General features: G+C 45.3%; 1 protein-coding gene across 3 annotated transcripts; it reads left to right on the top strand.

Annotated features, from left to right (window-relative positions):
- The first annotated feature begins 14,374 nt into the window (after window positions 1-14,374).
- AZIN1 (antizyme inhibitor 1) lies at window positions 14,375-41,250 on the top strand. Of its 3 annotated transcripts, none has more exons than XM_016224280.2 (12): window positions 14,375-14,545; window positions 18,414-18,551; window positions 29,492-29,689; window positions 31,486-31,659; window positions 32,201-32,373; window positions 34,001-34,135; window positions 35,109-35,190; window positions 35,761-35,835; window positions 36,437-36,599; window positions 38,110-38,222; window positions 38,540-38,754; window positions 38,957-41,250. In XM_016224280.2, the coding sequence occupies exons 3-12, from the start codon at window positions 29,588-29,590 to the stop codon at window positions 39,066-39,068; spliced, it is 1,344 nt and encodes a 447-aa protein (XP_016079766.1). In that variant the 5' UTR covers window positions 14,375-14,545; window positions 18,414-18,551; window positions 29,492-29,587; the 3' UTR covers window positions 39,069-41,250. The 3 variants fall into 3 exon arrangements, with proteins under 3 accessions (XP_016079766.1, XP_016079764.1, XP_087681446.1); XM_016224278.2 differs by having other exon boundaries at window positions 14,381-14,545; window positions 38,107-38,222; XM_087825320.1 differs by lacking the exons at window positions 14,375-14,545; window positions 18,414-18,551 and adding an exon at window positions 24,393-24,508 and having other exon boundaries at window positions 38,107-38,222.
- Window positions 41,251-71,287: the final 30,037 nt, after the last annotated feature.

The following is a 71,287-nucleotide window of genomic DNA, read 5'->3' as shown; positions in this document are numbered from 1 at the left end:
AGATACAAAGTGCTCAGGGCAGCATGGGCACATGCACACAGTAAATTATGTTTTTTATCATTATAACCTTATTTACCCAGCTGGGAGGCCATGGAGCCAGGATTAGACCCAAGTTATCTGACCACCAAGGCCTCTGGCTGTGCAGGCAGATTCTAGGAAACACGAAGCAAGGAGCTGCTGACAAAGCCCTAGAAGCAAAGCAGGCCTTGCTTCTGGCCCGCATGCCTCCTACTCAGGCAGGTCTGGGTTTTTCCTTTCACACAAGGACTGAGCCGCAGCTCTGACACCCTCTGACACATCCACCAGCAGTGAGCCACAAACAGGCAAAGCCTGCGAGCCCCCATCCGTCCCTGTGGTGGCCAGTTTTTGCTGCAAGACCCTCTTCCCGTTCTGGGAGGCCTTCGCTGGACCTTTCAGGCCTGGCGGCCTGCCACGCACTGTGCTGGAGGCTGGCTGCCTCCTTCTGCAGGCCTGGCCTCTCGGGCACCACTCTTTTCCACAGACAATTCAACGAGCTCTTTCTTCAGCCCAGTCATGCATCATCGAGGCACGATGTGGGCTTGGCTCGCCACCTCCACGCCCTGGGATTTCTGGACTCCAGTCACCGGTTGGGTTGGCTGCCCTCCCTGCTGAGGGCTGCTCTCTCCGGTATTCCCCCTGGCTCGCACCCTCACCCCGGTAACTATTCCCACGGGACTGCTGTGATTGTTGCTAAAGCAACTCCCCACCCAGACCCTGACACACACAACCCATTGTCAGCAGGGCCTCCCTAAGCTCAGGGAAATAGGCCTGGAATTCAAGCCTATGTGGCTGCTTAGTGGAGAGGCTCATGGGATATCAAGGAACTACCCCCCCCAAATCTCCACCGATCAGGCTTCTAGCCCAGGATCTCTCCATTGCAGGCATTCCTTTAGGTTATATTTAGCCTAAACCTCTGTTTCAGGTTGCCAGGAACACCTGGTTTACACCCTTTATTCTGACATAATTGTTAACAGGGGCCCTTTCCTTCTCAAAGTGCCTTGGTTTGACCCTAAACTATCTGGTCCTAGTTTTAGTACATTCTCTCTCTGTTAAGATGCAATATGGGGAGGGGGGGAGGGGAGGGAGGTGCAACATGGTCCCTAAGGACTTGCATTTGCTACTCCAAGGTACAGAAAAGTACTTAGGGGACTTGGAGAAATTGCTCTAGGTTTGTTCACTTGGTGGTGGGTGAGGAGGGAGTGTAAAGGAGTGAAGGAGGAGGGGGGAGACTTCAGGACAAATAGGCTTCAGAAAAGACCTGCAGCTTCTCTCTCCTCACCTCTCCTGCCAACCCCGGTCTGGTCAGGTGCCATCTTCTGGGTTTTCTTCCCTTCCCTGGGTTTACTCCAGGGTGGATTGTCTGCTGATCTGCCAGATTCTCCTCCAGACCACAAGTTTCCTAAGGGCAAGGACATATTCTTTAGCTTTCTTTCCCCAGTGCCCAATCCCATGTTTGTCACGCAGTAAGCACTCATTAAAAATTTCCCTGGAATAAATGAATCTGAGACTCAGTCTCTCAATCAAAGGGACAGCCTAGCTTTTCAAAGTGGTTGTGAGGCTTAGAGATATAAACTGTTTATTTAACACATACCCCCCCTCCCCAAATTACAGACTTTCATTAACTAATAACTCAGATGCTATGTTATTATTAGTTACACAATCACCCTAAAAGTAGTCCCACCGAAACCAAGCTGGGAAGACTGGGACTGCTCCTCCCAGAGTGTTGCCATCCTATTGTGACTTACCTTCTCTAGGCTGTCTCTGAAGTTCAGTTTCAACTGGGGTCTGCCACAGGGGCTTGGTGGAAAGTGAGCCATTAGTGGATGGGCAGTAAAATCCATTTTTTAAGTTATAACCAACTTTTATTTGTATTTTACTTAAAAAAATATATTTTTAAATAAACTTCATTGTTACAGCAGTTTTAGGTTAACAGAAAAATTTCACAGAAGGTACATTTGTTACAATTGATGAACTAATATTGGCACATGATTATTAACTGAAATCCACGGTTTACGTTAGTGTTCACTGTTTTAGAAGTGCCCTGTGTTCTACCCATGCATCCCCCCCACACCTGCTGGCCCTCTGGCTCAGTTTTTTTACATGTAAGATAAAATAGAATTTAAAAAATCGTAGTGCATACCTCATAGCATGGGTATTAGTTCATGAAACTCTTGTATTATATATGCATATATGTAAATAGGTGTATATTTCGGTTAAAATGTAAAATATATTTCTCTCTGTTGATTGGAGGGAAAAACAAGTCTGAGAAACACTGCTTTAAACTGTCTCTTACTTAAAATTCTAGGGAATAAGTCTAGAAAATGAAATACACAGATGGAACATTTCATATGTGAAACCAAAACAAGAAAGAACATAACCAAGAGACAGCGAGAAAATAAACAGGCTCACAAAAATTTTCTGAAGGGCGAGTACAGAGAGGTCAGAAGGTTTTCCCCTCAGTCGGTTTTGATTTTAGTTTCCCCTTTGAACTGCAAACCACTCCGATCTGAAGACTTTAACGTTCTCAGAGCACAAGACACAGGACGTTCGGTGGGCGGGCAGGAGGAGCAAAGGTTTCATCCTAGAAGACTGATTCTGCCCAAAGTGTCTTAAAACATTCTCTGGGTTGCAATCAGCAAAGAAAAATGTTTTCAGGAGGGCTTTCTGAGGTTTGTTTGGCTCGACAGCTTCAACATTTCTTACTTTTTTATCAGAAACGTCAAGGAAGGAGCAGGATGCTGTTGTATTTAACTTCCTGTCGTGCCAAGTGTCTGGAGATTTCGAAAGGATCCTAATTTATGGGTGAGTTAGAGTCCTATATTTTTAAAAATCTCCCATCCATGTGTATTGATGCCTCATCTGTCCAGGAGAGACATGGAATCCAGACATACCAGTGTCTCAGAGAAGTCCTGATTTCAAACTTTGAATCACATCGGCCGATCATGGGGCCTGCCAGTGAGACTTGGGAGTCAAATCCCAGGTTCTAGTGGTGCTTACTGTGCGAGCCCGAACAGGGATTCCCTCTTAGTATTCTTTTTCAAGTGAGATATATTAAAATCCCACATCAAATGATGCTAAGATTATATTAGGAGCTTCTTATGAGCAACATGCTGGACTAAACCCTTTGCGTGTGTCTGAGCCTATTAACAATCCTATGACATAGAAATTACCTTACTCCTTTAACGGTTGAATAACTTTAAGCTCAGAAAGCTCAAGGAGCCTGCCCAGCATCACCCGTAAAGATAATCATTGAACTGGGTTGGAACTGACATCTGAAAGAGCTCAGGCCTATGCTTCTGGATGCCCCCAGGGCCTGACATAGGGCTTGGTAAATACTACGCGCTCAGTGAATGTTTCCTGAAAGAGTAACTGATGAAAAGAGTAAGGCTTCGCAAAGGTTTTTGGTGATTGTGAGGATAAGTGAGATGCTACAACTACTAAACCTGTCATTCATTAAAGCGTTACCCTGTGCCAGGCACTGTGTTAAAGGCTTACCAAGTATTGTATAGATGATACATAAAGGAATTAACACGAGGCATGGCAGGTAGTGAAGATGTCAGTGTTACTGACGTTATGTGTCACTATAATGCTATCATCGTTAGAGCAAGAGCTTAACATTATGATCACTTCCAACCCATGCACGCAGTGCTTTTCTCTGAGCCGTACTGAAGAGTCCAGCTGAGGGCCAGCCCTTTCAGCAGTGAACCAGCCCCAACCTGGTTTCTCCTTCCATCTCTTTTGCACTTAGGTGCAATTATATCATATTGTGTTGGTTGATCCTTAAATTACACAAGGACCCCACAATGTGCTCTCTGGTGTGAGGGAGGAGGGGGGGGGAGTGTTCTGTGCTCGCACCTAGTTTGCATAACGTTTTCTTCTGTTTCAGGCTGAATTGAGAAAGAGGCCATGTGGTCTGGTGGCAGCAGCTGGGAGGAAATGGAGTGACTCAGCAATGCTCTGCGTGGACCGGTGCAGGGCAGCTCTGAGGAGCAGCAAAGGCCAGCTTCTCCCCGCCGTGAGGGAGCTGCACGCTCTGAGCAGAACCAGCCCGACCGGCAGCCCTGGCTGGGAGCTCCCGTGGTGGGGCCTGGGCAGGCCCGTCGGTGGCCTTGCAGAAACTGTGATGGGGTTCTGGCGAACTAGGACCGTGTGGTGTCATCCTAGCATTGAAAGTTCTTTGTAACCTGAGCTCACATATTTTTGGGAGGGGAAGCACCAGGTGTTGGCTGCCCATGGGTGTAGGTAAGGTCTTGACCCTACAGCCTTGAAATTAAACTTCCCGATAGTAACGAATCCATGAAACATAGGCCACGGTGGGTGTATTATGCATATTTGTAGAAATAGAGCAGTTTATTACAACAGTAGATCTTTAATGGCCCTACTATTAGGCTCAGTATCAATATATTATGAAAGAGAATTCATATAAATATGAAGTTACCGTTACCTCTAATGACTTAAAAGTCTTTCACCAAAAGTTCTCGTGAAAGAGATCTTAGAGTTCATTCATTCACTTGCTCATCCATTCATCCCTTTATTCTCAATCAGTCTCCAATTTATCATCCTTAAGAAAAATTCTTTATATTTGCTGAGGTAGAGTTGATGGTGACCTGAGCAGAGAAGTCAGGAGGCTGGTGTGTGAGTTCCATTTTCACTAGTACTTAATCGTGAAATCTTGTGAAAGTTTCTAAAAGGTGAATGGAAATTCTTTGCCTGTATTCTAAGAACTTTTAAAAAATTTACAAGATGCCTTAGCCAGTTTGGCTCAGCTGTTAGAGGGTAGGCCCGCAGACTGAAGGGTCCTGGGTTTGATTCCAGCCAAGGACACGTGCCTCAAATGCAGACTTGATCCCCGGCCCCAGCCTCGGCCCCAGCCCCGGTCAGGGTCCATGCAGGAGACAATCAATTGATATGTCTCTCTCACATCTATGTTTCTCTCCCCCCCCCCCCCTTCCACTCTCTCTGAAAATCAAGGGAAAAAATATCCCTGAGTGAAGATTAAAAAAAAAAAAAATTCATGAGACAATGTATGGAAAGGGACTGGTAAGTTGCTAAAGCACCATATGAAATTACGGTGTTTTACCTGTTAAAGAAACTGAGACATGGAATGAACAAAAAAAACCTGTCCAAAGTCATAATTAGCTAATATGGGAAGGCCAAAGACGAGCTATAAGTTCAGGTTATAGGCCGGAGTTGGTTCAGCAGAACAATTTTCTCTTTGCAGTCAGGATGCAGGTGACTGAGCAGCATTAGTCCCCCGGGGAGGACAGGGGGAGGGGCACTTACTGAGAGTGTCCAGAGATCTCACAGGACTCAAGGGTGGGAAACAAAGTACTGCTGGGCTTCATCGGAATTGGCCGGAGAGCCGGGAGCACTCAGGAATGGGGTGCTCTCCCCCGCATTTCTGTCTCTGCTTCTGAGCCAGCTCTACCCTTTCCCCACCGTGCCTGCCTTCCTCTGCCGGCTCATCTTACCTGAGGCACAACGTGGCTGCTCCTCCCGGACCTGCACCCCGACCTCTAAGCTCCAGCACCCCCCTCAGTTGGCAACACACACTGACATTCTAGGGAGGGAGGAAGTGGCCTGGCTCCTCTGAGAGTACTGGGGCCACACAGGTCCTTTCTGAACAAGCGATTGATTCCTCCTGGCTCAGGTGTGTGCTTACCTCTGGTCCAATCAGCTCTGGGCTTCCCTGCACCCACCATCCCCTGTGCCCATCCCTAGAAGTCACGTTATCACACATTATCTTGAGCAGCTATAGCTTCCAGAAAGCTGGGGGTGGCAAGGGTGCTAAGTTGCCAGGCTGGGTGTTATCACATAAAGAGAGGAACTATTTATAGGGAGTGCACTTGGAATGATTTTATGATGTATTTCAGTCATGAAATTTAAGACCCAAATTTCCTGGTCAAAAAAAAATTTAATTCAATATAATAAACATTGCTTTGGGCTCTGAAGATAGACACAGAGGCCCACAAGGTATGTCCACAAATAACTGTGATATAAGACCGTCTATGACAGTTTCTTAGGAACTGTCTTCCGAAATTACATGGAAGCGTAATAAAGGATTAATCTCCCGGGGGATTCCGAAAGGTTGCACTGAATGAGTGCAGCTTGAGACATGTCTCGAGGTCGTCAACTAATTTTTATAGAGAGAGGTGGGAGATCGGGAAGACACAGGTGACAGTGGATAAAGCATGAAGCACAAAATTGGAGGAAATTACGTGTATGCTCCGAGAGGGCAAAACCTGTAGTGAGGCTAAGGAGTGGGGTGCAGAAGGGAGGAAAAGACACCGACATGCGTTGACTGGTATCAGCTACATGCCAGACATTTCCAGATGTCACCTCACTTAATCCTTTCGACACCCAATCCTTGTTGGGGGGTGTATTGTTCCTGTTTCACCAAGGTGCTCAATGGCCAAAGCCATTCTCCCCATGGTGCCGTGATGGGCGTGAGGTGACGGGCCTCACCGAAAGCAGATAGAGGGAGATCCACCCATCAGGTAAGGAGGCCACGAGGAGCACTGGATTCTGAAAGCACTGAGAAGTCATGCAAGATTTCTGAGCAGGTAACGGCATGATCTGATCTGAGTTTTAGAAAAACAATGTTGGTGGTGATGTGGGGATTAAACAGAGTCTACTTCCTTTCTCCATTCATTACATACAAATAGATATTGAAAACTTAATGTGGGCCAAGATCTTGTACCGGGCACATGGGAAATGGGAAAGGAGTTATACATGCCAGACACAACCCCAAGTCTCATGAAGTTTACAGTCTCTCTTTGTGTGTCTGCATATAATATGTAGCCCATATATGCCTCTCTACGTATATATTTTATAATACCCACCCCCCCACACATACATATATAACAAGAGAGTAAACTTTAAAATTTTAATTCTCTTTTAGCTCACAAAGATAGTATGATAATATTTTTCTTTTAAAAAATAATCTGTATATTCTGGATATTAATTCCTTAACAGATACAGAATTTGCAAATATTTTCTCCCATTCTGTGAGTTGCCTTTAAACTCTGTTGATAGTGTTTTCTGATGCACGAAAGTTTTATGTTTTCATAACATCCAATTTGTCTGGTTTTTGTTGCTCTGCCTTTGGTGTCACATCCAAGGAATCACTGCCAAATCCATGCCATGGAGATTTTCCCCTATTTTTGGTATGAGTTTTATAGTTTTAACTCTTAAGTTTACATCTTTGACCCATTTGAGTTAATTTTTTATATGGTGTAAAGTAAGGGTCCAGCTTCATTCTTTCACATGTAGATATACAGTGTTTCCAAACCATTCATTGAAAAGACTGTCTTTTCCCCATTGAATGGTTTTGGTTCCCTTGTGGAAATCGTTTGACCATATATGTTTCTGGACTCTCTATTCTGTTCCATTGGCCGACATGTCTGTCCTACTCCAACACCACACTGTTTTGATTTCTGTTACTTTATAGCAAGTTTTGAAATCAGGAAGTGCAAATCTTTCAACTCTGTTCTTTTTCAAGGTTGTTTTGGCGATTCAAGGTCCCTTTAGATTCTATATGAATTTTATGGTGGGTTTTTCTAGTTCTGCAAAGGAAGACAAGATTTTTTATAGTGATTACAATTGACTCTGTAGACTGCTTTGGGTAGTATTTGCACAGCATTTTGAATGCACAAAATTGTACCCCTTAAAATGGTTAATTGTTATGTGAGTTTCAGCTCAATTTAAAGAGAGATTGGGAGATTACACCCGAAGAGCAGGTATGAGGGTGGCTTGAGGCAGCTGGAAGGGAAAGGAGGTTGCAATCAGAGGGAGGAATGCTGGGCTTTAAGACCTCTAATACAGTCGAGGGTAGGTGAGGGAGTTGAGCAGACAAAAAGGTAACCCAAAAAGACCCACTTCACAAGGAAATTCAAGACTGCACTTTCAGAGGGATATATGCAAAGGTAGGAATGGTGGTCATCACTGGAGTGGAGGGTGATAGGGGAATATTATTATTATATTACCTTTTTAAGGAGAAAGAATGATGAAAATGGTTTTAAAGCTGTAACATAAAAAGACTTAAGAAGACAGTGAACAAGGTACCTTCTCTTTTAATCATCGTGGGAGTGGCAGGAAGGTGTTAGATGATACAGGCGTGGATAGGGAGGGGGTGGGCACACCAGCTGGCCTAATCTCTTATTTATTTTCAGTGTAATGGTCTGGCAATAGCATTGTGGAGCTGGGAGAAGGCCAGCCCTGCCTCCCATCCCTGAAGTGTTTGAGGCTTGGTAGGGTAAACACCTCTCAATTCAAGACTTGGCAGGGGAAGCTATGTTCTTGTGAGAGAGCCAATGTTCAGTTGTTAACACAAGGAGTAAGAGCCAGGCTGGGGATGGAGAAGGGTTTGTTCACCATGAAATGGAGCTTCCACAAGGAACAGAAGAGAGTGGGAGAAGGAAAGGAGCAGCACAGGGTGGGAGAACGACCAGGGAAGAGGGTGAGACAGATGGCTCAAGGCACTGAACTTCTAGGTGCTCCTATAACATAGGAATGGAGGTTCCGTAGGGCATAGTGGCCATAAGGGCCCAGAGAGGCTCTGATGTCAAGTTTAGTAACAGTGGAACAGGCCTTCTAGGATCTGAAGAGGATGTTGGACTTGAGCTGGGACACCTTGGGTGGTAGAATTTGGGTAGACAAAACAACAGTACAGAGTCCCAGAGGCGGACACTAGCATGGAGAACTGGAGGGCCTGTGAGCAAACCAGGCAGAGCCGAGTTCAAGGTTTGTGTCAGGGATTCGAAGGCTGGCTCCCAAGCGTGGGGCTGGGTTCTGGAAAGCCTTATAGCCAGCCGAGGAGTCAAGGCATGATTTGTAAAAAACAGAGGATCTTTATGGTTTCTTTTCGTTTTTTTAACCAGTGGAGGGACAGATGAAAACTGCATTACGGAAGATTAGGGTTCGATCCCTGGTCGGGGCAAGTACAGGCGGGAGGCATCTGATGTTTCTCTCTCACATCAATGTTTTGCTTTCTCTCTCACTCTCTCTCTCTGCTTCCAAGCTCACTCATGTGGCCTCTGCTCCTTGCTGGCTGTTGGCTGGAGACATCGGTACCTAATCATGTAGGTCTCTCCATAAGGGCACTCACAACGTGGCAGCTGGCTTCTCTCAGAGTGAGTGAGTGAGAGAGGCCACTTAAGAGGAAGCCGCAGTCTTCTTATAACCCAATCACAGAAATAAAATCTCACCACTGTTGCCAAATTTTTTTCATTAGAAACAAGTCAGTAAGTACAGCACACATTTAAGGGGAAAAGATTATACAAGGAAGTGAAGACCAGGAGGCAGGATTATTGGGGGCCTTTCAGAGGCTGCCTGTTGCAACATCTAACAGTTGTTTTCTTAGACACTTGTTTACTTATTTTTGTAGCTAATTCACCTAAATGTGGCAATTAAATAATACAGAATCCAATGAGCTGAGCACAAACACAGTTGGGGCACAAAGAAGGCAAAGACAATTTTACCTAGAGGGAAAAGTCATAGCAATTTCAGAGAGGAAGTTATGCTTGCATTGATTCTTAAGGAATAAACATGAATTTATCAGGAAACAAGATGGCCAAGTTATAATTTGGATTGAGGAGTTCTTATGTACTGATTTTAAAGCTGAATGGAAATATGGCAGGCATGAATAAAATATTTCATAATTTTAAAACTCTCTAATTTTATTAAAATATAAAATGGTTTCTGGCTCCATCCCCAGCAGGGGATGTGCAGGAGGCAGCCAATCAATGACTATTTCTCATCATTGATGTTTCTCTCTCTCTTCCTCTCCCTTTCTGTGTCTGAAATCAATTAAAAACACACACATACACACACAAAACCTTTAAAAAAATATTGCTAGAAATGTCTAAGATTTTACTGACCATGTCTTCTAGAATTTTTATGGTTTCATGACTTAAATTTAAATCTTTTATCCATTTTGAGTTTATGTATGGTGTAAGTTGGTGGCCTAGTGTCATTATTTTGCATGTACCTGTCCAACTTTCCCCGCACCATTTATTAAAGAAACTCCATTGTATACTCTTGCCTCCTTTGTCAAATATTAATTGACCGTAGAAGCATGGGTTGATTTCTGGGCTCTCTGTTCCATTGATTTATGTGTCTGTTCTTATGCCAGTACCATTAGGCAGGCTGTTTTGATTACAGTGGCCTTGTAGTATAGTTTGATATCCAGTATTGTGATCCCTCCAAATTTGTTCTCTAGATTGCTGAGGCTATTTGGGGCCTCTTTTGGTTCCATATAAATTTTTGGAGTATTTTTTTCTAGAGCTGTGAAATATGCCATTGGTATTTTAATAGGGATTGTGTTGATTCTATAGATTGCTTTGGGTAGCATGGACACTTTAATGATGTTAATTCTTCCAATCCATGAACATGGTATATGATTCCACTTGTCTGTAACTTCCTCAATTTCTTTCTTTCTTTATATATATATATATTATTGATTTCAGAGAGTAAGGGAGAGGGAGAGAGAGAAACATTGATGAGGGAGAGTCATTGATTGGCTTCCTCCTGCACTCCCCTGCTGGTGATCAAGCCCCAAACCTGGGCATGTGCCATGACTGGGAATGGAACCACAGTCTCCTGGACCATACATCAATGCTCAACCGCTGAGCTACACCAGCCGGGCCTCAATTTCTTTCTTCAATGTCCTGTTGTTTTCTGAGTACAGGTCCTTTTACCTCCTTGGTTTAATTTATTCCTAGGTACCTTATTATTTTTGCAATAGTAAATGGGATTGTTTTCTTAGTTTCTCTTTCTGATAGTTCATTATTGGTGTATAGAAATGCTATTGATTTCTGGATATTGATTTTGTATCCTGCTATTTTGCCAAATTCATTTATTAGATCTAGTAGGTTCTATAACATTTTAAAATGTGAATGTTTTTAATTATTTGAAACCTATATATTTTGGTTTCCATTAAACTTGGATTTTTACTCTCAATTACTATTGGATTCTTTACATTTATCACATTTCTATGTGGCTATAAAATATTTCTATTATTGGCTGGTGATTTTAGGTTTAATTTTTGGTTTTGAGTGACTTGTCTTTACCAACAATCTAATTCATTCAATCTTTTATATCTATTGGCACAACAGTAAGTTTGAATGAGTGTACCAGGATGACCTAAGTGTGAATGGTTATATCATTTTATCTTAGGGCTCTCTATTTAATCATAATACTTTCTCTGGCACTACCTGGGTATTTGTGTATGAGTAACCCAAATTGGCAAAAACCCCAAAACCTCAAACCCCAATCACAATTAACTATGCTGTTCTCATTAGGAAACTATCATTCTGTTAAAGTTACATGCTACATTGTCTATTTCATTGCAGTACAGTTTTCAAGGTTCTACTGTACTCATTAAAATCTAGCATTATTCTTTAAATCTGAATACAGCAATACTAATCATGAGGACACATGGTTTGAATAATAAAAGTTGAATTGCTTCATGGTATAAATGATGCTGGATGAAGCTCTAGTCCAGTACCTTCCACTTGAAAGAGTGGTCAACCTTCACTGACTTCACTTCAGCTGTTCCTTGCCCAAACCTCTGCAACTCCTGTGTCTCCCACTCCACTGGGATTGTTCACTTACAGGTCAAAGATGACTTCTTTTCTGGTGCTTTTCATTCTTCTTAGTGGATCACTACAGTAGCTTTTAAGTGTTCTCCCTGCCACACCCTTACAGTCCTTTCTCTTCCCAACTCCGTATTATTCCCTTTTCTAAAAATCAAAACCACTCCCATGATTGAACCTTTTTCAGGATAAAAATCCAAACTTTTTAACATGAGATTGGAATTACCAATGATGTGCCATTTGCCAAAATCAGAACCAACCCCCCCCCCTTCATCCTATTTGAGGGATGTGACATCCCGATCACACGCTCCATCTGGAATGGCTTGACAACGTACTCCTGTGACTATTCCACTTCTCTGGCTAGTCCTCTTGGTCTTGTGTGCTAGCCCCCCTTCTCCCTGGCATCTCCCTAGGTCCTGTGTGTATATCCCTTTTCCTTGTAGACCTCAACATTTCCTTAATTACCATGTCTATAGAAGAGGCTCCCAAATTCATATCCAAAAGCGTTCCAGATCTTTCCATTTCCAGGGGCCTTTGCACCATCTTCACACGAGTTATTTCATTAACAGCTCCAACTATGCTTAAAGCAGGCTCATCTTCTTCCCTCCAAAATGGGTCCTTCTATTTCTACTTGTTATGATTCCAGAATCCTCTGTTGACTAGCTTAAACCATATGACACTTTATCTCCCTTGACAGTCAAGATTACCGCTGTTCTTACCATGCTTTCCCCCTCCTATCCATTCTGAATCTCTTAGTCTCTTAACTTCTGGGAGCGTCTCCTTCACTTTCTCTTCCAAACTTTCTATTTTCAAGCCCACTGATGCCAGAATAACCTTTTAAAAGCATCTTTGAGTATATCATGTCCCTGCTTAATGGTTCCAGAATAAAGTCCAAGCTCTATCCCTTCTTCGTCTCACCCTAACCTACCTTTTCAATGTCATTTGCAAACTTGCCCCTATGTTGGAGCCCGAAGCCCATTTGCAGTTTTCCAAATTGGCCCATTTCTGTCTGTGCCTTCTCTCACCTGTTTCTCTTGCCTGGAATATCTGCTCTCAAGATCACTTGTTCCCCATGTCTGGAACTTCTGCTCACAAAATCTATCTTTACCTTTTCCCAGCAGCCTTTCTCCCACTTAGCTGCAATCATTTCCTCCTTCTACTAGCCTCCATGCAGCATTTTATCTATTATGTGTCAACAATTTAGTTATTTTGTATCATCTTATTTCCCCTGCTAGATTGTAAGCAAGATTTCAAGTCGTGTATTCATTTCTTGCCTTCCTACCTCCACCAGGGGGGTCTAGTGAAGTGCTGTGCTTATAAATATTCTGCATCAAAAAAGAAATTTTAAAATGAAAAAGAAAGCCAAGAAAGCAGAATGAAATATGGAAAAACAAAATCAGAAATAGAGCCCACAGCTTCTGATTTCTACCTAGTACTTTCACGCAAGAGCCCACATTTCAGCGTTGCTACCTTTCCACTCAGAAGGGCTCTTTCTTTCCATTTGATGATTTATTAATCAGCAACAGTGCAGCTCGCAAAGTAAACAGACGGTGGAGAAGAAGGAAAGAAAAGACTCAGGGTCTTAATTTGGAAGACCTTAGTTTGGGAGGTGTCAATACTTCACTCGTCGCCGAGTCTGAGCTGCAAGGCGTCAGCACGCTCGGACTCGGGGCTTCTGACCACGAGGGCAAAGACATTTTAAAAAGATGAGAAATTGAAAAGCTATGTAGGGCGTCCTAGGTGCGCCAGGAGAAGTTTGTCATGGAGCAGTGACATTACAGTGACTGCGAAAACGAGACGTGGGGATTACAGTCGCGAGAGCTCGGAGCATCGCCAACCCCTCTCCAGCGCCGGTCCTTCCCGGCGAGGGCTCGCTCGGACCGCACCAACACTTTCCGAAATGAAGACATAAAAGTCACACTCCTTAAAAAAAAACAAAAACCCTCCCTGCACCGCACTGTAACTTACGAGCTCAGGGGACATCTTTGCGCGGTCACCGGCCCCCGCGGCCGCCCTCACCCCGGGACTGGCCGTAGGAACTCAATGCGGTGCAGCGCCGCGGCCCTCGCGGGCTGGCGGGCAGTCCCCGGGCGCGGCCCGCCGAGCTCGCCCTCGCAAAGCGGGGTGCTCTCGAGGGGGGGCGCTCCGGGATGGCCCCCCCAGGCCTCCCTCATACCCTCTCCACGCAGCGCCCGCGTCCTGCCGCCCCGCGCCCGCAACAGCCTCGGGCGCCGGGACCGCGGGGAAGCCGGGCCCAGCTCCCGAAGCTCCGGCGCGCCGCGGGCGAGAGTTCACGCGCCGAGGGGCGGGGACGCCTCCCCGCAACCCCGCCGGCCCTCAGCCAGCCCGGGAGCCGCGGGCCGCCGGAGGGCGCGAGGACGCCGGGCGGTCGGCACCTGCCCCGCGGGGTCGCCCGCCCCGCCCCCTCCAGGTCCCCGCGCGCCGCCCCCTCTCTCTTCCGCCCCTCTCGGCGCTCCCGTAGCGCGACCCCGCCCCGCTCGCGCGGCCGCGGGCGGCTGTGACGTCACCAAGCCCCGCCCCTTCCATAAATACTGGCGGCGCCCGCACCGCCTTCCCACACTCGCTGGCTCTTCGTTCCGCTGCAGGGTTTCCTTTTTTTTCCGCCTTCTCTGCCTTTTCTCATCCTTTCTCGCTCTCCTCCTCCGTGGCGTGGCGAGACCGAACCCTCTCCCCACCCAGCCCTCGCCTTTCTTCCTGTACTCGCGCTGCTGGTCTCTTTTTCTCCTTCGGCCGCCGCCGCCACTGCTGCACAGCTGGTGTCGGTGCCGCGCTTTTCCTCCTACGTCGTCCCCGCAGCTTATGGCCCAGGCCGCCTTGGGTATTTCTGCTCAAGGTAACCACATCCCTCTTTAAAAATTCCGCCGAAAAAGAGAAGACGCTTTACCCGACTCTTTGGGCCGTTATCTCACGTGAGTACCAGTCCGAGGGGTGCGGGCGGGGCCGGGGCCGGGGCGTGGAGCGGGGCTCGGGGGGCGGCCGAGTGGCTCCGGGCTGGGCCCCGCCGCCCGGCCGGCGTCCCCGCGGCGCCCCGGGCCGGCCGCCTCGAACATGGCGGACGGCGGTGTGTGTGGCGGCTGTCGGTGCCTCCGCGGCGGCGGCGGGCGCGCCTCAGGGCCCTCAGGCGGTAGCGGGACGCTCGGCGGAGTCCGCCGCCGCCGTGGGAGCGAGGGGGCGTGTGCGCGCGGGGGTGCGCGGGGGTCTCGCGGCCGGGGGTCGGCGTCGCCTCCGGCGGCGTGAGGCCCCCACCCCTCTCCCGTGGTGCATTGCTGTTTCCGGGGAGGGGGCCGAGCCGCGGCGCCGAGGGGCCTCGGTCCCGGAGGCCAGACCCCGAGCGGCGCCGCGCCTTCTCCTTAGGGCGGCGGGCGGGCGGCGGACGGCCTGCCATGGCCGGGGCCGTAGGTTATGAATGGAGCGGGGCGGGCCCGGCGCCGGCCTCCTGTGACAGCTGCCGGAGGAGGACGGGCGCTGGGAGTGCGGCCTCCCTCTGGTGGAGGAAAGTTGACGCCACGCGGGGCCCGGCGGCGGGGAAGCCCCGGTGTCAGGTAGCGAGTAAGAGGCCTTTGGCCCCTTCTGGAAGCCTCGGGTCGGCTGCCCCGCCCCCTGCGGCGCTCTTGATTGGGCCCAGTCCCCTTCACTCACCCCGGCCACCTCCTGAGCCGGAGATTAGTCACCGTGGCTTCGTATTCCCGTCCACGCCGCCACTCCCGGCTAGGGAGCGAGAACGGTAGGCTCGGGTGGCTTATCAAGCCCTAGTTCCACTGCCAGCAGTTAATGGTGGTGACGTGTTTTAACCCTTACCCGGTGTGTGTCCTGAGCGTAGGTCTCTGATGCTAAGCTGCTGGTTCAGAGACCTGAAAGGGCCGGTGCGCGGCTTACAGCCCCATGATGTTTCAGCAGTTTTAACTGGGTTTCGTGGTGGCGTCTTAGATACGTTATGGTATTTTTGTGTCCTGTCTGGTTTCCGCTGTTGAGCTCCCAGCTTGGGTGGAAACCTTAGGGCACTGAAGGAAGAGAGAATTACTGCGTGGTCAGGAAAGGTTGATGCGGACGAGCCTGGCATTTGAAACACGGCTAATGATGTCCGGGCAGGACCCTAATAGTCCTTGAATTCCTTTTACGAATGTAAGAGTGCAGATGCTGGTCATGAAGACAGGTGAGCCCTGAGGAGTTCACGTTTGTAGGATAGATACTCCTAAGGACTGCTGGTGGTATGGTAGGTGAAATAATCAGGTAATCAGCACCTTCCCTCTTGCCATCCAGGTTTGACTTGTAAATTTTCAAACATCCAGAGGAGGTGAAAGAGTTGTACCCTCACCTAGAATCCTATTTTGCTTTATTTGCCATCCTTACTATTCATTCATTAGTCCATATTTTTTCATGTATTTCAAAGTAAGTTGAAGTTGGCTGAACACTTCAACTCAGCATATGTTTGATGCTCATCCATGGTGCAGGTATCAGTAGGTCTTTCCCTTTTGTTGCTCGGTAGTATACTTTCCCTGATTTTTTAAAATAAATTTTACTTGGGGATAATTTTAGATTTACAGAAAAAATTGCAAAGATAGTGCAGGAGGTAGTGCTGCATATTTCTCGCCCAGTTTACCTAATCAACATCTTACGTTACCATGATACATTTGTCAAAACTAAGAAACTGGCTTTGATACAGTACTATTAACTATCCTGCAGACATTATTTGGCTTTTGCTAGTTTTTAATGTCCTCTCTGTTCAGGATCCAGTCGAAGGTACCAAGCTGCATTAAGCTGTCATGGTTTCCCCAGACGTCTCTGATCTGTGACAATTAGTATTTTTTTGTTTTTCATGTCCTTGACAGTTTAGAGAAGTATTGGCCAGATATCTAGTAGAGCATCTTCCAATTTGGGTTTATCTGGTATTTTCTCATGATTAGACTGGGGTTGGGGGTTTTTGAAAAGAAGACCACAGAGCAACTTTAATAAAAGTCATTGGTAAAGGCAGTGGGAGTTCAGAGAAATACTGGTAATTTGGCCAGACTAGGTTTTTGTGGGTGGTTTCTGTCAAAGTGATGGAAGAAGGGTTTTTTTCTATCTTACTGGCCTACTGCTGACTTGGTCAAGTCCAGTTTTCCCTGTGCTCTTCACCAAGGTGAAGACAGTCTCTTCAAACAGTTGTTAAGGAACTGGAATGCAGTGTTATACATGATCCAACTGATTTACACACACCATTCTAAATGATAATTTATCTTCCTATGACTCCTTTTCTCCACATTTTTATTTAACCTCTCATGGCCTATCTTAACTGTACAAATAAAATTCTATTTATCCTGTATTTTAGGCCCTCTTACCCTGTATGCCCCTTTTATGATTTCTATTAAGATGTGCCTTTCAAATTTTAGGGTCTTCATTTCCTACTTGTATATTTTAGTTAAGTGGAAATGTTTTAGAGATCATGCTGAAGAACATTCTTGAACGTCTGAAGTTTAACATCCTTAACATTTCACATCATTGCTCTTGGATTGCATTAGCAGCAAGATATCTGAGGATATAGCAGGAAGAAGATGAAAAAGTCTCAGGCTAATTATCCTATTCCTTGGGATAATTGAGAATAAACTCTGTCTCCAGCATGAGTCTTTTAGTTTATTTTTTAAATTATCGTGGTGTGGGAAGAATCAGAACTTTTGATTTGGAGTCTAATGTAAGGTTATAATCACTGACCTGCTGGTATCTTGCTTTGTCATCCATTAGTATCATTGAGAGTATGAGCAAACCCTAATAAATAGAAAGAACTTTTTTTTTTTTTTTTTTTTTTACCTTCTCCAAAGGTCACCATCCTGGTTGAGATGAGATACGCTTTAGATATACCTAGAGTGCTTCTGAAGAGTCTCACATTCTTGCCCTTATGATTTCAAGTTTCATCATTTTTCTGGTTTCTTTCATATCCCTTTTCTAGCAAGTGCAGTCAGGTTATATTTAAAGTAGCAACCACTGAATTACGAATGGAAGTATGTATAGGTATAGCAGTTAATACCTTAGAGATGATATAAGTCTGTTATCAAACCATAGTAAATAATAACCATTCCTAAAAGTTATTTAGCATTTTTTGTAGTGTGTCAAGCACATTAGCATTCATATGTTCCTAGTATAGTAGAATGACTTAAGTCTGGGCCGGTTAGGTGTGAGGAGGTAAACCTTTAGAGGTCACTTGCCCAGTATATAATGCAGTTCTAAAAAGTTATTTCATATATATATGTGTATATATAATATATTAGCTAAGTCAAAATCTTCTTATCTTTTTGGTATATAATAGGATTTTATACTTAAAGCAAAGAAGGACTTGGAATCTGGAGAGTAAAAGAAATGTAGGTAGTTCCAGACTACAGGTTATGTTAGAACATTATACATAGTAAGTCTTGCATACATATCAGGTTAGTGAGGGTATGGAACATTTTTAAACTTTAGGCAACTTAGATATTTTGGTTTTGGAGGACAAATAAAAGCAAAAATGAAATTAGATGAAGGCCAGAAACTGAGTAGGTAGGTAATGCTATTTGGTAAGATGACCAGGACATCAAGTTATGTGAATTTTGTACTATAGCAGCTTGGAAATGCTTACTATGTTAAAAAAAACAAAGTACTTCATACTGTGGTAAACCCTTTGAAAACATTTTGTGTAATGTTACATTAATGAAACATTCTATTAAAACTAAAACTTATTTCTCCCCTTGATGTAATTTAACTTGCGCATGAAACACAACCTTTTTTAAGCATAGGATGATTATATGCTACTATTTTTATTTCCTTTAGGGCGAACTTTCTGACCAAGTATACAACTACCCAGAAGGCCTAGGAGAAGTGCTGTATAGAGAGCAGTTCGACTTCAACGCTGAGCCACCTTGGGAACCTAGCTGATGATAGGGGGGTTCCATCTCCTAACTTGTCCATGTAAGTATTTTCCCATCTGTGCAGGAATCTTGTAAAGTTGGAGTAAAGGATAGTTCTTGTTTCTCAGTCTTTTTCAAACTTGCAATTGTATTTGCCAAGTGACCCTTAAAACTCTTTAAAAATTCTAAAACAGGCTTGACATTAGAGGTATACTGATTCAGTTATATGCTTATTTACCAATGACTGGATCACTTCACATTTATTTTGAATACATGATATGTGTTATTGTACATTTTAGGAAATCTTATTAGTCCAGGTTTTAATATAAATTGGAGAGGTTTAAGATTTTGGCAGTAGTTTATCACAACATTCAATAGAGCAAAAGATAGTGCTGTCCATTCCATTCATTACACCTATATCCCAGAGCAGGGATATGAGGGGTGAATCTTAGTTCTTATTTTTCTAGTTACGAGCATCTTGCCAGACACAAAGTTTTATGTCTAGAGTTTATATTCTTTTTCATAAAATAACTTTAAATAATACTCAGCTGGTGGGGAAAAATTGGTTGTTTTTAGAGGACTTACTGGGAGATCATATATGTACACCTTCTGAACAGATTTTTCAGGGATAGTTTTGTTTTGACTATACTTGATTTTCTATGTATGGATTTGACTTTTGAATTAAATCTCTGAAAATGTAATTTCCACAGTAAATTATTGTTTGAATTTAAATTTGGGCTGCTGTACTTATGTGGTTCTTTTAAAAAACTATTATTTATCAATTTCTTGCTATTGAGATTTGGGTTTTGGTATTGAGGTTTGCATGTTTTTAAGTTGGCCAGAAACTTGGAGAAGACACTTGAAATTTTTAGGAAAGCTTAGGGTATCAAGTTAGTGTTTCTTTAGTCTGTCTTGTTAAACAGATTCTATCAAAAGTATTTGCTCTGTCAAATTAGAGTATGTTAAAGCAGACCTTTTCAACACATTTGATATTAACCTCAAATTACAATTTAAGATGAGTTTTTTAAAGATTAAAGAGAGAGGGAAACAGTTTAATAGAGTTCCTAAAAGTTTACTGACTTAGAACCCTGACTTGAGGGTTTCCCATACTGGTTTCCTAGCTTTCTCCTAGCTGTGTGAATTTGAGCAAATTGCTTATTTTATAGCTATGATTTTTATGTAAAGTTTCTTTAGTCCTGAAATGATAAAATGATTTCTTTTTGAGTATGTGGTCTTTGGAACAGAAGCATCAGCATCACTTAGAACAGAAATAAGGAATTTAACAATGTTGTAGAACTTGGAAAGTCATAGTTTCCCTCTCTTTTGGGGGGGCTTGTGGATGGATGGGCACAGATAGAATTAATAAAGATATTTATTCTGTAGATTCTGACAACCAGAGTGTCTGACTCTTTATTTTTTATGCCCAGGTACAATATATGTTATGTTAAGTGAAACTTCAATGCTTGACGCTGTGCTGTAAAGCAATGGTCTACAGTACCTTATTCATATAATTTCAAAACCTGAAAGTTAAGGAAAAAAATATTTTATAGCTTCCTTGATATACCTAAACTGATTGGGAACAAAAACTTGGCCTGAATCTGAGCTGATCTGAGGCCATTTTTGTCTTTTTACCCCATAATGCTAATATTCCTAAATTTTGCTACAGAAATACTGTGATTACAGGGTGTTGACTAATAACCTGGAGAGTGTTACGTGATATATGAAGTACATGTACTACACTACTGTTCTAAAATCTGAGAAATTTTAAATTCAGAAAGATACCTGGCTCCAAAGGTATCTTGACTAGAATTAGTAAAACTGGCAAGAGAAATTTTTGTGTTCCAGAAATGTCCTCAGATATCTTATAGCATTTTGTTATACTGGACATTTTGAAATCCTGAGATTAATTTTTTGTGGGTCAGTGATATTGCTTGAAAAACTAGAAGTCATGAAAGGCACTTAACACACTGGCCTTTATGGAAAATACTTGGCACATAGCACTGCAGATTGTGTAACTAAACTATAAACTCTATTTGAACCATGTAATACTCCAATACTCCCATTAGGATTTCTGTGCAGGTGATCTAAGAACTAGGGCTTGGCTTCAGAATTAGGTTTTAAAATCAGATAACCATCTGAATTTTGAGATAGTTCATTTCCTTAAGTATTTGGAAACTTTCAGAGTTGCTTACATAATAAAGTTTTTTCGTTCAACACTTTTCTTTAGAGTATATATATAATATATGACCACTATAATAAAAATATGATGAAAAATACTTTAACGCCAGTACTATCTCAGATTAATGAAGGGTCTGTAATTGTGGAAAGTTTTTTTCATGCCTTTTTAAAAAATTCCTTAGGGGTTTATGCTGGAGTGGTTTTTTCCAGTGGGCTAGATTTTCAAGTTGCTTTGTAACTCTGATTATAATTAATAAATTAGCCAAATGGAAAAATTTTAAAGACTATTCCAGAAAACTAAATTCCCTTCTAACCAACTGCTTCTATTAGTTGGTGATGAAGTCAGATTGAATTAATCGTTAGCATATACCTTATATGTTATATGTCTAAGTATGGAAAAGGGGTACAATTAATTGATTTGTTCAACTGGACTCTTAAAATTTGCTTAAATTTTTTTACCTGATTGTTATTAGTTGACTCTTTATGTGTATGTTCATGTAGAACTTTCATACGAACATCAGCATTTTAAAAATCCATACTCTTATTTACATATGCCTTAATAGGACCTGCCCAACCTTAATTGGTATTATTTTAACTAGGGGAATAAAATGTTCTTTACAAGTTTACTAGGACTATTTTCTCATGTTTTACTGTTTGTAGAAAAGGCAAAATTTCGACTCGTTATGGAGAAGAAATTTTAGTTATGTAATTTAAAGATTCTATGATGCAAGCAAATTCAACGGTGCATTCATTGATGGTTGTTGGTGCTCTTTGATCAAAAAACTGAACAAAACTGTCATTAAAATTAGGGACCAGTTTTTCTAAAGTATGTGTATTCCCTTGGCATGCATAAAGTACACAGTATTGGTGCTTCATTGCTGTGTAAAAGTAGCAAAAACTTGTCCTGTACAAGCACAGTGTGAATAGTAGCATGTTAATGGATAAAATAGTGTTTGAAGGACATGGTATTCTTTCTTTTGGCCAATTTAGAATATTCTGAGAGGGCCAAAAAGAAAGCAGTATAGTTTTTAAAGGGGATAAAATGGTTCTTGCATTTATTACAGAAGTTGAGCCTAGAAACTTAATAGCGACTCTCAGTCTGTGTGTTCATTACACTCTTTGCCTGGCCTTATTTCAGTTTCTGAGTTTAAAGCCCCCTTCCCACTCGAAAAAAAAACTTTTTTTGAAATGCTTAATTCCAATTAGGAGTAAAGGCCATATTGTATAAACTGTACCTTGTAAACTATAAAATCTAGATAAGTTGTTGGTGCCATTCTAAGGTGGCCCGTTGTTAAGACAAGTTTAAGTAGGCTGTTGTAAGTGCAGTGCTCCCACTTACGGGGAAGGCCTGGGAAACGTTTTTGTTCTTCCTCTCCATTTCAGGGTCGTCCATGCACGCCTGAACAACTCACCGGAGGCTAACTGGAGCAAAGATTAGGCCGTTTTTTTCTCTACTCCAGTGTTAGACATTCTTTTCTTTAATCCAGTGAATATTGTGAAGAACATTATGGCATAAATAGAAAATAATTGTACAGTGTACAGTTGCAAGGATTAGCCTGCCCAGACCATACCTAGCCATCATGAGATCCGTAACTAACTCCTGATGTGCAGCAGGGGCCAAGATTGCAAACTCTTTTGGAATATTCTGCTCCGAACTTCTTGCCCTTTCTCCCTTTCCCTTTCCTTTTTTCTTAAATGTATTTTTATTGATTTTAGAGAGAAGAAAGGAGGGAGGGAGAGAGGTAGAAACATCATTGATGAGAGAATCGATTGGCTACCTCCTGCACGTCCCCTATTGCGGATGGAGCCCGCAACCCATGCATGTGCCCTGACCCAGAATCAAACCTTGACCTCCATGTTCAAGGGTTGATTCTCAACCACTGATCCACACCAGCCCAGCTATCCTAGTATAACAGCCTAGCAATTCTGCTCTCAGATGTGTGGCCTTAGACTCTGGCACCTAGACCAATGCTACTTAAACTGCCAGTCAGCAAGATAGACTCTTGTACCAGCATGTAAAATGCTTGGTTCTTGTGCCTTAGCTAGTTTGCAGACCACAGTTTGACTAGCACTACCCTTGGGGGTACATAAATAATAGTAAATTATATCATAAGTAATAAATAATGTAGCAAAAAATTGGTAGTAATCTATAGGTCCAGTTCAGATAAATGTGGTATGTCTGTGCAGTAGAATACTACACAACAATGAAAATTAATGGACTCCATTCACATCAGTCTGCATGGGTGAATTAAAACTATAAAGTTGAGCGGAAAAGAGGTCATGGTAGAGAAACAATAGTGATTCCATTTATAGTTTAAAACAGTAAAGCTAATGTTTTAGGGGCATATTGAAGAATAAAACTATTAAATAACAAGGGAATGATTAGAAAAGTATGACATTTATCCTAGGGGAGATGCAACCACTGCCACTTGGGGAAAATGTAATGGAGACTTTATTCAGTTTCTTAACTTGGTGTTCACTGCAATGCTTGTATTGCACACATTTTTTGTATAATAAAAATAAGTGTTCGTCTTGAAGAGGTGACAGTGAGATTGCTGCTATAAGGTAATCAAAATAGTAAGTGCATTTGTTTACAGGGTTATTCCCTGTGCTGCACCAGGAAAGCTAGAAAGCTTGAAAAGAATATGGTTATGTATTTCCTGTTGGTAGTATGTTACAATAGTTATCTTTAATGTTACCACCTCTTAATTAGCAAAACAGATATTCCCTCCAGAAACAAATTTAGTTTTCACATCAATGAAGACACTTTTTTAAGGGAGCCTAATCTTGTCAATTCCACATGCAATAAGCATATTGTTATGAAAACTTCGTGTTTCATTTTCTCATTAAGATGTATTTTAGAATTTATTGTGAGGCATTTCATTGGGCAGCTTTACATAGGTACTTCAAAGTTAGCCTGTCAGGCTTATTTCCTTTAGGGTTTGTTTTTCCCCTTCAGATATCTTCTATGCATTCTTGTTCTTGTCTGTCTTTTAAAATAATTCTTCAGCAGTCACCTTTAAAGCTCTTCCTCTATGATTTCTCAATTTTTTTTCCAACCTCATCACCTGAAAAATAACTTTAAGGGTGCTTATTGCCATTACTGGCTTTCCTCTTACTGTCAATTGAAGCCAACCCTGTCCTGATTCTTCTGAGTACTTTTATTGTCCGGTACTTATTTTGGGGCCAATATGGCCAAAGTTCAGGCGGTCTTGTGATTTTTATAATTTGTTGGAATGTCTTTCCTACCAGTTCCAGTGTGTAGCTTCCTGGGACTACTATTTTTTTTAGCAGGTTTACCTGCTTCCGGCTTCACATCTATAGTGCCAAAGTCATCTTTTAGAAGCCTCTTCCAATATTCTTTCACCCAGTTATTTCTAAAGGTATTCTGTGTGGTAAGTAACATTTTTCTTTGGGAGGTAGAGCGCAGAGGTGACTTTGACAGCGTTGTGTCTAAGTGAGCCGAGTGCTAAATTATCAAATGCCAATGTAATAAAGAAATAAAGGTAGAAGTGCCCTTAGGCTTCTTCAGAGAAATAGTAGTAGCGTAAATTCCCAAGTATTTCAAGTTCTCATTTGTAATGAGTACAAGTCTTTTTAGAAAAGTGGTTGATGTATTAAGGTTGGGTTTCCTGCGTAGATGTCTCTGAAACAGTACTCTTCAACCTTTCAGCTCTCCCTGTTCTACTTCCAGGGAGGTCTTCACTTCAGAAATCCAAGACTCATATTCATCCAGCCTGGTGTCAAGTGGGCTGTTGCTGCCAGCATTATCTTGTGATTATTTGAGAGATGTATCAGTTTCTTCTGAAGTACAATCAACTGTAGAAGCCTTTGTAGCAGGTGTGTAACAAGGCAAGTGCCCAGCTGCTGCAGCCATTACTCTTGGAGCTACCTTCTCAGTGAACATGAGGACTCAACTGCCTCATGAAAGGCTCCAGGGAGAACAGTGTGCAGTTCTTTGGAGATTTTTCTTTGGCAGCTCTTCATAAAAAATGTATTATCAAAACCCACCAATGTGAAGGTGTATAGGAATGTTAAACATTTTTTTCTTCCCAGCATTGATGTCCAAGAGGAAATTACTTATGAAAGTAGTACTATGATTACCAGTTGTATTAGTGTAAAATAAGATGAGCTTTCTTTCATCATATATTGTAGCGATAAGGTGTTTGGTTGTGAAAATAGGTTAAAGACTTGTGAGAAGAGAACACTTCCTAGTATCTACTGGTAAAAGTAAATTTGCTCTTTAAGTTCTAAAGCATTTTGGAGAGAATGTAAGATTTAATAGGGTAGGTTTTCTCAGTTTTAATGTAAATAACTCAGTATCTAGCAGCACCAGACTATAGTATATAATGTTCTATAATGTATTGGAGCCAGTAAATGAGTCCTGTTTGTGATTTACAAGCCATAAAAAGTAGTACAGTACCTATTAGGAATTTTACCCAGGATTGGAACACTGGGAAGTTTCGCAGAAATTCCCATGGTGCTTAAAATTGAGGTGAATTAATTTGGCAGATCTGGCATACAGTATAAACTCTGCTTACCCCCTAGCACCTGCACATTTATTTTCATTTTGGGTGCCTAGAATGTGCTCATGTCTCAGATTTTGGTTTAACATGTCATCACCAAGTAACTTTAAATGCCACTTGAAAACATTTTAGCAAAATATTTCTTTACTTAGTGCTTTAAGTAAAGCAGAATGAAGACCATAAATCTTCCTTTGTGCAACAGTGGAGCTTTAAAGTATTTTTACTTAACATGTTAAGGAAATTGCAGGCAAAGACTCTTGGAGAGGTATGATTAAGAACTGCATTTTAGGGCGCTCTCAGTGAGATTGGAGGTAGGAAAGAGTCAAGATCAGCCCACCCTTATCCAGCTATACTTCATCCTTATCAGTTTCAGAAATATGGGCCTTCCTAGTGACATTTTGTTTGAACAAAAGGGATTGTTGGCTAAAAATGTATTGAAAACTACTCTGCTGGAGGTTTTTCTGTTCTGCGGATTCTTTTGTGGATTTAGTTTTTCCTGGGCATAGCTTTCAGTGTTTAACAGTAACTGACAATTGAGTTTTACATTTACATGTGGGTCACTTGTGTATCAAGGTTTTAGGCTCCTTTTAATAAGAATGAAAGATGGACCATGTTTTTCAACACACTTCAAGGAAATTTATTACTGTCACCAGTGTTGCTAAGTTTAAGAGTTGTGAAGTTCTTTGTTCCGTTTCTGAGCACCTACTCTAGGCTAGGAATATCAGAACCTTCAGGGAGCATCTAGGAAGATAAATCAAGATAGAGCTAGCTTATCTCCACATTTACCATCTGTTATGTATAGGCTTTATTAGTATTGGTTTTAATCAACAATTTTGCAATGCTCAGTATGAGTAAGGAAATCAAATAATATTAATGTCCTACATCTGTTTTAGTGTTTTAATTATGTTAGTCCCTTAGTCCTTTTGTCAAGTATTGCCAATACAATAAATGAGTTTTATTTTTCCATCAAAGTCCTCTTTTGACTCAGCTAGGGTTTGGTAAGCTAATGCTATGGTTACCTCTGAATTGAGAGTTCCATTTCAATGATGGTATTAGCCACTCTACAAGCATTGTATTTTTACTTTAGAGCAGGGAATACTTTCTAATAACTTTCATTCATATTGGTAGTACCATTTGTCAGCTGTTTCAGTTTGGTGCCCTCAGTTAATGTTTAAAATTGCTTCTCTTCTACAAAAGTCAGATTAGACAGAAGATCAATGGTTGCTTGAGGTGGAGTTGGGGATTTACTGCTAAAGAGACATGAGGGAACTTATCTTTATGGTAGTGATTACTCAGGTGTACACAGTTGTCAAAATTGGGTACACATTATTGCATGTAAACTGTTGGATAAGGTGGATGAAAAAAGGAAAAATAATTTTGGTGTTTACCTGAGAATTAGACAAAAGATAAGGAACAGCCAGCAAGGTTAAGATCTAGAAAATAGTTATATGAAGAAAGGTTAAAAGGCTATGAATGAGTAGGCGTAATAGGATGTTTTCATATCGTATTTGAATAAACTTAAGAGTTTATTAACAACTGGGAATTTAGTCTGAGAAATGGTTGAATATGGGGATATGATAAAGCTGCAACAAACAGACTGATAGTTGTATTGGAGTTCCAAGAAAAGGAGTCCTGTGTGCTGAAAAGAGATTTTTCCTTTTATTTTAAACATAATTTGATCAGCATCTCTAGAGCTAGCCTAATTCTGTGCCTCAGTGTCTTCAGACATAAAATGGGGTTAATAACAACGTGGTTTTAAGGGTTAAGAGAATTGATACTGTATAGATGATGTACTTAGAACAGTGCCTGGCACACTAAAGAAATGTTTGCTGTTAGATTTAAGCTAGATTAGCAGACAGTGAGAGTTGAACCTATAGATTATGTAGTTACAAAATAGTTGGGGGGTGGGGATCCTTATCCCTTGACCATACTGTAGAAAAAGCTCTGAAGAGTGTGGGCACTCAGCAGGTAAGATTGGATGGAATGGGCCTGATCTTGTGTAAGTACTAAGGATCCTGACGTTAGAGGAAACTTACCCTTTCTCTAAGCACTATTGCTGTAAGAAAGTGAGATTCACCTTGCCCTGACTTTAAAAGCTAGATTTATTTTATAAAACTTAAAAATAAAAATAAAAGCTAGACTTGTTGAATTTAGTAGCAGTTGTCTGTGGTGGTCTGTAATTGATAACCCATGGTTCCCAAGTAAATACTACATATAAATAGTAGAATATACTTAGGAGTCTCATGAGCTGAAACATTAGGCTAAAGATCTTGGTTAAATTATGTTTCATTGTTAATAGAATAAATGAAAGCCCTTTTGCTAGAGATTTGGTACAATTTAACAGGAAGTTTCTTTCATACTCTTTTTACACTTTAAACCTTTGTGTTAAACTTGTTGAACGAGGAGCCTTTATGTTTTCTGTTTCTCTTAGTGCATAATTGACTATCTCCCTAAAATTGATGTTCTAGCTGGAGTTACAGTGCTTAAAATAAACATGTATCCTCAAGCCTAAAATATTTTATTTTCTAGACACAGATTTATACCAGTCCTAGTATAACAAACTTCAGAGAATGTTCAGGCTACCATTTTACTTTACTGCATTAGTATTAGATTTCATGTGAATATGCCTTATTAACGCCTTTGGTAAAATAAAAATATTCTCAACTTTTTAAGTTTCTACCATTTCAGAAAGATTTGATGACCTAAACTGAATGTAATTGACTTCTTGGGATGAAGTTGTTTGTGTTTTAAAATTTTAAACTAAGTATTGTTCATGTTTCATGAAATTTAACTAGTATTATGGCTTATTGATGAGTTTGTTTTGGTGCAAGCAAAAAGCTGACACTTTGGGACCCATTGAAGTGGAGTGTACTTCTAGGACGGGGGCCATCACCCATGGTGAAGACTTAGAACAGGGTTAGTGTACGAAAAAGAGTCAGAGACATGGGAAAGGCTGTGCAGTTTTAAAGTAGGTTGCCAAGAGCTAGTCTATGCCGATTGTTAATGTGGCAACCAGAAATCATTACAAAACAATGAGTATTGTATTGCCTAAAGTACTGCTTTTGCTTGTGAACTTAATGTTTAGAAAAGAAAATCCTTGCCTAAAGTAACCTAAGGACCAGTGAATTCAGCAAAAAAGTTAAACCTTTGTGTCAGTATATGCTTTCCCAAAGGAGAATGGGTGGTCTGGGGTAGGAGAAGAAGGTCTTTGATTGGAGAGGGATTAGATTTAGGCTGATACCTTTTTATTTTATTTTATTTTTTAAATCCTCACCTGACGATATTTTTTCCATTGCTTTTCGGGGGGGGGGGGGGGGCGGAGAAAGAGAAAGATCAATGTGAGAGACAAATCAATTGGTTGCTTCCTGCACTCACCCTGACCAGGGCCAGGGATCAAGCCCTCAACTGAGGTATGTGCTCTTCGCCAGAGGTAAACCCAGGACCTTTCAGTCCATGAGTCTGAGCCAAACCAGCTAGGGCTAAAAAGCAGTTCTTAGTACATGGTTTAGGATGTACAATGAACTTAGCTTATACCTAGTTTTGAATTAAGATGGCATTTTTATGTTTTTGGCAACTAGCAACTTAATTTTAGCTCTATTCTGATCCAACACTTAAACAAGTTTTTATTTGTGTCCTATATGATTTTTTTTTTAAACCACAGCCTTTCAAGGAAGTAGTCAAAGATCATTAAAGTTTAGAGAAATTGACCTAGGATTGCACAGCTGTTAAATGACATGGCCAGGACCAGGTCTTCTGACTTCTAGTTCAGTTAACGTTTTCATCAAATCAACTCACCTCGTAAGAGGCATGCATTACTAACCTGACCTAGTCAGTCTGTAACAAAACTACAGAACTTCCTTAAGTCACCCTCTTCTCCCACTGGTTTCCATTACTTTACTTTCATCTACTCTAAAATTTTGTTTAGAAGACATTTATCTGAGTTACCTGGTAGCATGCTATGTTATCTGGCTGGCAATATATTGAAATTTAGTATTTTAACTTGTTGGCTGCAGATACTTAGTTCACTATACAAGCTTTCTTTACTTAAAATGAGTAAATTGTTTGTGTTACAGAAGAAGTACAAAACAAGACGATGGCTAAAGCAGAGTGGGTATGTCAAGTATACACTTTAAAATGGGCACTAAAGGATATTAGTGATCAAGCTTTTCTGAAAGTGTTGAGTGATCACACAGATTCCTCATTAAGTCAGGCACTTACCACACTTTCACTGACAACTCACACATTAAGGTTAACTACTGAAATAATACAGACTTTGAAATAACTTCTGTTTTGACAGTTTGTTGCATATTCTAAGGACCCAGACATAAGGCTTGGTGGCCCGTCTCTTGTTTTTCCTGGTTTATGACTTTCGGCTTTGTGGAATACGGCTGAGATGAAAGGATTCATTGACGATGCAAACTACATCGTTAGCCTGTTGGATGAAGGAACAAACCTTGGAGATGTTATTGATAACCATGTTAATGAACATACCCTGGTAAGTGTGCCAGCTCACATATCTCAGATTTCTGAATTCTGAAACACCAATGCTTTATTTCCAAGATGTTAATTAATAAAACTGCCTTGTTCAAATGGTAACTTTTCCAAGTTGTCTTTTTTTTTCCTAGGTTGCCTTAACAACACTCCCCATGAGTAGGGATGAGGTTTTCTTTCCAGTCCACATTTTTTTAAAAAAAAAACCTCCCTGATAGACCTTTCTCTGCTGTGCCTTTTAGCACCTAGCTCTTGTATATTTTATTTTAATATGTTGTGAGCTATCCTCAGTCCATGGTTTTTTCCTCAACTGTATGCTTTAGATCTTAATTTATATTCCAGATAATCTTGCTTGTGTACGTTGACTGAGAATTTGATAATTTATATTGAATGCTTACACTCTAGTGCCCCAAGTGTCAAGCTATAGAATCATATTAACTACTACTTACGATCATTTATTTTTGTTTCGTACTTATTGATAGAATTATTTTTGTTTATCGCCTTACTGATATAATTTGTTTCATTGTTGGAGCTGATTTCCCATTTTCCCCAAATTTGTTGAATTGTTTTCATGTTGCTAGTGTTCAGTAATAGGATACAAAAAACTATTCTCCTAGGGGTAGGGAAATGGAGAAAAATAAAACCAAAAAACTCTTATCTTGACTTTTATAGATGTGCTCACCTTCCCACACCCCAGCAAAGTTCCTTTATTTCTGTCTTACGCTGCCATCAAAATTCTTGGGGTGAGGGAAGTGATACTTGGCTATAGAATAGATTGAACAGTACTAATAAGTCATTCTTCAGTTAATTCTCTCATGACATTTGACAGGCTTTTTTCATCCATTCTTGTACTATAGTCTAAATTATCCCATATTTAGTAACATTTAGTGAGAGTTAGGCCTACGCTCTCTTAGCAGCCTTATTTAATTGTATGGTTCAAGGGTGGTTTACAACTGAGTATCTTGGGTTTTTTGCTAGTACCTGTAATTGCCTTATTTTTTTTCACATTGAAGTAAAAAAATTTCTTCAGAACATTAGAAATGGCATATCTTGTAAGGATGGGGTGATTTCAGTAAACCGTCCCCTATCTGCCACACATAGCCCATAATTTCCGGTCATGTCTATTTCCTGGTCAGTATATTCCAGTAGTATACATTTTCAAAAATATGTTTAAAGAATATAAGGCAATAATATTGGCTTTGTGAGGTTTTTGGGGTTTTTAATTTTTAAAATTTTTTTATTTTTAGATAGGAAAGGAGAGGGAGGGAGATACATCTCCAGTGAAACACGAATGAAAGAGATACATCTACCGACTGCCTCCTGCATGCCCCCTACTGGGGATTGAGCCCGAAACCTGGGCATATGCCCTGACCGGGAATCAAACCTCAGTCTCCTGGATCATGCGTAGTTTGATGCTCAACCGCTGAGCCATGCCGCCTGGGCAAAGTAGGCCTATTTTAAATAGCATGGAAGGAAATAGGTGATCTCCTTCCCCTCTACTCCTAAAAAGTAAAATTGAAGCAATTCTGAAATAGAAAGTCCTTATAATATTTTTTAAATCAAAGTAGAGAATATTTTATATGCCACAATGTAGCATAGCAAAAAGTTTTTTAAAGAACAAGTGTGTTTAGATTCTTCTTTGTTTGCTCAGTCTAGCTTCATTATTCGCAAGCCTTGAAGCACAGTGTGTAAATAATAGATAATATGGCTCATTTGTGGAGGGAAAACAGGTTCTTTCCTATTGTCTTCTATTTTCAATAGTTCTGATTCTCTTTTTTTTTCTTTTCATAACCATAATAGACAGGGAAAAATGCATTTTTTGTGGGAGATCTTGGAAAGATTGTGAAGAAACACAGTCAGTGGCAGAATGTACTGGCTCAGATAAAGCCATTCTACACAGTAAAGTGCAACTCTACTCCAGCTGTACTCGAGATTTTGGCAGCTCTTGGAACTGGATTTGCTTGTTCCAGTAAAGTAAGTATTTTTTCATTATTTTGTCATTAAACATCAACATTTAAAAATACACTTTCTAACTTTGGTTTGCCTTCAACAGTTGGAGAAAAACTTAAAGGGAGTTTGACTTTTGGATGGGTTTTTAAACTCTTTGTTTGAATTTGCAGCCTAATATGGTAATTGGTAATTTTTTTAAAAGTGTAGTATCAATGAGAGGAACGTTCTAATGAGGTGAGACTTTTAAAAGTTTTATCTTTAACCAAAACCTTTTTATTCCACATTCTTAGGCTAGACCTAGCTCTAGACCAAGTTACTTCTAATAACAAGTAAAGTAATGTTCTAAACTATGAAATTTCTCTGATGGTAATTATACCTTCTAAAAGTTTTTAACACAGGGTAGTATAGTAAGCATTACCAGAATATAAACTGTGACATTATGTAATACTAATTTAACCTCATGTAACTTGAATTTAACCAAAAAATAAAAATATAAGGTAGTGATTGAATGAAAAGTGATAGAAATTGTGCCTTTTAGATGACAGTTTAAAATTTATTTTTATAGACTGAAATGGCTTTAGTGCAAGAATTGGGTGTAGCTCCAGAAAACATCATTTACGTAAGTCCTTGCAAGCAAGTGTCTCAGATAAAGTATGCAGCAAAAGTTGGAGTGAACATCATGACATGTGACAGTGAAGCTGAATTGAAGAAAATTGCACGTAATCACCCAAATGCCAAGTAAGTGTACAACTTAGTACCTGGGTATATCATCTTACTTGTTTGTTAGGGTTTGGGTTTGTCTTTAGCCTGGGAAAAAGAAGCAGTAATGTAGAGCAGTGACGTATTATAATCATTTTAATACATTTAAAGTTTCTATTTGGAAAAGGCTAATATTGTTTTACTGGCTGACTACTTCTGACCCTTCATGTGGAGTTGGGATGAGATAAGGGCAGTTAGGGCATGAGTTTATAATCTTTAACTTGAGGAAGATGCGGGTAGTGGGATAATGAAATTAGGGCCACAGCTATATTTTTATAGCCACATTAACCTTTATTGTTGTGTCATGTTGGGAACAGGATGTATTTTGGTCTGCTTTTTTTCCTGGTTAGCTAAGGATATAATCTGGCCTTGGCCATAGTTGTTGAATGGTTGTCCTTAGTGATTTGAATGATTTAAAGCCCACATCTCTATTTGAAGAGGAAGTGTGATTTTTTTTTTTTTTTACTTGTTCCTGTATGCATCCCAAGATTGTTTTTTAAATTAAAAATTTTACTTTTTAAAAGCAAAAAGTTTTAAGGCAAAAATAATGTCATGAATTGGTATGTCAAGAGGACTTCAAAATATAGTAAAAGTATATTGTATTAGCACAAAATTTTTGCTTACTTCGAATGAGTTATGTTACATGTCCTGGAAATGTGTATCATCTGTATTTTCCTTATATATTTATACTTCGTGAAGTTAATGGTGTCCTAAGAAAGGTATCCTGATAGGATTGATTACCCAGAAAACCTTTGTTTGGGCTTTTTTGGAAAATTCTAGGGAACCTGTCTCTCTGAAAAATTCCTGTTCCATGATCTTCTGAAGACAAGCCCTGATTTGGATGGAGTGCTTACTGTGTTTAATTGTAAAGTGAATGATACATTAGAGTTGATTCTCCCCATAGATATGAATAATTTTGCTTTTATCAGACTTGCCCTCTCATCATTAGTCATTCACCAACACTTCCTTCGGGAAACAGCTTTGTGTATTTGCAGTTTTTAGTGGTTTTGTAATTACTTGAAGATCTCATGACCATTTTGTCTAGCGTGTCATGGTTTGAAGGGAAATACTAAATAGATTTGAATTAGTAGTCTAAAAGGCTGCTTTTTAGACAAATAAAATAACTCCGTGCTTTCCAATTTTTTTGTTAGATATGAGATTAATAGGAATGTTCAGAATAAGTGGGTGGAAGGTTAATCACTAGAATAGTTTAGGAAATCTGAAACATTTGAAGTCCTGATGCTTTTATTGAAAAACCATGATGGCATTGCTATTCAATTTAGTCTTTCCAGGTGGATTTATGGACTGATGGACTTCATTTGAAAGTAATGTCTTTCATTACAGAGCCCTACTTACCCTTGCTGCTTCAACAGTCTTAACTTCCTGCATTTCCCAAATTCCGTCCTTGTAAGCTTCATGCTTTAGGCCCTAATTGCTAGTTTTTTCTCTGTACAGGATTGTTTTTCATTAGGTTCACTTGATTCATCCGTCGCTGGATTTGGGAGCACTGGCAACATAATGAAAACAATTCCTACAATCTTCAGGCTTCACATGTGCTGATGATGATGTAAACCAACTCTGCCCCAATCATCTTCCCTTCTCTTAGGGTCTTACTACATATTGCAACAGAAGATACCACTGGAGGTGAAGAGGGTAACGTGAAGTTTGGCACAACCCTGAAGAACTGTAGGCATATCTTGGAATGTGCTAAGGAACTTGATGTCCAGGTTATTGGGGTTAAGTGAGTATTGGGTTTAAACTTCATTTTATGGTGATAATCTTTGTCTTAAGATTATTTAAGACTTTATTTGTATGAACTCACAGATTCAAATTCCAATTACATATTTCTTTTCCTTCCCCTTAGTTTAGGAAAAACTAAATATGCTTTACCCTTCATACTATTTTGTGCCTCTGTCTTACCCTCTCCTATTAAGAGATAAATAGAAAAATAAAAACTTAAATGATTCATTTAAATCATCTTTTAAATTGAATGGAGGGAATTTTCTGGAATTTTAATGGCTGCCAAATGGCATTCAACTTGTACCTTGTGTCATTTTAATTTTTCTTCCCATCCTTAAGACTTTTTCATCTTTTTTAATTCTTCAGGGGCACTTCACTGTCTTAGGTGACAATATTGACATATATTTGAGAGTTTACATAATTCAACTAAATTTTATTAAGTTAACAGGGAAAATGGGAAATTACTTTTTTGGGTTTATACTGTGAATTTTAACAGATTTGTGTAATTACTGCCACAATCAGGGTCAGAATCATACTTTAATTAAGTTTAAGTATTCTCAATCTATATCACTTAATATTAATAAGTAATCTTAACAAGTATATATATCAGTAATAGCTGAATTAATGTTCATTTGTATTTCACAATAGATACTTTTTTTATTTTGTCAGATAAAATTACACATTCAGATTGAAGGTTTTTGTGACACAATTTTATTGGTGGAGCTTGTTACTCTACCATATATACAAAAAGCATCCCCCCACCCCAAAATCTGATAGCCTTGAATCATGACTGATAACTCATTGTTAAGTATTGTTACTTGATAATAAAGAGGCTATTGCTTCTAATACTTGAAATATTTGGTAAGGTTAAGGTAAATACTTGTGTCAATATGGTGAATGAGAATTGAAAGGAATTATAGGAAGTGCCTCTAAAATATGCTGCTGCTCTAAGTTTATTACTTTATTTCTTTCAGATTTCATGTTTCAAGTGCTTGCAAAGAATCTCAAGTATATGTACATGCTCTATCTGATGCTCGATGTGTGTTTGACATGGCTGTAAGTTTTTTCCTTAAATTTTGATATTTAAATCAGAATGTTAGACTACGATTCAGTGTTTTTCTATCTCTGAAGTATTCTCATTTTACTTACGACACACGCCTTATTTTTTTACACTAAACAGTTTCATACAGTCACATTTTAAAACTAGGTGAAGGGATTAAATAGTAACTTGTCTACAAGACAGTACAGGCAACATATATAACATTGAATTAATCTGCTTCTGTTAGGAACCAAAAAACTTGAGGTATTAAAGGTCAGAACAGATATTTATCTCCCTGGAAGGGGGTTTTCAAAATGTTCCTATAGCCCAGCCAGGCGTGGCTCAGCGGTTGAGCGTCGACCTGGGATCCAGGCGATCAGGGTTTGATTCCCGGTCAGGGTACATGCCTGGTTGTGGGCTTGATCGATGACTCTCTCATCATTGATGTTTCTGTCTCTCTCTCTCCCTCTCGTTTCCTCTCTCTGAAATCAATAAAGATGTATTTTAAAAAAAACAAAAAAACAACAAAATGTTCCTATATTCGTTGCAATTTGGGAAAGCATTTAAAGTACCTTTTTCATCTCTAGGGAGAATTTGGCTTCACGATGAACATCTTAGACATTGGTGGAGGCTTCACAGGAACTGAATTGCAATTGGAAGAGGTAAACTTTGTTTAGTGGACGGACATACTGGAATAATCTCTCATTGTTTGCTACTTAAGTGATAGATGTATAGACTAGGGTTTTTACAGTGGCAGGAACTAAAAGCCTGTAACATCTGTTTAAAATCTGATTCTAAGAAAATAGGCAATAAGAAGACCTAACTAACTTTGGTAAGTTTAATAAAAAATAAAAAAAAAGTAACTCTGTAGTATAATAACTTTTATCACAAAAAAGTTTCTATTCAGTTGTGCTCTTATGAACTATTTACTTGATGGCACAAATTAATTCACAATTTGGATAGCTTAGGCTGTTTTATCCAGGTGTACATCACTCCTTACCTTCTTGCTCTGCCCTCCTTCCCACATTCTTTAATACCGAGAAACTGAGTTGAAATTTTGCTTCCTTGTTGCTAGACAGAAACATGGCTAAATAATCACCAGTAGGTATTTGCCATTAGAGTTACAATTTTTAATTACTGACATTCTGATAAAATTTGACTTAAGAGCCTGCTTAATTGCTTGACTATAACAGCTTCACAGTCTGTAATTTGAATTAATCCAATCTAGTATTGAAACCGTAATGTGGGATTTTAAATCCATAGGTTAATCATGTTATCAGCCCTTTATTGGATGTCTACTTTCCGGAAGGATCTGGCATTAAGATAATTTCAGAACCTGGAAGCTATTACGTGTCTTCTGCATTTACACTTGCAGTTAATATCATTGCAAAGAAAGTTGTTGAAAGTGATAAATTTTCCTCTGGAGGTAAGTTACAAAGTTTAGTTTTTTTCTGTTAGTAGATAATTCCAGATATTTTGAAGATAAATTTATCACACTAAAGTGTAATTATACTGCAGGACATTTTATGGATTATAAAGTTGTGGGTGATCTTCAGTCAGCTATAGGCAGTCAGGGAGCTTTTCAAAGTGACCATAAGGCCGCCTGACTCCCGTCCTCTGGTGCTGATGTGAGACAGGCAGTTGATTCTCCTTTGTTCAGCAGTGTTTTCATCTGATACTTCTGTTATGTTTTTCTGTCACACGAGTCACAGAGAGAATCTGCCACATACTTAGGCCAACAGTCCTTTTAATCTGTCTCTAGACAAACCAACCAAAAAGCACTAGACAGTCTAGAAAGTATCACCTTTTTTTCCCCAATCCTCACTTGAGGATATTTTTTCCATTGCTTTTCAGAGAGAGTCATCTGTGTGAGAGAGACATCAGTTGGTTGTCTCCCGCACACACCCTGACCTGGGCTGGGGATTGAGCCTGCAGCCGAGGTACACGCCCTTGGTCGAAACTGAACCTGGGACCCTTCAGTCCTTGGGCCAGTGCTCCAACCACTGAGCCAAACAGGCTAGGGCAGCAGAAGTGTCACTTTTTAAATAATGTGTAGGAAGTACTGTTCGACATTAAGGAGACTTATTTCTAATGCTGCGTTTTCCTCTAAATGAGCAAGAGTAAGAGTGTCTTTTTTACTTTTAAGTTTTGTCATGCCCCCCCCCCCAAAATATATCTTTATTGATTTCAGAGAGAGGGAGAGAGAGAGAGAAACATCAATGATGAGTCATTGATCAGCTGCCTCCTGTACGCCCCCGCCTGGGGATTGAGCCCCAACCCGGGCAGGTGCCCTGACTGGGAATTGAACTTCGATCTCCAGGATCCTAGGTGGAGGCTCAACCGCTGAGCCACGCCCGGCCGGGCACTTTTAAGTTTTTAATTTCTTAAATACATTTGTATATCAAAAGCTGTGAGTGTAATATACCACAAGGTACATTTTGGTTTTCCCCCTTTCCCTATTTTAAGTCCCTTTCCTGACAGTGAGAAACCTAGCTCCCATTATTTCTCTCTCACTTGCTTAAGCCTAGAGTACACAGAAGGTGTGTGTTTCTGGATATCACAGTGGTGTTACCGTTTTACCCTTCCACTGGCAGGTTCTGGTTGTTCCCCACCTTCATTGATTGTGTGGTGGTGATAACTCATTTAAGTGTTAATTTGCATTTACATGGTTATGAATGATGTAGGGCACTTTTTTGTTCTTTGGTTATCTTTCTTTGTGAAATGCATTGATTTTTAGGCTAGCAGTTTTGTTTAAGATATGTCAGTATATATCTGTGGTTTTTTTTAAGTTAAATATTTCAAGATGTGAAAACTATAAATACCATTCCAGAGGTTCACAAGACAAAGAAATTTTCGATGTATTTGATATGCATTTCATAACTACTGTATTAGATATTTTACTATAAATTTGCCTTCATTTTTCTTCATTTCAGTAGAAAAAACCGGAAGTGATGAACCAGCCTTTGTGTATTATATGAATGATGGTGTTTATGGTTCTTTTGCAAGTAAACTGTCGGAGGACTTAAATACCATTCCAGAGGTTCACAAGGCAAGTTCTGTTATGAATAATATCAGATCTGCTCATTTGGCAGTTTGTAAATTGAGCTGTTACTTTTTTAAGATGCATCCTAATTTTTGGAGAAATTTTAGGCTAGGGAATATTGCCCTTTTTTGTGGACTTGTGTTATTTCTGGCCTAAGTCTTGCTTTAGATGGCATGAAGGAGGAGTACCACTTCCCCTGGCTCTAGACTTCCCTTCCATGGGCACATTGAATCTGAGATAGTGAAAAATGCTCTTACCTATCTCAAATTCAGTGCCTACATGAGTGAAAACTTAATCTTTCAAAAACCTTTTCTTTCCTACAGAAATACAAGGACGATGAGCCTCTGTTTACAAGCAGCCTTTGGGGTCCATCCTGTGATGAGCTTGATCAAATTGTGGAAAGCTGCCTTCTGCCTGAGCTGAATGTGGGAGATTGGCTTATCTTTGATAACATGGGAGCAGATTCTTTCCATGAACCATCTGCTTTTAATGATTTCCAGAGACCAGCTATTTATTACATGATGTCATTCAGTGATTGGTAAGGTGTTTTTATTTTAAAGCAAATTGCATATTTGAGGTGACAAAATGTTTGCTAATTTTAATTTTGTAATGGATGCATAACTTACAAGTAATAGCAAAATGTTCATGTTTTAAGGATTCTTGAAATATATTTTATTGTCTGTTTCTTAGGTCTTGGTGCATAAATTCAGAATTATACTTATCTTTTTTTTTTTATGTAGGTATGAGATGCAAGATGCTGGAATTACTGCAGACACAATGATGAAGAACTTCTTCTTTGTGCCTTCTTGTATCCAGCTGAGCCAAGAAGACAGCTTTTCCACTGAAGCTTAAACAGGCATTAACAATTCTTTAGATCTGAAGTTGCAGGTTAAACTTGTCTGGTCTACATTCCAGTGTGGAAAAATTCAAACAATCTTATTCTATTAATTCTCTTTGAAACAAACTATTAGTAATAGCTATTTGGGACCAGACAAAATCAGCTCTCATCTATTAATTCATTGGGGGTTAATTGGGAGATTTAGATGATGTATCCAGATTTAAACTTACCAGTTTGTTCTACCCCTTAAGCGTTTAAAATAAAATATGCAACAAAATGGATGACTTAGTGGAGATGGAAGCCCATTAATTGGGTTCCCCATTAAATCGTTTACATACAAGTACACAGTTTTTATACTAAGGATTCGTGTTTAAAGTCTTGTAAAGTTAATGTCTTTCACCCACATATATCAAATGTCAGTGAAAGACCATTGTGATTTCATTAGATATGTTTAGTGTATTTAGAATGTGTAAATTTGTGCTTTGAACTGTAGTTTAATAAATGTAAAATTGCATCATAGTATTTGTTGTATTTGACCTAATGTAACCCTTGTATGATTGCAATAAAATTTTGTGTAGATTTTACTGTTTTTTCAGGCTAAAACTTTGGGAAAGGGGCTAGCTAGCAAAGGTAGTTTTGAAATAGATGTGTATATGGACTGTTTTGATGGTTATTTTCTTTTATAGCCCACTTAAATTTAGTTTGACTCTACATTTTTTAGTTATTTAACTAGTAATTTAAATAAAATGTTTCATTGTGAAGTTCAGATGCATCATGGAGAGTTGATGTGCAGTAAGCATGATGTTTAACAATTTTAACACCAAAAATGTTAATCCTGCATAAACCAATTGTAATAATAGGTGTTTCTGTATAGATAGAATGCATAGAGTAACTTAGTAAATCTTTGAATCACAATCTCTTGGCTGAAGTGGACAATTCTATTAAATACTTTGAATAAAACTGGAGGGAGGGAAATGGAAATTGCAGAAAACTCTGTAGCACACTAAAACTTTAAGAAGGGCTACATCTATATCCAGAAACCTGATGCTCTTTTGCACCGAATATTATTTAAATTCAGAGTTGTGAGGGGCTGAAACACACCTATTTTCAATTTCGCAGTTGCAGTGATTTCAAACTTTAGGGGTTTGTTTTGTTACTTAGCAAATCATTTAGTTTCTTATTTCCCATTTGTTCAGCTTAGTTACTGCTTTTCATTCTTTTCATACTAAAATTTTATGGTGATTGGGGGGGAAGGGAATTAGCGTCACTAACCTGACAGTTGTTGCCAGGAGTTTGCTTCGCTCACTGCTAGTGTGTTTGGTAACCAATCCTAGATCTCAGAATCACAGTGGTAACAAAATAACAAGGGGTCATTTTCCCAACTTACTCTGTGTTCAGACGTGGAATTTCTGTCTCCCAAGAGGAAATGTGACTTCACTTTGGTGCCAATGGACAGAAAATTCTACCTGTGCTGCATAAGAGAAGTTTGGAATGCACTTAATAGCTGGTTTTTACACCTTGATTTCAAGGTGGGAAGAAATTGATCATGAATCTCTTAATAAATTTCAATCTCTTAAACCAGTAGGTGCTTAATATTTATTGATTTGATTAATGCCCATTTGAATTTTATGGGTTCTACTAATAAAAAAAATTTAGGGCCCCAATCCATTGTCATCTTATACCTTGGGAAATACGGGGTTTTATGCAAAATTCCAAGCTACCATGCAACTTTTTTTAACCGTAATAAGGAGGAATTGTTCCCAACCTTCTTTACATATTGTGCTTTGGTCCAGAAATGCCAGATCTTTTAAAAGATGTTATTACAACTTTTAGTCTTGGGCTTGACTACAACTTTGAGCTTTGTGGCAGGTCGGTTGCGCCATGTTCACAGGCGAGCTGTTCTGTGTGTAGCAGCTCAGAGTTGCAGAGTCACGTGAATGATATGGTGACTGAGAAATGTCTGTATTGTATTTGAAGACTGTTTGCCATAAATCTGAATTTGAACTTATGTATTTCAATTTGTATGCTGAAAAAGTACTGAATTAATGTAACAATCTTTTTTTAATTTACAATATTGTAATCAGTTCAGAATTTAACTGAATATGAAACCCAAATGATTTCTATATAGTAAATTGAACTGTAAAGGTAACGTGTGTGGTTCTGAATACACAGATAAAATGTTTTTATTCCTCCCTATGTTTTTATTTTGATGGCTTCTATTGTGAAAGAAAGTTGAAATTTCATGTCAGCTTTGTATATTGGCTTGCCAAGCATGCTTTCAGAATCTTAATTACAGGGCAGCTAATTGAATTTGGTGAAAGGATGCTGGGCATTACAAATACATGGAACAATGAAGGTTTTGATCCAATACATACGTGAGCACTAAGATGTTTCTCGGGCCACATTTTCTAGGCACATTGAGTCAGCCTCCTAACAATTTTGAATTTAGACATAGTGAAATAATCTATAAAATTGGGCTAGATATTCCAACTAAACATGAGCACCATTCCATGCAAATACTGGATTGAAAAAGGCACATCGCAGTCAAATTTGTCCTTTAATAGGGGAGTTACTCTATTTCCTCATTGTAGTTAGCAACTCAATCAGCAAAGGCGGCTTATTTGGCTTCAAAGTATGAAATTGGAAAAAGAATAATAGTCTTCCACATTCCAGTTGTGAATAAATCCTACAAATAGTTTAATTCTTGCCTGTCCTGAAGGCAGAGGAGAAATATGGTGTGTTTGCAGGAGCAGGCTTTCATAATGGCCGGGAGTAAAAAACTAGTTCTGGTCTTCACTGGCCACGAGCTGGAGGCTGACCTGGGACTGGAATCAAATTTGAGTCATGGACTGTTTGGGTTGAACATTTTCCTAGCTTCTTGTGATTGCTAATTCGGGGCAGGAAAAGTATAGAAATAGGAAAGTGCTCTAAGTTTGAAGAAATTATGGTAATGTACGACTATTTGGGTAAGTTAAAGCTAACCTGAAAAGCAGCAGTTCTTCCTCTTAAATGTACTGAGGAATTGGGTGTATCATTTGCTGGCTACAGATTGTTGGTGCTACGTGTGTCTTAATCGGTACATATCTTCACCCAGAAAGGGGTGTGGCTAGGGGAACACGAAACCACTCCAAGCTCAAGGCACTTGGACTGTTACACAGCTCAAGGATTTGGGTTTTGTCTATTGGAAACAGGCTGAGCAAACTTTTTTTAATGGCAGTGAAGGCTCAGTCTATCCGTCATGCTCATTTTGTGTGTTGTCTTGGACTTCAGCTTCCAAATAATTCATTATTTTCCTAAATAATGCCAGACTTCATCTAGGGCGTGCCCATGCCTGCAGCTTGGTCACCACAGCAGGATGCAGAGGAGGGGACTTGGCTACAAGTTTAGGGATTTTAATTCTCTATTTCCTCCCATCTGTTTTCTGTCTCAAATTGCTCTGCTTTCTCAGCTCCATATTCTAAGTCAACTTTTATTTTTAATTTCTTCACCTTTTAGCTAAGTGTGCAATTTTAGGCATTTCCCTCCTCACCTCCCTCCCCCTCCCAAGTTCTAGTTAGTTTTTCTCCAAATTGTTACTTTGTTTTTGAGTTGGTCTGTATCTTCATGGGTAGAGGTGTTCCTCAGGTGTCTGGTAACCCTTGTGTCTGAGTTGAAGAGTGGCTAGTAAGGAGTAAAGCTGTGAGTACAGTTTGTCAGCTGAAACAATGTGATCTGTCCTGGTGGCTTACTTGGGGAAACATATCATTTTGAAGTCTGCTAATTCTCAACGTCCTGCCTGAAGGGTGATGGGCCATCTGCCAGTGTCCAGAAGCCAAGTGAGGTCAGAGGGTTGGGCTTCCGTGCACTGTACAGTAGGACAGTCCTGCCCCCAGTGGTGCCTAGTGTCCACCATTCCAGAGGCCCATTTGTCCTCTAGACCAGTGTCCAGTCTGACCGAGTGACGGGGCTCTTGCCCAGCTGTGCAGCATAGAACTAAGGACCTGGGATTTGAATGCTAAGACTTCCAGGAGATGTCTTTGTCAGAGGTCGGGACTGGCCAGTTCCTGCACCTCTTAGAATTCACTGTTTTCCCTACTGCCTGCTTGGGACTCTTTCCTCCAGCTGCTGAGTAATTTACTAATCTGCCTGTGTGTCGTGTTTCTCCCCTTAACTCCCTTTTAGTTCAGGAAGAAAAAGCATAGCGCATTCACCACTTGCTGTGCCCCTCAGTGTATAACCAGATGCATAAACCTTGATGGCAAGTAAACAGGCCTTTTAGATTTTGGGAGACCAAATGATCTCCATCTGCCTCATGGCACCTCATTTAGGAGGGATTTTAAAGGTATTCTGATAACCCAAAATAGAAAAAAGTTAAGTTTTTGCTCAAAGTTACAGGAATAGTATATGACAGTATTTTAACATTTGACTTGAACCAACAATCCTTTTATCATAGTGACATACTGTGACACAGTGTTTTAATTTCTGCGTTTATCTAAAATTGTTCTTTTTGAGCTTAATGAGTGGTATGCTTATAGGCTGTAACTTATGCAGTACTTAGTTCCACATACCCTGAGCTTTTGTGGCTACAAACTAGTTTTAATGCACTGAAGGCACTTTGTTTCAGTGCTCAGTTACATCCCTCTGTCAAGTATTTGTCAGTCAAAGAACTCTAGTGGTTCCCAAAAGAAAAGCAACATTTAAAAGTGCTGCTTAAGAATAGGTTTGGTTGCCTGGCCGGGCGTGGCTTAGCGGTTGAGCATCGACCTAGGATCCAGGAGGGTTCGATCCCCAGTCAGGGCACATGCCGGGGTTGCGGGCTCGATCCCCAGTAGGGGGCGTGCAGGAGGCAGCCGGTCAGTGATTTCATCATGTTTCTCCCTCCCTCTGAAGTCAATAAAGAGAAATATTTCTTAAGAAGAATGGGTTTAGCTAATACACCTTTTTTATGCCCTCATAAGAACTGGGTCTAGAATATTTTAGTCTGATGGAAAGGTCAGGGAAGGGCAAAAAATTGTAGAGCTGAGCATAGAAGTTCATCCACATTCAAGGGGCAAGTTTTACTTCCAAGTGGCATGATGCTATGCCCGCTGCCTTCTAAGTGCAGTGAGTTTCACTATAACTTGGGATCTTTCCTAAAAATCATTACACTGTGAAATCGCAGTGGGCTGATGGGAACAGCGGGGTTCAGAGCAAAACACTCAAACTTTGTCAGTGCAACATTACAATATTGATACAACCAAACAGTACAGTTTTACACATGAAATGTATAAATATACAATCACTGTAGCACTTTACCTTGAGAAAGACCCACAGTTGTGGAAGGGTCGCAGCTTGTGAAGTGGGAGGAGGGTTACCGGAAATGATGGGAAGTTGTATCAGTTGGTGAACCGAAGTAGCTGATAGATAATTGAGGAATGTGCACTTTGTATGTCCCTAAACAGTTTGATTCAACTGGGTGCAGCTTTCTGCTTTCCCTGGTGTTTCTATAAGACAAAAATTAGGTTAGGAGTCATGAAGTTTGTTATCGTTACACTGATCCCTAATAAATCACCCTGAAACAAAGTGGCTTCAAAACGTAGTAGAACTGATTTATTTTCACCCTGCTAAGAGTAGAGTTGAAGGGCTATTAGGCTCAAAGTGCTTCTCCGACAAAGGCCCCATGCAGTTGCTGTTGGTGGGAAGAGCTCAGACCTGTCAGGCTTCAGGAATGCAGCTCAGGAAGAGCTCAGGGGTTGGGCAGCAGTGGCAGATTCTCCCACTAGAGGGAGCCTGTGGATCACTTTTGCTCACAATGCCCTGGAAGTTGAGACAGACTTTTTCTCAGTGTACTTAGCTGATTGCATGTCGCAGTAAAAGCATGTTTCCGAAGGTCACGAGTGCCCCTGCATCTCTGCCCTTCGCATTCATTGCTGCAGTGGGTTTTGAGGTGGGTGGAGCCAGAAGGAAGAGGTGATTCCTGCCTCACTCCTCCCCTCCCCCCTCCCCAAGCTGGCAGCAAGAGCCTTTGCCACTCACTGCAAATCTCAAAAGTACAGGTTTCCAGTTATAACAGCTTCTGAGCCCAGTGTGAACCGGCATTCCTGGGTGTGAGGCAATGGAACCAAAGGCCAGAGACCTGGGTGCTCAAGGGATGTGGCTTTTTTCAGGTGCGTTTTGAACTCCCAAGTTGGATGATGAGGCCCACCAAGGACATGCCTATGGCCACACCAAGCCCAGTTTCCTTAGATCGATGCATCCAAGGAGCCCACACTCCAGGTAAGCCTTCATAGCCTCTCAGTCTGAGAGGGTTAGGATGGGCTTTTTGGAGGGCCGGGTGGCTGAGGCAGCTAGCAAAGCAGAGAAGAAGTAGGACTGGTTGGTTGGGAGAATGGGGACCTTTGCTGATTTGTTTAGGCTCAAAGAAGGGACATTTTATCTGTGGGGAAAGTTCCCTGTGGCTGATTCTTTGCTAGTTCAATGGGTCTTTTTTTGTGTGATTTAAAAGTTAAGATTTTTTTTTTAATGAGGTGTTCAATTTTTGGAAGTACTGCCTTTTTATTTATTTTTTTAATACTCACCTGTGGATATTTTTTCCATTGCTTTTCAGAGAGTGTAGAAGGGAGAGAGAGAGAGAGACATTGATTGGTTGCCTCCCCCACATGCCCAGACTGGGGCTGGAGCCTGCAACTGAGGTATGTGCCCTTGGCCACAATCAAACCCAGGACCCTTCAGTCGGGGGGGGGGGGGGGGGGGGGCGGCAACCCTCTAACCACTGAGCCAAACCAGCTAGGGCCAAAGTTAAGAAGATCTTGAAAGCAGTCAACTGGTTTCTCACTGTGCTATCTTTCGGAAGCTCCTGAGGACACGGGCTGCATCTTTTTCATATTCCCAGAGCCCGGCACTTAGCAGATGCCGTTGGATAGATGAACGAACTCGCTTCTGGTTCTCCTGGGCTTGTCCCAGGAGGGGTGAGCAGAACACATATTACCCCAGGGGCAAGCAAACAGGGCAGAGTAGTCATCACACGCTCATGCACACAGGTATCAAACAAATGTTTATGAAGCGCCTACTTCATGCCACATGCTGGGCCAGGTGCTGGGCCAGGTGCTGGCACAACAGGACGGGCAAACCAGACACGACAGTGTCCTGAAGGAGACGGGCATGGATCAAGTCAACAAACGCCTGTAAGGCTAGGAGGGGTCGCAGACGTGAAGGAGCAGCCTGCTGTGCCGAAGAGCACTGATGGGTGTTTAGCTTGATCTGAAGATTTCCTGGTAAAACGATAGTTGCCCTGGGATGTGAAGGAAGAGCTGGAGTAACTAGATGAAGAGATGGAGGGAGAACGTTCCACCGAGGGGTACAGCATGGGCCAAAGCCGTGGGGGGGGAAGTCAAGGGCCTGAGAAAGAAAGCCAGTACCCCTGGAGCTTAGAGACTCCTCTAACACAAGCATGGAGCAGGGCCCTGCAGGCCTTTTGAATGGGTATCTATTTCTATCCTAAGAGAGGTGGGCCCCGGAGTCCGTAGGACATAATTGACTTTGTGTTTCAAAGGGATTGGTCGGGCTTCATTGCAGAGAAAGGACCTGAGCAGAGTGAGAGCTGGAAGTGGAAGCTGGTTAGGCTCCTGTGTTGGGACTGGATGGGGGCGCGGAGCTGGAGGGAAGGAAGGGTCGAAGGGCCGTTTCAGAGGGAACCGGGCAAGACTTGACGTGAGCCGGATGAAGATGGAGAAGCGGATGGCAGATGCCTCTCCATTCCCAGCTGCTCAGGATGGATCACGGGCTCGGTCACCGACATGGGCCGCAGCAGGAGGACCAGGTTTGAGGAAAGGCTTGGAAGTGTGGTCTTGGGCTTGTTGCACTTGAGATGAGAATTGGGGATGGGAATCAAGTGTGGACGAGAGCAGGAGGCTGGACATTCAGTCTGGAGCTTGGAGAGGCTGCATATAGCACAACTGATGACTGCTAGGGGACAAATGTCTTGGTTCCCACACTCGTCTTGAGAAGTGACAGTGGCACTCTTTGGGTCACAGTAGTGCTCTGGGTGGGTGGGGGTCTTTGGAGGGAGTTCAGCCACTTTTCTTTCAAAATCCCCAGGTGGGATTCATGGAGACAAGCATAGCCCTGGAAGTGGATCCAGGAAGGGGAAGGTGTCACCATGAAAGTGCTGGCCCGTTCTGGTTTGCAGCTGGGAGCATGGAAGGAGGGGATTACAAGTCTTCACACCCCCTGCCCTACAGTCATTCACATCTAACCGGCGGCACCTCAGTTACCTGGAGTTACCGTGCACCCCAAGTGTGTAAGAGACTGAGAAATGGGATAACACGGCTCATAGCAGAGACACGTCATCAGACCTTTGGGTGTCCCAGAGGTTAGTACTGGTCCAGTCTCTTCAAATTCAACATTCAAAATGTTCTAGAAACCCAAAGCTTTTTGTTTAGTGTGGTGAAAACTCATTTGGTCGCAAAACCTGACCTGACATGAAGCTGTTTATAGTGTTTGTTTATCCTACTTAATGTGACTAGTCATACATTTTGCCACAGGAATGTGGTGTGTTTGATTACAGGGTGTTGTCCAGACCCCGATGGGGGGGGGGGTGTTACCTTATATGTGTACGCTGAATAATTCTGAATTCTAAACACATCTGGCCTTCAGATTCTAGCTCAGGAGGCTAGTGGTCCATGTTACTATCAGCCTCTTTCGTATGGGATCCAGGGATCATAAAAGAAAATTTAAGTCTGCTAAAAACGATAATCCTGACAGTCAAGCAGGATCCCTTGTGGGAAAGGGAACGATGCTTTCGAGCACCCGGAGCTCTGCCAGACAGTGATCCAGACACTGAGGGCGGAGCGAGGGGAAGATGCGAGGCCTCTGCGTTCACAGAACTGAGTGTTTCTATTCCATAAAGAATGCGCCCGCGCACGCACACGGGCCTGCAAATATGAAACGCCGGAAGGACACACAAATCCTGAGTGTTCATAGATACAGGCATTCTGCGCGACTTTTTTTCCTCCACATCTTCAGCAGCGCTCAGGGCTCATTTTTAAAGGGGAGGAGAGAGAGAAAGAGATGATCTTTACGAATTTCTGAGGACCAGACCTGGGCTGCGCTCGGCCTCCGCAGTCGGGCCCTCGCCGTGGGGGCGGGTGGGGTCCCTGCAGTGCTGAGGACGCACCAGCAGAGGGCGCTGCGCGCGCGGGGCTGGGGCGGGGCCGGGCCGCGGCGGCGCTTTTCTCCCCAGCAACACCGCCCGCGCGCGCGCCGCCCGGGTGGGGGGGACGACGACTCGGGGCTTTCCCCGCCCGGCCCCCCTCGCCCCGCGCCCCGCCCCCCGCCCCGCCCCCCGCCCGCCGAGCGCCCTGCAGGGGCGGCTCCCAGCTGCCGCGGCCTCTCCCGCGCCTCGCCCCGCGGGCTGGGCCGACCCGGGCGCGGCAGGCGGGGCCCCGCCCCTCGCAGGCCCGCCCGCGCCACGCGGGAGGGGGAGGGGCCGCCGCCCGCCCCGCCCCCGGCACCGCCCGCCCCGCCCCCGCCCCCGGCGCCGCCCGCCCCGCCCCCGCCCCCGCCTTTCCGCGGGGTTGGCAGGGCAGCGGCCGACTTGTACTTTGGAGCCGGATGGGGAGACGTGACAGCCGAGACGCGGGCTGCGCCGGGAACAGGCGCGGGAGGGGGAGGCCACGTCCCTGGCCCCACGCGGCTGCGGCGGGTGGGGCGGGGGAGGGGCAGTGGCTCCTCCCGGCGCTCGGGGCCCTGGCCCTTGGCCCCGGCTTTGCGCGCGGACACGGTTCCTCCTGCGCCTCGGTGCCGCCGCCTCTGGCGCCACCCCTGCGGCGGAAGCGCCTGGCTCTGGAGCGCGGCTAGGTCCCCCTCCCCCCCCACAGTAGGTGGTCCGGCCTCCCCCACCCCCGGCGGCAGAAGGAATTTATGGAGCCCCATCCAGCCACAACTGAATCCCAGGAGTACCTCGGGCCGGCCTCAGTTTCCTAATCTGTAAAATTGGAAAACGAATACCCACTTCCCAGTGGACCCGCAGGCTTCCCCACCAGGGAAGTTTGGGAGGCTACCGGGCGAGGTGGTGCGGGGGGATCCCAGGGGGGAGCAAAATTGTCCATCCCTACAGGGCCATCTCCTGGCACCTCTTCTGCATTTCCCAAGACCTCTGACAATCTTGCTTGCCCACATTTTGGCCAAAGACGACATTCCAATGAACACTGATTACTGAGTTTCCTCTCGCGATGGGGGTTCAAAGGGAGACAACACAAACATTTCAGTGACACATTTCCCTTTGGGTTTAATGCCCAAACCCTAGAATTAAGTGTGGCTTTTCTAGGGTTCCGATTGCAGTGTTTGAGATGAAAAACTTATTTACATAGGGCCTCAGATATGGCTTCAGGGTCCTCCCCAAAGCCTGTAGAGTGGGGAAGTGGAGGTGGACAAATGCTGAGAGACCTGTGAGGGCCAGACTTGGGGATTTCCCCTCAATTTGTGAAAGGAGTTACTAGCAAAACTGGAGGAACAATGCTCCCTGAAATTTACCTCCATGCTGGAGTGATTTATCTCAAGACATCTACAAGAACCTTTGGAGCAGGAATCATCACCTCCATTTGTCAGGGAAGAAAGCGGAGGACCTGGTTGCCCAGATCCCCAATCTGTCCTTAGCCGGATCATCTTCCCTTTCTCAGGGCCAGTGTTGCAGGAGATGGTACCCCCTCCACCCAGGCCCCTTCCATGTTTGCGGAGTCCATGGGAAATCGCTGCAGTTCCTACTGACACCTGGTTCTCCTGCAGTGAGGTTCGAGGTGGTTATCACTGGCTTGAAAGGCCACTTGGCTCTTGGGAAACAAACAGAAGCCTTACCCTCCCTTCCTGTTGGAAATTTTGGCCTCAGCTGCTGAACGGATGCCTGTGAAACACATTTCAAGTCCCGGCTCAGGGAGTCCAACTGCTCCTGGAGATCTGCCAAGGCCAGGCTCAGGGCAGTCTGAAGACCAGGAGGCCCTGCTCTGGGTGTGGGCCTGACCAGACACTCGTGATGGTGACCATCTGCATCAGGGGTTCTCATCCCTATGCCCACTGAAAGAATGCTAACGTCTGAGCTCCTCCCCACACTAACGAAATCAAATTTCCAGGAGGGGGCCCATGCAGCAAGATTTTTGTTTTCTAAAGCATCCCCAGGTAATTCCAATTACCTGAAGTATTTGAAATCTGAACAAAAGAGGATTTGTATTAAATACCAACTGATATAAGCCACGCAAGGCAGTGAGGCTCCCGCAGCTGTGACTGCGCAAGATGATGGGATTCTTGGAAGGACTTCGGTCTGGGAACGGGTATGACTCAGTGCCCGGGGGGCAGAGGGTGGAACCTCATGGCTCCAGGGCCCCTTGGGCCACTGTGCCTGCTTCTGAGATCCACATCTGTGTTGCTGGGCCAGGCCGCTGACGCTCCTGTTGAGCCTCAGTTCTTCCAGTCCGACTGGATTGTTTGCCATTCCCAGAACTCACCCTGCTCTTTCCTGCCTCCAGGTTTTGGTTCCAGGCATCTATTTGCGTTTGGGATGTCTGTCCTTTCCCCATCTGTTCAAATCATTCTTCAAGGTCCCTGCCTTAATGCCAGCTCCACCAGGGCTTGTGTGTGCCTGCAGCCCACTTCCCATTTTGTCACTGCTCAAGATGCGCCCAGGACTGTCTCCCTGGCCGGGCTGTAGAGGCAGGAAGGGTGAGGACCCCTCAGACCCCTCTGCGACTCTTCCTTCCCCCACCTGTCATTGGGGGTGGGTGGCATCTTGCATAGAGGAGCCTTACACATTTCTTGAATGCTGTCGAATGTGTCCCTGTCCCAGGACAGGATCGACAGTCACACAGAGCAATCCTCTCTCTGCTCATCCCCTTGCCTGATAGCTGTCTGGCCCCTCTGTTCCATTTCCTGAGCGCCGGGGCCCTTGTGGTTAGCCAGCAGTAACAGGAAAGGGCTGGGGCCTGGCCTTGACCCAGCACGTGGTTGTCTGCAGCACCCGGGCCTCTGCCCCACAGGGGCGGGGTAGCGTGAGGGCGGGAATGCCGGCGTCCAGGCCCTGGGTGCTGGTGCGGCCCCTCCCCAGACAGCCCCAAAGTCTTAAAGGGAGGGGGGCGCTCGGGCGTGCGCGAGGCAGCCTCCGGCCCGCACCGCACCGCACCCCTGCGTTTCCCCGGCCGGGACCGAGGCTCGGCAACTGCGCGAGGGGAGCGGGGCCCAGACGCCGCCCGCAGGTGGCTGAGGGTGCGGGACCTGATCCGTCCTCCTGTCGCCCGCCCGCGCCGCAGGCGACCCCGGCCCGCAGCGCCCCTGCCGCCGCAGCCTCGGGGTTTTCCAGCCCCGCGCGCCCCGAAGGACCTCGTGGGCGGCCGCCAGCCGGGCGGCTCCCCGCATCCCCCGCCCCGGGCCGCACCGCAGGGCTTTCTGATGAGTCAGCAGAGCGGGGAGCCCCCCCCCCGCACCCCCCTCGGCGCATCTGCTTCGGTGACGCAGCGTCACTCACCGGCGCCCCGCACCCGGCTCCCGGGTCCGCCCGCCCGCCCCAGCGCCCGGCACCCTCCCCCCACGCCCCGCCCCCCACTCCCGGGCCCGACTCCACGCTGACGTCAGACGCCGGCCACCCTCTGAGTCAACAGTTCCCGAAGCCGAGCCCACTGCCGGGGGCGGGGAGCGCGCGGGCGGCGGGGCGGGGGCGGCGCTGCGCGGGAGGGGGCGGCCCTGGCCCCGCGGCCGCGGGGGGCGGGGGTGGGTGGGGACCGGCGGGACTTTTACGAGAAGTCACTGGGGCGTGGGGGGGAGGGGGCGGGGAAAGAGGCTGAAAACCAGCCGCGGGTCTGCCGGGCGGGGAGGGAACCTGCAGCCCTGGAGCCACGTGCTGAAGCCGGCAGGGGTGGGCGGCTGGGCGGCCGGGCTGACGGGGGAGGGGGACCCCTGCTGGGAAAGGCCCCGGGCTAAGCGTCTGGGAGGAAAGGAACCGCCGGAGGACACCCTCGGCCCCTTGGGCCGGGATAATTCGGCGCAGTTCCCCGTGGTGGGCGCAGCTGTGGCCTGGGGCTCGCCCTGCGCGGAGGAGCGCACGGCCGAGTCTAACCCTGCAGGCTGCCCCCCACCCCCACCCCCACCCCCACCCCCACGGCTGCCCCCCACCCCCACCCCACCCCCACGGCTGCCCCCCCACCCCCACGGCTGCCCCGGGTTAAGGCGTTGGGAGCCTCAGTAAAGCGCGGGTAGGTGGCGGCCCAGTGGAGGGGAGGGTGTGGGAGGGGTGAAGCCTGACGGGGCAGAGGAATTGGCGCTGGTGAAGGACCTCACTGGAGCCCTTGGAAAGGCGAGCGTCCTGCTACCGGAGGATTGGGGCCAAGCCCCCGAGGGGGAAATGGGTTAGCTGCAGGAAGGAGTGGGGTGTGGGGAGGAGCCTGGGCTTCCCCTGGTGTCAAGGCTGGAGGTCTGCGGGCTGCTTCCGAGTCGGTGCTCGGTAACCATCTGGAGAGGCTGCATCCTGTGGTTCCAGGGTGCAGGGGGAGGGCAAAGGATCCTTTAAAAAGCACCCACCTGAAGTGGCCTAAGGGACACCTGGAAGCTTCTGTATCCCTGACAGGTCTCCCTGCTCGTGTCAGGGGAGAGAGGAGCCAGCAGGACTGAGTGGCCGGAACAGCAGTCCGCCTGGACGGGCATCTGGTTTCTGCCCCTCCCACCGCCCCTTGACCCCTTGACCCCCAGGATGCGCAGGACACAACTGTCACTGGTGCGCTTCCAGCTGAAATTCACTCTCGCAGCCTCTTTCCGGGATGTGACCTGCCGTTGTTTCCAAAGCCACGGCTCAACCAGTGATGCCCGCCCGGGGAGGGGGTGTCTGTGTCTCATCTTGCAGCCAACAGCTGGGTGAGCAAAACCCGCCCAGGCCTGTCCAGAGCTGCTGCCACCGCAGCCGCCACAGACCATGGGAGCTGCTGTTTGCCCCATTGACCCTCATCCACACTCAAGCAGAGCAACAGCTCTAGGCCCGTCTCCTTGGGCAGCCCTTTCCCAAGCGTGCGGGTGGGCGGCTCATTTCTGCCAAGCTATCCAGCTCAAAATAGCATTGAACCAGACTTCTGGGAAGCCCTGTGCTCCAGGCCTCTGTAGAAAAGAGTGGAAAATGACAGCTCTTGGGAAACCAAGGGGTCTCGTTTTCTGAGATGGGACAAGATGCAGAGCCCTGTGATGTCAGAGGGCAAAAACAGTGGTGAGGGATTGGTATGGAAAATGTTAGTGTGGCAAGTCCCCGGCCCGGTGTGGTTGCCCTTCTGGGAAGTTGGTGGGCTGGACCAGTGGGGATTATCCTGGCAGCTAAGGCCAGGTGCAGGAGGAGGCCGTGGCCAGATGCTGAAGCCACAAACACCACAACCCCCAACTTCCACATTTGTTTTTCAGGCTGAGAACTCTGCTTGCTGGTGGGGGTTGCCTCCTCCACTGTTTCAAATTCTGATTTCTCATATTTCAGGCTTGGGCCAGATCAGCTGCCACCTTCTCTGTGAAACTGCTTTCTCCCATCCCATTGAGTGCTCTTGGCCCTGGGCACCTCCACATAACACTTACCCTGCCTTGCTTGGCCTGAGAGGTTTATGCTGTAGTCAACTTCCTGCTCCACCCAGAGGCCCTCTGGGAGGCCCGAGTTACATCTCAGCAGCTCCTACTATGGGGAACTCCTGGGGAAGTGCATTAGCTGTCAGCTCTGCCCTCTTCTGCCCCATGTGTGGCCTGATAGGCTTTCTTTGTGTCTGCTTCCAGGAGAGCCTCATCTTGGATTTTGACCCAGCCTGCTGTTTGCCTGAGAGTTCATCCCAGCCTTTGGGACCCTGGCCCGTCATCCTGATAGACTCCTGGCAGCCATTCAACAGGAAGAGCCTTCGCTCCCTTCCTTAGCAATTGGAACTAGAGCAGGAGGGTCGATGGAATATAAGTGTGCCTCATTAAAACTATTGTGTTTGTATAAATCCCCACTCAGGACCACAGGTGGGGTCTCACTTGAACTGACATAACATGTCAGGTGTAAATTTTCATGCATACAAAAAGTCAGGGGCCTCACAAAACTTTTTCAAAGCATACCAATGAATATAAGATTCCTCGTATGCATTTAGAGGGCTCACTTTCCTTGCAACTTTTTGGGAACAAATGTATTGAAAGTGAGATACAAGATTAGGAGATGAGTTAGCAGGGATCAGACTATTTTCAGGGGTCAGGTAATAAAATTCTGTATTATTGCAGATGCCAAAAAAGTTGGAAATGAAAGTGAGCTGGACTGGGAACATTTCCCTCAAATGGTTTGGCAAAACTCTCCCAAACATCTAGCATCCCTTGGTAGCATTTATTACTTAACTGATAAATTTATCACAAGCCATCCTTGAGCACATAATGGAGCAGAGTGGGAGACTCTGTGTTAGGAATCCTTGGATCCACCTCTGGCTCTGCCACGTCCAAGTTCTGCCACGTGGGACCACCTGTTCACTGTCTGTGCCTGGGTTTCTTTCCCTGTAAAATAGAGAGCGTTCTACCTGCCTCTTAGAGCTCTTGTGAGGACCAGAGGACGAGACTCCCAGTGGACACAGTGAAGAGCAGCTTACCATATTTTAGACTTCCCGTGGGGTACAACTTCCTACATGTATATAATCTTTTCCATCTGGGGTTCTTTAGATCAGGTTCTGTCCAGGGTGAAGATCAAACTGAGAGCAATTCATTCTTTCAGAAGCTTTGGGAGAAAAGACCCACATTTCTAGAAGGAAGGAATTTAATAGCAGCAAATCTACCAACCGATAGGGCCTGAGAGAAACCTGATAATGAATCAGTCTGAGGCCTAGTCAGTGACAAAGATGACCTTTGCCCGGACACTAGGCCCTGAATGAGGCTTTAATCCAGGAGTTGTTGAGAGAGCTTAATAAATACTTAGTCCATTGAATCGAATCCAAGAGTTGGAAGAAAAATGCAAAGTTTAGGTTTTGTGTATGCCTCCGCCATCTGAGATATGGCTCAGGGAAGACACTAAACCAGACCCTGCTTGTAGTGGAGATGGGATCCAGAGCCTCGTGCCGGGCCCTGGACTCTTGCTTCTGTGAATGGGGGCAGGAAGGACACATTAACTGACTGCATTGGACGCCCTTCTGAGAGGGAGCAAGAACTGTCCTTTGCACCTTAGCTCTTTCTGGCCCAGCTGACACCAATTCAGGGAAGATATGGTATATTGCTTTCCTAGGACTGCATAACCATGCACCACAAATGGGTATCTTAATTAACACCTTGCTGACCAGCTATTTTGAGTCAAAACTCGCCCATGCAGCCAGCTTCTTTTCTGCACTTGAACACTCATGACTGGTTAGCAAGGTGTTTAAAATTACTTAAATTAATGGAAGTGCAGACACGAGCTACCTCGTGACCGGTCAGCAATGTTCGGACGTGGAAACACGTGTATACTCGTGACGGGTCAGCAAGGTGTCATTGATTACACCTGCAAGGAACCTGTTTCCAAGTAAGGCCACAGTCACAGGTGCCAGGGCTTAGGACTTCACAGTATCTCTTTTAGGAAAAACAACCCATAATATATGGTAAGAGTGATAAACAGGCCGCAGCACAGGCCGAGGGGTAGTCAACACAGGGTGTTCCACTATATGCCAGCAAGCAGGCAAATTGAGGCCCCAAGTCTGTCTAGCAGGAGCCTCAAAAACATTCATATCCTTTAATCTAGGGACCCACCTCTAGGAAGTCATCGAAAATGATAAAACCATGCACAGAAGTATTTATTTTAATATTGTTTGTAATAATTACTGGGGATAACTTCAGTGTCCAGCAGTTAGGGATGGTTATTAAAATAAGGCATTAAAATAAGGTGTAGCCTTTAGAAATGATATTTCCAGAAAAAAAAAACAGGAAAAATGAAATTATATACTTAGCATGTTGTCGACTTTATAAAATATACAAGGAAGGAAAAAGGTCAACAATATGTTAATACCCCCACATACACACTTTCATGGAGAAATTGAGTGATTTTGTTATTTTTAAAAATTATGGCATTATATAAGTTATTTGCATTAGCTTTATAACCAAGGAGGAAAAAAAACTAATGATCTTTTAAAAATAGATTATAAATAGTTTCCTGGAGCATACATTCCAGGAAAGTTCTGGCTGGGAGGAGAGCAGCAGCTGCTGGGTGTCCAGCTGATTTCTGCGCTTATAAACCACAGTCATCATCCCCCTGGAGCTTTTCAGCATGTAGCTGGGTGGCAGCTTGCATCAGAATTACCCATGATGCTTATTTTAAATACAGCATTCTAGGTCCCACCCCAGAACTACTATATCAGGATCTCTGGGTGCAGGGCCCAGGAATTTGCATTCTCACAGGCTCTGCATATGAGACTCAGTTCCCCCTGCCTGAGAGGCTGTGAGCAAGCCACTCATCAATGACCCAGTGTGGTTTGTCACACCAGCCACCGATGCCCTCTCAGCCTGCACTCTGCTTTGAAGAATAAAACCAAATAAGCAGAGAAGTTATTCTTTTAATAAAGTCCATGTTAGGATGTCGCACCTAAGATGGGAAGCTGTGGAACACAATATTCAAAAGAATAGAAAATTTGTAATTGTGTTTTATTTTGGAATCCAGTGGCAGCAGATTGCAGTTCTTCGTTTATGGCTAACAATTAAAACGAGTTAACATTCCCAGACCCCCCTAGTTTGGGGTTCAGAAAGTTGCAGGAAGACATCAGCCCACAGTGAAAGGTTTGCCCATTAATAGGGGGTATTTCAAGTGCAGGTAGTTGAGAATCATAATTATAGACGTCATTTCTTTTAACTTCCAACCTTGAGGTTTCCTTTATTGCCTGGCTTATGGGAGCAATGTCAGAGGACAGAGGCCGGTAGAACGTTCTCCACTTTAAGGTGTGTCCTGGCCCAGGGCAGGGTTGGGGTGAAGGCCCGTCCAGGCCTGCGGTGCTGTGACTTGTCGAGACCCAGGGAGCCCAGCATGCTCAGGGGGCCGAACAGCTGTGCAATTAGCCAGCTCATCAGCGGGTGCAATTCAGCACCACAGACAGGCAGTGATCCAAGGTATCAGTCTACACTTGCTGCTTCCGGAGTTGGTCATAGGCTCTTAGGTGAGCCATCCTGAATGAAATACGTGTCTTCGTGTGGGAGCAATCAGAAAAGAACCAGAACAGCAACTGTGAAACTGCCTCTCGCCTCCTGGAAGGCGTCATGTTCCTTTTCTGTGCCTTGGCACAGATGGCTTCAGGATGCCCTGCTCCTGACCCCAGTTTCAGGGCAAAAGGAGGCAGGCTCCTGAGGGGTGAAGTGCTGGGCACCTAAACAGCACCTTCCATACGCGCTTTGTGATCATCCCCAGCACTCTGGCTCGAGCTGGATGTCCCCGCGGTGGCAGAGGAGAGCTGGTCAGGCGTGGCTGCCTCCCGCTCGCAGCTTGGGAAGGGCCTGGGCTGTCAGCGGCTGAGCAAAGGGCCCAGGGTCAGGCCAGCTGCTCCTCCCAGATGCCCCTCTTTCCTGCAGCACGGGGAGGAAGCAGGGGAAGGAGGCCAAAAGGGTTAGGACCCATCAAGGAGGAAAAAATGCGAAAGGAGCCCTGTATCTTTCAAACAACATGTAATTAGCTCCCAGCAGAAGATGCCACAGATTCATAATGGCAGCCGACAGCGGGGGAGGAAGGCTCTGACAAGCGTGAGATTTCTCGTGGGTTTTTTAATTTAATTTTTTAAAGGAACATGAACAGTTGCAATTATAATCAAGGCCCTTCAGTGAAGGTGTATCCCCAGCAACAAGCCAGATCATGCTGTATCCCACCCCTACCCAGGCAGGTTGACCCAGAAGGGCTTTTTGGCCTCTGAGCTCTCTCCTGGACCTGGTGGCCAGCCGTGTATCCCTGGTGACCCCGGGTGGGCCTGTCAGCAGCCCCTGCTCCTTCTGCCTGCCCCAGGGTGACAGCCAGCCCCAGGGCCCTCTCTTCTCCTTGACAGCAGTCCCTGAAGTCACCTTGGCTTCCAGCCAGAGGCTCCCAGGGTAAGCTTCTGACAAAACCCAGGCCTCCTCCCAAGTGCCCTACCCTCAGTAGGGCACTGCACCCCGTGAGGAGGAAGCGCAGCTGGAGAGCCAGGATGGCTCCAGGTGGGCAGTATCTGGACGCCGGCCAGGACAAACGGGGCCAACCTTCTCCCAGGCACAAAGAGCTCTCTGTGAGAGACACGCCCAGCCCCGTGTGTAATCTGGGAGGCTCCTGCTTCTGAACACAAAAGAGACCCATTCCCACACCAGCCTAGGTGTGGCCTGTAGGCAGAACCCTGCTGGGCAGGCCCTGTGGGCTCCTGGTGAGCCACCTGGGTGACTTCAGTCCTCATTATGATCTGGTCTGGACCTGAAGATGGAGAGAGGCCTGGATAGGCACCCAGCTACCTCTTCTTCCTTTGGGAAGAGCCTTCCTAGGTCCACCATACACACTCTATCATCTCTATCTATCATCTATCTATCTATCTATCTATCATCTATCTATCTATCTATCTATCATCTATCATCTATCTATCATCTATCTATCAATCTATCTACCTACCTATCAATCATTGATCTCTTTCTCTCTCTAATAGGCACACTCACGTGCACATGCACACACTTGGAGTCTAAATGAGAGAAGATTCCTAACTTAACCATACTTAGACTAGTCAACTTGCAGACACTTCCCCCAACCCCCAAGCTATTGCCAAAGAAATCAGGCAAGGAAGCATGTAATAATAAACCACCGTACTGACCATGACAAATTATCACTTTCTTTAGAACTCAGTCTCTCCCTGCCTCTAAGTGTCTCCTCAGTATAACCCTGCTATGCATGAAAAAAAGGGAAGGAATGACGGACAGACACTTGGGTAGGCAAAATAACATGGGAGATATATTGAAAGGGTCCATGCTGTTGTGTTTTTCAGCCAAGCTTGAGGTTCATCTGGGGTCTGTGCCGTGGAAAGGGATCTGCCAGGGAGTTAAAAGCCCTCAGTGGGCCTGTGGGCTCTGTGTTTTAAAATGAAAGAGTTGGAGTATGATTTCTAAGGTCTCTTCAGCATTTAGTAATCGGTTCAGGCCTGAAAGCCACAAGGCCCTGTGGCCGTGCACCAGAACTGGCTGCCCCCCCCTGTGTATCAGGTGGGCTCTGTAGGTGCCTGCAGTGGGAGTGGCGGGCACAGTCTGCCCGACCACGGCTGAGTCGATGGTGATGGATGGAAAGCGCAATCTTTGAATGGAGGACCATTCTCTGTCCTGTAGCCCCAGTGCTGTGAATTATGAAGAAATGAAGACGACACTCTTATCGAATGTTTACTGTTGGACACCATCCATGTACCAGTAAATAAAACAGACGAAATTCCCTGGCCAGCAGCTTACGTTGGATACAAAAGCATAGGAGCTTCCCCTCTGTATTCATTCCCAAGGGCTGCTGGAACCAAGTACCACAAGCTGGGTGGCTTAAATAACAAATGCATTTTCTCACAGTCCTGGAAGCTAGAAATCTGAGGTCAAGGTGTTGGCAGGGTTGGTTCCTTCTGGGGGCTGTGAGGGAGAACCTGGTCCCATGCCTCTCTCCAGCCTCCAGTGGCTTGCTGGACATCTTTGGCCTTCCTTGCCTTCTAGAAGCATCTTTCAAATGGCGTGCGCCCTTGCGTGATGGTGTCCAAGTGGACTAGGCAGGCACTTTCAGGTTTTCTCCACGGGGACCTGACCCAAGAGCAGAGAATGGGGAGCACAGATTCCATTTCCCACGTCTCCCCTTTAGTGCCCAGCGCTGTGTGCTGCCCACTGCCAGGACCGAATGTGGGCGAGTCCAGAGGACACCTGGCAAATCTAGATAGTAGCCAAGAAGCAGTGTTTGGTAAGCGTTCACAATGTGCCAGGCACTCTTCCAAACTCTTTATATTATTTGCCTCGTTTAATCCTCACAACAGCTTCATGAAATAGGGATGATGATTAGGCCCCTTTCACAGATGGGGAAACTGAGGCACAGAGAAATTAAGTAACTGAGTAGGTAGAGAGCCAGCAATTTGAATCCAGCAATTTTATCCTGAGACCAAGAGATTAATCACTAGGCTTCCTAATGGATGGATGATGAAAGATGGAAGGAAAAGCTCCCCAGCCAGCACTCGGGCAAGGAGGGCGAGTGCCATGAAGCCGCTGCCCTGCCGACAACCTGGGAGCTCAGTGGAACTACCCTAGGGTGGCCTGTACATTGTCTCGCACTCTCTGAGCCAAGGTGGGTGTGATGTTGGCCTGCGGCACCCTGACAAAGCCCTCGGGAATCCTGGGAGGGAGGCGTGGGAAGAGGCGGGAGGGCCAAGGGATGGGAGAACCCAAAGCTGGGGCTGCAGGGCCAGCCCAGGAGCTCTGCCTGGGGGCGAGGAGCCCACGTCAGAGAACTGGTTCTGAGCTTCCAGACTCATCTGGGCTGGGCAGGGAGGGCCCCACGCTGGCCTCTTGCCAAGGCGCTGCCCGAGGAGGGCCAGGATGCTCCCCTAGAGGAACAGCTGGGCCTGCCAGGGGCCAGGTGGCTTCCAGGGCAGGCTTCCCAGCTGAGGTGCATGTGGAGTGCAGCTCAGGTACCTGCCACAGGCCCAGTGGCAGAGACCCGGCACCTCTGTGCCTGGGACCTCTGTGCCTGCCGTGGAGGAGCCCTGGCCACTCCCTGCTCCGGTGACTTTGGATGTTAGAACATTGCTATTTCTATCACCCTGGGGAAAAAGGTGGGAAAGGAGCAGAAGGAGACAAAAATAGAAGGGACACATGCCCACAGTCCCAAGCATCCCCAGCTGGGTATTTCCCTGTGGCCCTGCATAGGGCTGGGCCTCAGGCTCTGGACTGGGAGTGCGGGAGGCTCAATTTCAAGGGCATGCAGGCACCAGGGGTGTTCAGCATCACCAGTGAGCCCCTCGCCAGAGAGCTGGGACCTGCCTAGCAGCTCCCATTTCCAAAGGAAAATGGTGCAAGGTGGCTGGGCTTTTCTTACAGAAAATGGAAGGGAAAGCTAAAAGAGTCTTGTCCTTCAGTAGAGTTGACAACAAGCCAAGAACGGGGTGGTTTCTTACATACTAGCAGGACGTTTCCCAGCACAAGGTAACAAAAATAAGAAAGACAAGCGAGGGATAGAAATGATCCACTGGAGGCTTTTATTATAATAGGAACTATGAAACATATCATTTAAAAGTTCAGGGTAGGAAGTGTTTGCAAACAGCAGTGTCCCAGAGTTTTAAAACCAGGTTAATATTTGCAACAACATGACAAACACTAATGCCTGCGTGCACCCTAATGTCTGAGAGGCTCCACAGAGTAAGAAGCCGGGAAGATCTTCTTAGAATTTAAAGAGTAAGAAGGGGCTAGGGTGGCCAGATAAAATGCAAGGTGACCTGTTAAATTTGAATTCCAGATAAAAGGACACATGTTTTGTTAGTATAAGTTTGTTCCAAATATTGTATGGGACATATCTATACTGAAAAATTATTTGTTGTTTATCTGAAAGGCTATCGTGTATTTTTATTTGCTCAATCTGTTAACCTGAGGTGAGCAAACTCCAGAAGAGAGGCTGGCACACTCCAAGGAGGCCAGGCCTCAGGCTCCAGGCTGCAAGGTGGGGCCCTGGGAGGAGGCTCTGGGCCTCCTGGGGGAGCTCAGGGAACAGGTGGGGCCCAGCAGCTGCAAAAGGTAGCCTTGAAAACAACCTGAAAACAATTTTGTTTTCTCCAGGGAGTTGCCAAACGTGGGAGGAGCCAGGCTGGCAACATCTATAAGTACACCAGGGCCCCAGACCACATGCTGGCCCATCTCCCAGGGCTGGAGGGGTCACCCTGACCCCCAGGGTACAGTAACACTGTGCCACACTTCAGCCGATCCCGTAAACTCCCTTCCTGCGCTGACCTCCCCTCTGGCCCGGCTGTGTCAGCCCTGCCTCACGCTGGATTCCCCCACATTCTCTGGGTCTGAGGTCATTGAATAGCCCAGCCTTTCCTGCAAGGCTGATGTGCCAGTCCAGGGGCATTAGCTGGGCAGCTAGTTATTTGTGTGCTGCCCAAAGGTACCCTGGGAAGGGAGCGTAAGCAACTGTTCCCCTAGAGCCCAGGAGGTGAGGGAGCCTGCCTGCCTGAGGGCACCTGGCAGCTGCAGCCCACCTCCCCAAGGCCCCCTGCTGTGTTGGCTGTGCCCAGGCCAGCCCCCCTTCCTCCAGGGCTGGGGGGAGCTGCTCTGGGATCTTTTCCAGTGAGCAGGGAGGAGGGAGGGAGGGAGGAGAAGGGGCTGGCCTGCCCTGGGAGGGTTCAACTTGAACGTGGAACCTGAGCACTCACTGGAGTGCTGAGAGAGCAAGGAAGGACAGCCTGGGGACAGAGCATCTCTTTGATAATCTTGGGAGGTGCTTTTAGTCCCATTTTTACAGAAGATGAAACTGAGGCCCAGAGAGGCTATGGAACTTTCCGCAGGTCGCACAGTTAGTAAGCGTCGGAGCCAGAAATCCCACCCGGAACAAGCTGGCTCTAACGCCTGGGCCCATTCTACTCCTCTTTGCTGCCCAGGAACATTCTGGTCTAGCTCAGGAGGAAATATCTGCTGTCAACGCTGCTATTCTGCTGTCAGGTTCCTGCCTCCCTCGCTGCCTCCCAGACTTGGCCTGTGACTGAAATTTCCACTAGAAAATAATGCTGAAGGGAAGCAGCTGTACTTCTGTATTTCCACGCCAGGAGCTCATCTCCGGGGCTCTCAAGTCTCCTCCCACGGAGCTGAGTGAGCCCTGCAGGGCCCGGGTGGTCTCAGCACCTTGGGCACTGCCCCCTCCTCCCTTCCCAGCCTTTGCACGTCTCATTGGTAATTTTTGACAGACTGAAACCCAGCCTCATAACTCTGTCCTGTGTGGTTGGTTCAGTTTGGTAAAGCTGTGGGACATCCGCCTCCATGATGTCATTTCCCTGCTTCCCAAGAGATGCTAGGTGTCGTCCCTGCCCCCTCACCCCTCCTCAGGCCTCTTCTCAGGGTGGGGGTCTAGCCTCCCTTACCTTCCCCTTCTGGTCTCGGGTATCTCTCGAGCTGACACTCCTGCCACCTTGGGCTGCTGTTCCTCCCCCTCAGCACCTCACCGCAGTGAGATGACAAGAAGCTTAGTGTGGCTGTGGTGAGGGGAGACTGGGGTGGGCTGGGGAAGGCTTGAGGAGAGCTGCGAGGGGAGGGAGTGTCTGCTTCTCCTGTCTTGAACTTCACTGGGTATCTACCTGCCCCTGCAGTATGTGGGCTGGCTGGGGAGATGGGGCGGGACTCAATAGTACCAGCGGGGGCCCAGCCGGGCCCACACGGCCCAGCCTCTCGGCTCAGTCCATCCAGAGGGGCACAGTCGGTCTCTTACCCAAAAGCCGTTCAGAAGGAACTTGGGGCTCTGCTTGCCCTCCTGTGCTGAGGCTGCTCCCTGGCATTTCTCAGGTGCTCTTCTGTCACATCTTGCAGCTCCTCCAAGCTCCAGAAACATCCAGCCAGCAGGATGTCTCCTCTCGGCTGCAGTGTGGCTTTTGGAGCCAGGCTGCCTCCGTTCAAATCCTGGCTCCGAAACCGTCGGACTGGGGCACATTCGTACTTAGTCTTTGCCGCAGATCCCTCGCCTCTGATGTGGGGGTCAGAGCACTGCTGCTTAGAGTTGTTGTGAGGATTGTAACGCCGGTTATAGAAGAGTTAAGAAGCACCTGGCACATGGTAGCCACTAGTCGTAGGTATTATTATTGCCTTTAGGATTACTCTCTCTCCCTTTCCCTTTCCTCCCACATCTGCAGCCCAACCTTTACGAAGGCACCGGCCTTCCAGAGCCTCCGGCCGGCTGAGCAGAACCACGCTTACAGGGTAGAGTGTGGCTGGGCTGGAAGGCTGCAGCCTGTCACACAGAAGGGAACCTGTGCCTGACCTTCGAGAAGGTGTGGGGACCGCCACAGGTGGTTCTCAGGTGGGAAGGGGCGAGTTGGCCTCCACTGCACTGGACGGATGAGAGACCTGGTAGCGGGAGCATCTGCTGCAGGTCCAGGCAGGTCAGCGTGGAGGACACTCGGTCAGAGGACTACTGAGTGCGGCCAGGTGGAGGCTGCGGTCTGCACACGCATGCACCAGAACCCTAGCTCGTTGACTGCTGGCTCCCCAAAAGAGGTGTTCATGTCCTAGCCCCCCAAACCTGGGAATATGGCCTTATTTTGAAAAGGGGCCCATTGCAGGTATAATTAAGACTCCTGAAATGAGATGATCTTGGATTATCCAGGTGTGTCTTGCATCAATGACAAGTGTCCTTATAAGGGCAGAGAGGAGAGCTCACAGATACAGAAGAGAAGGCCATGTGAGGAAAAAGGCAAAGATGGGAGATAGGCAGTCGGAAGCCAAAGAAAGCCTGGAGCCCCAGAACCTGGAAGAGGCAAGGAAGGGAGGCTCTGGAGAGAGGGCGGCCCTGCTGACACACTGACTTTGGATTTCTGGCTCCCAGAACTGTGAGTGAATAAATTTGTTGTTTTAAGCCACTCAGCTGGTGGTAATTTGTTACAACAGCTACAGGAAACTAATACAAGGGCCAACAGCAACTCCCCTCCCAGAAAGGAAACGATAAGGGGGCAGGGCCTGAAGTGGGGAAGGCAGACGGAGGTGAACTTCAAGGGACCGGCGAAGGTCCCTCATCAAGGCCGCCCTTGTGGTGGGTGCAGGTCGTGTCCTGCACACAGTGCGGGGACATCTACAGCGTAGTTGTAGATTTGGGCATTTATTGCTGGGTTTTTTCCTGCAGGGGTCAGTGAGCTGTCTTGAGGAAGCGATGCCTTTTCCTAAAACACACAATACTTTGTTGTTTGGGGAGAGAAAGAATTTGTTGGCTTCACCACCCTGGAGAAACTTCCTCTGAAACATAAATCTGCCAAAAGAGTTTTCAAATATAAGTCCCCCAAATGGAATTCCCTCTCACGCAGTGGATGCTCTGAAAGCTGAGGGTCCAGTGTGTTCCACATCCCCAATCTTTGGGTGGTTGACACTTGGGAAGTGGGGGGGGATGGAGAACCTCCTTGCAGGGCCTGCTCTGAAGCTTGGCTCTGAATCTGTGCCCACTTTCCCTGCCACCCCTGAGAGGCCATGTCCTGCCCCGTGGAGAATGGTTTAGCATCTCCACCCTCATCTGTGCCTGCCCCACACCAAAGCCTAGTAAGGAGGTGGTTCCTTTCAGGACTTTGTGAAGGGAGCCAGCAGCTCATGGCTGGTATCAAAAAAGCAAAACCTCCTCTCAAAGGGCTTAAAGAGATGGAACATCACACAATTGGAAAGTGGTATTAGCGAGTCTACATCCACACAGCAAGAGATGCAGCTGTTAAAAATGATAATTTTAGGGGATTATTAATTGAACAAGAGTGCAAAATAGAATTTTAGTGTCTTCTTTCTCTCTTTTTAAAATATGTCTTTATTGATTTCAGAGAGAGGAAGGGAGAGGGAAGGAGATAGAAGCATCATTGATGAGAGAGTCATTGATCGGCTGCCTCCTGCACGCCCCCTACTGGGGATCGATCCCGCAACCCAGGCATGTGCCCTGACCCGGAATCAAACCGTGACCTCCTGGTTCATAGGTCGATGCTCAACCGCTGAACCACGCCAGCCAGGCCATCTTCTCTTTTTTGAAATAAAAATATATGCATAGAAAAAACAATCAGTAGGTATATCCCAAAATCTATGGTGTCAGTGCTCTTTAGCCAGAGGCAATGAGGAACAGGTGCAGTTGGGTTTAACAGCTTGCGGCAGTGAGGGAGAGTGCACACCGTGGGCCACGGGGGCATCTCGGGCTGAGGGTGCTAGAAGGAATTCGAATCAGGTTTGGCCTTGTGGTGGGTACTTTGCCTGATGGTTCCAGCAGGCCGAGCTCTGATGTGGGCTAGATGCTGCCAGCAAGCAGGGGCAATTTTTTGATGAATAAAATGAGCCTATAATTGGTAAAAATAAAAACAATGGGCATCCATTAGCCAGGATAGGGGGATATTTGGTTATTTTTGTGGTTTGGACAGTGCTCTTGTTTTTGTCTTGCTCAGACATGGTTTTGTCTTTGTTTTGATCTTCACTATCACAGTGGCCTTGGCTGATGTTGCTGTTCTGTGGAACTGGTTATGCTCAGAGGAGAAGCCCAAGGCCAGCTGTGAGTGCCAGGCCAGCTCCGGGCTGTCAGGAGCTGCTTTGCTCTTTCTTATGGGGGGTGGGGAGGCACCTCTGGGTGTTGGGAATAAGGGTGATTTTTCACTTTCTACTTCACATTGTGGAAAAAACATTTTTTTAAACAATCATGTATTACATTTATCTTTAGAAAAATAACGATTTCCTTTCCAGAGAAAAAAAATCACCAATATAAAAATTGCCCAACTAGATAAACCCTATGCCAGTGTGTTTGGTGGGAGGGGCAGACAGCCGAGCACACCGAGTACCTGGCTGGGAACAGAAGTCAAACAGCTGCCCAGCTCCATGTCCTGCAGAGCAGCTCCCCTCAAATATTCTCCTTGGAGGCAGGCGTGGCGTGCCAGCGTTAGAGTTTAGATTAGATGGAAATAGGTGTTGTGCATGACCTCATTCCAGGGTCCAGGTGGTGAGAAGCATGCCTGGCTTATCAGCACTGGGTGGAGGCCACCTGGTGCTTTGGATGCCTGCTTCGTGGGGCTCCCAGGCAGGAGGCTGTGGCATGGCCTAGAGCTCTGGCTCGAAGCTTGGCCTGCCCATTAGAATCACCTGGGCAGTTTGGCACCCCTCACATCTCCCCCCCCAGGAATCACAGATCTGGACCAATTAAATCAGGATCCCTGGGGGCGGGGCCCAGGTAAGAGCATTTATTTCCATCTCCAGGGGATTCCTCCAGCTTCTCTTGGCTCTGCCTTCACTCTGCTTGTGTTCTCACTCAGTCTACTTCTGTGATCTCTACTCTTTTTCCACTCCCATCACCGCTAGTCTTGGTCAGGCCCTCACTTCTTTCCCCTGAATCACCTCTGTACTCCACTCCCGACTGACCTTTGTAAATGAAATTCAAGGTCACTGGTTCTCAGCCCTGGCAGCATATTAGAATCACCAGGGGAGATTGAAAAGGCACTTCCAGTGCCTGGGCCCCTCTCAGAGTTTCTGATTCCATTGGCCTGGGGTGGAGTCCTGGCTTTGGTACTGTTAAAATGCTTCCCAGGGGATTCTACTGGGCAGCCAGCCTTGAGAACCACAGTTTTAGGTCCTTTTATTTCCTAGCCTAGCAGAGGCCAAATGAATGAGCTAACCCTGTAAACTGAGGCACGGAAATTCTTTAGGGCTCCTCTAGGGGAGCGTGTCACAAAGGGGAGGGGATCCTCTTGCCCACTTGCCAGAGAAGACCGCGTAGCTCTTTCTGTTCCTGTATAGGGCCTGGGTAGTATGGCACAGAAGGAATTCAGCAGCTGCAGTGATAGTACCTGGTGAAGGAGGCCTGCAGGAGGAGAGGGGACAACAGATGGGAATTATATCCTAGCCGGTGTCCTGAAAGCTCGGAGGGAGCTTTGCAATGGGCTGGCTCCTGTAGTAGCAGATCGGGGCCGATGAAACATGCATCTCTTTGAACACTTGATTGGAAAGAACTCTGAGCCCAGGAGGCTCGTAGTGGATGCTGTGGGGCCCCACCCAGACCCCCCTTTGGAACTCAGGCACTTCACCTCCTGCTGCAGGAGTGTTGCCTACTGAGGGGTCACAGCTGTGTTCCTCCCCAGGAACTACCCTCAGTTGGAGGCTCAAGGCTGTGCCCCTCCCTGAGCGCAGCCTGCATACAATGACTAGTCAAGGGAGGGTACAAAGACCCAGGCCCCTTCCCTTGTTTTAGGACATCCCAGCTTCAGAGCCCTCCATGGGGTCAGCTGAGGCATCTGTTGCAGAGCATCCCAGTTCAGGCTCTGCCTCCACCCTGTAGGGGTTCAAAACAGGCCTCCCCAAAATGTGCCACTTTGGCATATAAATTATTTTGAGCTGAAGGCAATCTAGACCCTAGGTCAGAATGGCATCTATACGTCACCTTCCGTGCCTGTCTCTAACGCTCCCGGGTCTGTGGGGTTCCCATGCCTACATATTTAATTAAATTTGGTAATTTTCTCTTGTTAATCTGTCTCATATAGATTTGGTTATTAGGCCAGCGGAAATGGCCTTGAGGGTAGAGGGAAGTTTCTTCCTCCCCCCACAGCCCAATCCTGCTGCCTTCACTCCCCCACAGGTGTTGCTCTGGTGTTCTCCCCAGTAAGACACCCACATGCAAATCTAGACCTCAGAGCCTGTTTCCAGGGTATCTGACCAATGAGGAAGGCCCTTAATACATGTGTGTGGGCGACGAATGAGCAGAGCCGGAGAGGTGTGAAGGGTACTTGCATTACAGCTGCTTTGGGGGCCTCAAGGAACATTTGTAGGTTTAAGGACATGAAAATGCAAATCTGAACCTATAACTCCCCTGCTTAAAATTCCTCAGTGACTCCCTATCACCTCTGGGATGGCTTCTGAGCTCTTTTGTAATCTGACCTGACCACCCCTGCAGGAACCTCTTCCTCTCTCCTGCTTTCCAGGCCACTAAACTGTCTGCAGTTTTCCAAACCACCAGCCTGCCCCACCCCACACCCCCACTGCTCACAAACTGTTCACTGTTCCTGGAAGCCCTTTCTTCTTTGCATTGAAATCACCTGTCTCCTTGCTCCCCTTCGGGCCTGGATCATCTGTGAGGCTCAGGCTTAGTCACCTCCCTCTCCAGGGCCCAGGACAATGGCCGATTCATTCACTCATTTAATAATTTCTTTTATTGTGATAAAATTTACCATCTTAACCAATTCAGTGGCATTTGGTACATTCAGAATGTGGCACAACCATTCTCACTACCTGGTTGTGGAACATTTCATCACTCCCAAAGGAAGCCCGAAGTCCCTTTAAGCAGCCACTCTCATTACCCCTCTCCTCCCAGCCCTTGGTAGTCACTAACTTACTGTCTTTATGGATTTGCCTACTTTGGATATTTTATATAAATGAATTCATACAGTTTGTGTGTGGCCTTTTGTGTCTGGCTTCTTTTGCTTACAATGTTTCTCCATGTCATAGGATGTATCAATATTTCATCCCTTTTAATGACTGAATAATATTTCGTTCTATGGGTATATCCTGTCTTGTTTATCCATGCGTGTTGACCGACATTTGGGTTGTTTCCACCTTTTGGCTGTTGTGAGTAGCGCTGCTGTAAACAGTCGTGTACAAGTTTTTGTTTAAACAACTGTATTCAGTTCTCTTGGATCTAAACCTGGGAGTGGAATGACTGGGTTATATTGTAACTCGGTCTGGCAGTTCCTCAAAAAGTTAAGCAATTTCCCACAGTGGCTGTACCATTTTACATTCCCACCAGCAAAGTATGAGGGCTCCAGTTTCTCCGTGCCCTCTCTAATCCTTATTTTCCGTCGTTTTATTTTATTAGTATTATAGCCATCCCAGTGGTGTGACGTGGCATCTCACTGTGGCTTTGACTTGCTCCATACATATTTTTGACTCCCTGCTGAGTCAGGCACTGTGCTAGGCACTGAGGATGCTGTAGAGACTACGACAGACGGACACTCTGCTCTTGTGGAAGGTCCGCACTGGCAGGGGGATGACGCAGGAGAAAGGAGTTAGGAGACCTGACTTCATTAGTTAGCAGGGACATTAATATCACTTGGTTGCAGCTGGGAAGCCGAAAGGGGAGCTCCCTGGGCCTCTTCTACTTCTCCTCGCCCTGGCAGGGCACAGGTTGCAAACTCAAAGGCTTAAAGGCACAGCCAGAGGAGAGAGACAGAGGAGTGGGTGCACATGCATCTGTGTGTGTATTGGGAGGGGGGGCTATGAGCCCTGCCTCAAGGGGCAGATGCCGCTTGGCATTGGTTTCTTATTGCCAAGTAGTCATGTAGACCTGGGCCTGGCCACACTATGGGTGGAAATACGATTTTTATATGAAATCTTCCAATTTTTACAGGATGGCACAGGTACTTTTAAAATATTGCTTGGGTTCTGGCCGGCGTGGCTCAGTGGTTGAGCATCGACCTATGATCTAGGAGATTGAGGTTTGATTCCCGGTCAGGACATTTGCCAGGGTTTCAGCTCGATCCCCAGTAGGGGGCGTGCAGGAGGCACCTGGTCAATGACTCTCTCAGCCTTGATGCTTCTATCTCTCTCTCTCCCTCTCCCTTCCTCTCTCTGAAATCCATAAAGATATATATATATATTTTAAAAGATAGTGTTAATTTATAAAAATTAATTTAAAAAATAAAATATTGCCTGGGGGCCAATTTTAGTGAAGTGTCCACCAGTTTGTGATTTTGACCTGAATTTGTTTCTCAGATGCAGAGTCTCGTTCATAGGTCAGTATCTCTTGGGGGCAGACCTGGGACTCTGCCTCCTTAACCAGCCTCCTCTCTGAGTGTCCCACTCCCCCTGCCCCCAGTGGTCTCATGCCCACTGGAGTTTGAAAACCACCAAACCAGGGTTGTAAAAAGGTAGCTTCCCGCGTCCTGGAGGGCTGGGCAGACAGGATCACGTTCCCTGTTGGTGCCAGCCGGAGCGCCAGTGGCCTCGTCCTAGTTTCTCTGGGCACCCAGCCGTCCAGAGTACATACTCCCATGTGCCAGGAACAGGGAGGGGCAGCCAGGGGCCGGCAGGAAGGCGGGAGGCGCGGCCCCTCCCCGGCTCGCTCGGGCTCTGCACGGCCCACGTGCTTAGGTGCCCGTCCTAGTGGCTTTTACCCCAGTGGGCAGCGCGACTGCGAGCCCTGAGCTGTAGCCTCCTGGTGAACTTTGTCTGGATGGAAAGCCGTCCCTGGGAGCTGGCCCAAAGAGCGATGCTCAGTTCTAGGGGAAGGCGGCTGTGGCCTACGGCCGGCCTGGGGGCTGACACAGGGCTGTTAAGCAATATGTTTGTTGGTCTCTTGCTTAACCGTCTCAACTGCAGTTAAAACTAGCAGTTCTCTGGGAAGGGTGTCGACTCTGAAAATGCACAGGGTCCTCTTTCACAGCTGTGAGCCCCCTGCCTCTCTGTAGGTGTTTATTTAAAGCCACTGCGGCACTTCAGTGGGCTCACCTGGCCCTGGGGCCGCTCTGGGAGGTTAGTGTTCTAACCCATAGTCACAGGTTCCCGTAGTTCAAGAACTCCACGCAGGTTCCTGCCCCCTCCGCGTCCCGTCAGCTCCCAAGGCAAGACGTAAGGAGGGAGCAAGTAGGTTTGTTGGCAAAGAGAGTGACAT

This window comes from Miniopterus natalensis, chromosome 16, assembly GCF_054644295.1.
Source record: "Miniopterus natalensis isolate mMinNat1 chromosome 16, mMinNat1.hap1, whole genome shotgun sequence".
NCBI classification, from domain to species: Eukaryota; Metazoa; Chordata; class Mammalia; order Chiroptera; family Miniopteridae; genus Miniopterus; species Miniopterus natalensis.
The sequence above is the reverse complement of the archived record's forward strand: the minus strand, read 5'-3'. Positions and strand labels throughout refer to the sequence as shown.

Excerpts from the sequence above, each read along its gene's own strand:
- AZIN1 (XM_016224278.2), top strand. The coding sequence starts at position 29,588 with ATGAAAGGATTCATTGACGATGCAAACTACATCGTTAGCCTGTTGGAT. Across the intron at positions 34,136-35,108 it reads GTCCAGGTTATTGGGGTTAA|ATTTCATGTTTCAAGTGCTT; the intron begins GTGAGTATTGGG and ends TATTTCTTTCAG. Across the intron at positions 38,755-38,956 it reads ATGATGTCATTCAGTGATTG|GTATGAGATGCAAGATGCTG; the intron begins GTAAGGTGTTTT and ends TTTTTTATGTAG.